The 72,089-nt window shown below is 38.4% G+C and overlaps 1 protein-coding gene and 2 pseudogenes across 3 annotated transcripts; all 3 read left to right on the top strand.

Annotated features, from left to right (window-relative positions):
- The first annotated feature begins 13,741 nt into the window (after positions 1–13,741).
- LOC306642712 (N-chimaerin-like) lies at positions 13,742–14,386 on the top strand (annotated as a pseudogene). Its single transcript has one exon. The product of its transcript is annotated as an N-chimaerin-like (transcript).
- Positions 14,387–14,491: 105 nt separating this feature from the next.
- Positions 14,492–15,158, top strand: LOC306642711 (N-chimaerin-like; annotated as a pseudogene). Its single transcript has one exon. The product of its transcript is annotated as an N-chimaerin-like (transcript).
- Positions 15,159–32,461: 17,303 nt separating this feature from the next.
- Positions 32,462–64,831, top strand: LOC306643101 (pre-mRNA-splicing factor 38A-like; the record flags this gene model as incomplete). Its single annotated transcript, XM_079109039.1, is given in 3 exon segments — positions 32,462–32,648; positions 60,542–60,842; positions 60,844–64,831. Coding segments are annotated over 3 exon segments (1,014 nt in total). The 3' UTR covers positions 61,370–64,831.
- Positions 64,832–72,089: the final 7,258 nt, after the last annotated feature.

Below are 72,089 nucleotides of genomic sequence, written 5' to 3'. Positions count from 1 at the left end.
GAAACCAATAGGGCCACTGTAAGTTTATAGGGGGAAATCTGCAATACCCCAGATCTGCATTGATAGAGGAGAAGACAGATGAATAACATGAAAAAACAAGGGAAAAAAATAATCCAAACAAATCTACATTCTATGGTAATAAAATCCAATGAGAGTATGTCAGAAGAAATGTCAGAAAAGGATTTCAGATTATACATGATTAAGATGATTCACAAAGCAAAAGATGAGATTAGAGAACAAATGCAGGCAATGAATGATAATACCAATAAGCTGAAAGAGCACCTGCAGAAAGCAAAAGATCATTTCAACAAAGATATAGACATTCTCAAAAAAAAAAAAATGGAAATCCTTGAAATTAAGGAAACAATAAACCAAATAAAAAACTCAATGGAAAGCATCACCAAAAGACTAGACCATTTGGAAGACAGAACCTCATACAATGAAGACAAAATATTTAATCTTGAAAATAAAGTTGCTCAAACAGAGAAGATGGTAAGAAATCATGAACAGAATCTCCAAGAACTATGGGACATCATGAAAAGACAAAATTTAAGAATTATTGGGATTGAGGAAGGCACAGAGATACAAACCAAAGGAATGAAAAAATTTTTCAATGAAATAATATCAGAAAATTTCCCAAAACTGAAGAATGAAATGGACAATCAAATACAAGAGGCTTACAGAACACCAAATGTACAAAATCACAACAGATCCACACCAAGGCACATTATAATAAAAATGCCTAACATTCAAAATAAAGATAGGATTTTGAAGGCCACGAGAGAAAAGCTTCAGATTACATATAGGGGGAGACTAGTACAGATAGCAGCTGACTTCTCAACCCAGACTCTAAAACCTAGAAGGGTCTGGAACAACATATTTCAAGCTCTGAAAGAACATGGTTGCCAACCAAGAATCCTATACCCAGCAAAACTAACCTTCAGATTTGAAGATGAAACAAAATCCTTCCATGATAAACAAAAGTTAAAAGAATTTACAAATAGGAAACATGCACTACAAAATATTATCAACAAAATATTCCATGAGGAGGAAATGAAAAACAAGAATATATGTCAGCAAAGGGAGGAACTACCTGAGAGAAAAACCACTCAAAGGAGAAACCAAGCCAACTTAAAAACCAAAAATAAGCCAAATGACTGGGAATACAAATCATATCTCAATAATGACCCTGAACGTTAATGGACTAAACTCATCAATCAAAAGACATAGACTGGCAGAATGGATTAAAAAGAAAGACCTAACAATATGCTGCCTGCAAGAGAATCATCTCATAGAAAAAGACATCCATAGACTAAAGGTGAAAGGATGGGAAAAAACCTACCATGCACATGGAATCAGTAAAAGAGTGGGGGTTTCCATCCTTATATCAGATAACATGGACTTCAAGCCAACAAAAGTCAGAAGGGATAAAGAAGGACATTTCATACTGCTTAAGGGAACTATAAATCAGGAAGACATAATGATATTAAATATTTATGCCCCAAACAATAGTACATCCTTGTACATCAAACAAATCCTTCTCAATTTCTGGAATCGTATAGACCACAACACAATAACTCTGGGTGACTTTAATTCACCACTGTCACCACTAGATAGACCTTCCAAACAAAATCCAACCAAAGAAACCATAGAACTCAATAACATAATCAATAACCTAGATTTAATAGACATATATAAAATATTCCATCCATCAACAAGCGGTTTCACTTTCTTCTCAGCAGCACATTGAACCTTCTCAAAAATAGACCATATGTTATGCCACAAAGCAGCCCTTAGGAAATGCAAAAGAATAGAGACACTGCCTTGTGTGCTCTCAGATCATAATGGACTAAGAGTAGAAATCAACAACAAAATAAAAAAACAGAAATTACTCCAACACCTGGAGACTAAATAATATGCTAATGAATGAAAGATGGATAACAAAAAACGTCAGGGAGGAGACAAAAAAATTCTTAGGGGTCAATGAGAATGAGGATACAACATATCAAAATCTCTGGGACACTATGAAAGTGGTACTAAGAGGAAAATTCATCGCATGTAGTGCATTCCAGAAAAGAATGAAAAGTCAACAACTAAATGACCTAACATTAAATCTCAAAGCACTATAAAAAGAACAGAATAACAGCAAAACTAGTAGAAGTAAGGAAATAATTAAAATCAGAGATGAAATTGAAATAAAAGAAACAATTCAAAAAATTCACAAAACAAAAAGTTGGTTCTTTGAGAAAGTAAACAAAATAGATAAACCCTTAGCCACACTAACAAAAAGGAGACAGAAGCCTCAAATCACTAAAATATACAATGCAAAAGGAAATATCATGACACACACCACTGAGATACAGAACATAATGAGAAACTACATTGAAAATCTTTATTGCAACAAAATAGAAAGTACCAAAGACATTGACAAATTTCTAGAGACATATGCTCCTCCCAAACTGAACCAGGAGGACATACACAATTTAAACAGATCAATATCAGCAATGAAATAGAAGAAACCATTAAAAATCCACCATCCAAGAAAAGCCCAGGACCAGACGGATTCTCAGCTGCGTTCTACAAGACCTTCAAAGAAGAACTCATTCCAATACTTCTCAAAGTATTCCAGGAAATAGAAAAGGAGGGTACCCTACCAAACTCATTCTATGAAGCTAATATCACCCTCATACCCAAACCAGGCAAAGACACATCAAGGAAAGAAAATTTTAAACCAATATCCTTGATGAATATAGATGCAAAGATCCTTAACAAAATATTGGCACACCATATCCAAAAACATATTAAGAAAATTGTGCACCATGATCAAGTGGGGTTCCTCCCTGGAAAGCAATGATGGTTCAACATCCATAAATCAATAAATGTAATCCATCGTGTCAATAGACTTAAGGATAAAAATCATATGGTTATTTCAATTGATGCAGAAAAAGCGTTCAACAAAATACAACAACCCTTCATGCTCAAAACACTAGAAAAAACAGGGATAGTAAGAACATATCTGAACATTGTAAAGGCAATTTATGCCAAGCCCATGACCAACATCATTCATTAATCATTAATGGAGAAAAACTGAAACCATTCCCTTTAAAAAGAGGAACAAGACAGGGATGTTCTCTTTCACCACTTGTATTCAACATTTTCCTTGAAACTCTAGCCAGAAATATTAGGCAGACCAAAGAAATTAAAGGGATATGAATAGGAAAATAGGAAATTAAGTTGTAACTATTTGTGGATGAATTGATTGTATATCTAGAGGATCCAAAACTTCTTCCAGAAAACTTCTAGACCTCATCAATAAATTCAGCAAAATAGCAGGCTATAAAATCAACATGCATAAATCTAAAGCATTTTTATATGCAAGTGATGAAACTGCTGAAAGGGAAATCAGGAAAACAACCCCATTTGCAATAGCCTCAAAAAAAAAAAAAAAAAATACTTGGGAATCAATCTAACCAAAGAGGTAAAAGATCTCTACAATGAAAACTACAAAACATTGAAGAAAGAAATTGAGGAAGTCTTTAGAAGAAGGAAAGATCTCCCAAGTACATGGATAGGCAGAATTAATATTGTCAAATGGCCATACTACCAAAACTGCTATACAGATTCAATGCAATTCCAATTAAAATACCAATGACATAACTTACAGAAATAAAGCAAGCAATCATGAAATTCATCTGGAAGAATAAAAAACACAGAATAGGTAAAGCAATCCTTAGCAGGAAGAATGAAACAGGGGGTATCACAATATCAGAACTTCAACTATACTATAAAGCAATAGTAACAAAAACAGCATGGTATTGGCACCAAAATAGACAGGTAGATCAATGGTACAGAATAGTGGGCACGGACACAAACCCAAATAAATACAATTTTCTAATACTAGACAAAGGTGCAAAAAATATGCAATGGAGAAAATACAGCCTCTTCGACAAATGGTGCTGGGAAAACTGGAAATCCATATGCAACAGAATGAAACTAAACCCCTATCTCTCACCCTGCACAAAAATCAACTCAAAATGGATCAAGGACCTTGAAATCAGACCAGAGACCCTGCATCTTATAGAAGAAAAAATAGGTCCAAATCTTCAACTTGTTGGCTTAGGATCAGACTTCCTTAACAGGACTCCCATAGCACAATAAATAAAAGAAGAATCAATAACTGGGATAGATTCAAACTAAATAGCTTTCTCTCAGCAAAGGAAACTATCAGCATGCGAAGAGATGCTCCTACAGAGTGGGAGAATATCTTTGCCACTCATACTTCAGATAGAGCACTGATTTCCAGAATATATAAAAAACTTAAAAAACTCTACACGAAGAATACAAATAACCCAATCAACTAATGGGATAAGGATATGAACAGACAGTTCACAGAAGAAGATGTACGAGCAATCAACAGATATATGAAAAAATGTTCAACATCTTTAGTAATTAGAGAAATGCAAATCAAAACTACACTCAGATTCCATCTCACCCCAATTAGAATGGCGATTATCAAGAATACAAGCAACAATAGGTTTTGGAGAGGATGTGGGGAAAAAGGTACACTCATACATTGCTGGTGGGGCTGCAAATTAGTGCAGCCACTCTGGAAAGCAGTGTGGAGATTCCTTAGAAAACTTGGAATGGACCTACCATTTGACCCAGCTATCCCACTCCTTGGCCTATACCCAAAGGACTTAAAATCAGCATACTACGGAGATACAACCACATCAATGTTCATAGCTGCTCAATTCACAATAGCCAGATTGTGGAACCAAACTAGATGCCCTTCAGTTGATGAATGGATAAAGAAACTGTGAGATATATATATATATATATTTATATATATATATATACACAATGGAATATTACTCAGCTATAAAGAATAATAAAATTATGGCATTTGCAGTCAAATGGATGAAATTGGAGAATATCATGTTAAGTGAGATAAGCCAATCTCAAAAATCCAAAAGACAAATGATATCACTGATAAGCAGATGATGGCACATAATGGGGTGTGAGAGGTGGGCAAGAATGGAGGATGTAGGGACTGTGAAGAGGAAAAGAGATTTGGGAGTGGTGGGGGGGAAGGAAAAAATAACAGAATGTATCAAACATCATTGCCTTATGTAAATGTATGATTATGCAAATGGTATGCTGTTACTCCATGTACAAACAGAAACAATATGTATCCCATTTGTTTACAATAAAAATGAATTTTAAAAAAAGAGTTATAAAAAGGGATATTGAGAAAAATGCTAAGTACCAAAAAAGACAGATATTTATTGAAGAATAGGGTGAATTCCATGGAAAGCACAGAGTTCTTTGTGTTGGGGTAGAACAGCACTGTAGAGGAAGGCAGGAAACTAATCTAACAATAATAAATAAAAACTGCAGTGGAATATGTGCATTTTGTTCTAGACAACTTATATTTTAAGAAAATAATAATAGAACTTGGAAAATATAAAAATGAGGTAGTTTTCATAATTTCTCTTTCTGAGGATTCATCACTTATGTATAAAAATGCATTGGATTTATGAGCATTGATCTTGTAACCTGCCACTTTACTGAATTCACTTGTGAGTTCTAACAGTTTTCTGGTGGAATTTCCTGGTTCCTCTAAGTATATAATCATGTCATCAGCGAACAGGGATAGTTTGAGTTCTTCTTTTCCAATTCGTATCCCTTTAATTTCTTTGTTTTGTCTAATTGCTCTGGCCAGAGCCTCAAGAACGATATTGAATAGGAGTGGTGAAAGAGGGCATCCCTGTCTTGTTCCAGTTTTTAGGGGGAATGCTTTCAGTTTTTCACCATTTAGAATGATATTAGCCCTGGGCTTAGCATAGATGGCCTTTACAATGTTAAGGAATGTTCCCACTATCCCTATTTTTTCTAGTGTTTTGAGCATGAAGGGGTGTTGTATTTTATCAAATGCTTTTTCTGCATCTATTGAAATAATCATGTGATTCTTGACTTTAAGTCTATTTATATGGTGAATTACATTTATTGATTTCCGGATGTTGGAACCAACCTTGCATCCCTGGGATAAAACCCACTTGATCGTGGTGCACTATCTTTTTAATATATTTTTGTATGCGATTTGCTAAAATTTTATTGAGAATTTTTGCATCAATGTTCATTAATGATATCGGTCTGAAATTTTCTTTCCTCGATTTGTCTCTGTCTGGCTTGGGTATCAGGGTAATATTGGTTTCATAGAATGAGTTTGGGAGGGTACCCTCCTCTTCTATTTCATGGAATACTTTGAGAAGTATTGGAATGAGCTCTTCTTTAAAGATTTTGTAGAATTCGGCTGAGAACCCATCTGGTCCTGGACTTTTCTTTGTTGGTAGGCTTTTGATGACCTCTTCAACTTCATTACTTGAAATTGTTCTATTTAAATTGTGTATGTCCTCCTCGTTCAATTTAGGCAATTCATATGTCTCTAGAAACCTGTCTCACAAAAGAGGTGAAAGACCTCTACAATGAGAACTACAGAACACTAAAGAAAGATATTAAAGAAAACCTTAGAAGATGGAAAGATCTCCCATGTTCTTGGATAGGCCGAATAAATATTGTCAAAATGGCCATACTACCAAAAGTGCTATACAGATTCAATGCAATCCCAATTAAAATCCCAATGACGTACCTTACAGAAATAGAGCAAGCAATCATGAAATTCATCTGGAAGAATAAGAAACCCAGAATAGCTAAAGCAATCCTTTGCAGGAAAAATGAAGCAGGGGGTATCGCAATACCCGAACTTCAACTTTATTACAAAGCAATAGTAACAAAGACGGCATGGTACTGGTACCAAAATAGACAGGTGGATCAATGGTACAGAATAGAGGACACGGACACAAACCCAAATAAATACAACTTTCTAATACTAGACAAAGGCGCCAAAAATATGCAATGGAGAAAAGATAGCCTCTTCAACAAATGGTGCTGGGAGAATTGGAAATCCATACGCAACAGAATGAAACTAAACCCATATCTTTCACCCTGCACAAAACTCAACTCAAAATGGATTAAGGACCTTGGAATCAGACCAGAGACTCTGCAGATTATAGAAGAAAAAGTAGGTCCCGATCTTCAACATGTCGGGCTAGGACCAGACTTCCTTAACAGGACTCCCATAGCACAAGAGATAAAAACAAGAATCAATAACTGGGATAGATTCAAACTAAAAAGCTTTCTCTCAGCAAAGGAAACTATCAGTAATGTGAAGAAAGAGCCTACAGAGTGGGAGAATATCTTTGCCAATCATACTTCAGATAGAGCACTAATCTCCAGAATCTATAAAGAACTCAAAAAACTCTACTCCAAGAATTCAAATAATCCAGTCGACAAATGGGCTAAGGAAATGAACAGACACTTCACAGAAGAAGATGTACAAGCAATCAATAAACATATGAAAAAATGTTCAACATCTCTAGTAATAAGAGAAATGCAAATCAAAACCACCCTAAGATTCCATCTCACCCCAATTAGAATGGCGATTATCAAAAATACAAGCAACAGGTGTTGGCGAGGATGTGGGGAGAAAGGTACACTCATACACTGCTGGTGGGGCTGCAAATTAGTGCAGCCACTCTGGAAAGCAGTGTGGAGATTCCTTAGAAAACTCGGAATGGACCCTCCCTTTGACCCAGCTATCCCACTCCTTGGCCTATACCCAAAGGACTTAAAATCAGCATACTGCAGAGATACAGCCACATCAATGTTCATAGCTGCTCAATTCACAATAGCCAGACTATGGAACCAACCTAGATGCCCTTCAATTGATGAGTGGATAAAGAAACTGTGGTAGATATACACAATGGAATATTACTCAGCCATAAAGAATGACAAAATTATGGCATTTGCAGGCAAATGGATGAAATTGGAGAATATCATGCTAAGTGAGATAAGCCAATCTCAAAAAGCCAAAGGACGAGTGATATTGCTAATAAGTGGAGGATGACACATAAAGGGGGGGAGGGAAGGGTTAATGTTAGGGTTAGAGTTAGGGTTAGGGAGGGGGGCAAGTATGGAGGAAGAAAGTACTGTATAGAGGGTAAAGAGGGGTGGGAGGGGTGGGGGGAAGGGAAAAAATAACAATGAATCAAACAACATTACTCTATGTAAATTTATGATTACACAAATGGTATGCCTTTATGCCATGTACAAACAGAGAAACAACATGTATCCCATTTGTTTACAATTAAAAAAAAAAGAAAATATAAAAATGAAATAATTAGTTTGCATTTTAACACATTCTCTGCGGAGCTCAGAGTGGGAGCTCAGTAAGAAGAGTGTGAAATGGAGCTGGTAGGTCACTGCAGGAGTCCAGGTGGGACACAGCAAGACCCCAACTCAGGCCAGGTGGCTGGAGCAGTACCAGGGAGAGGGGTGGACATGACTTGAGAGAAATTGGCAGAGAAAGGTCAAGGAATATGCCAGTAAAGCTGAGGGATTAGCCTGGGTGTTGGGGAACTGACAGTGACATTGACTGTGACAAGAATACAAGAACATGGGGCTGGGGTTGAGGTTCAGTGGCGGAGCACTTGGTAAACCTAGCATGATCCTCAACACCAGGTAAAATAAATGAATAAAATAAAGGTCTATCAACATCTAAAAAACATTTTAAAAAGTAACACAAGAACATGGGATGCATGGGTTCGGGGATAGGGAACACCTTTAGGAGGGGGAGTGCATTTGGTTTTGGACAAATGCTTTGGCAAGTGTTCTCATCCCAGTAGAAACATGGAGATAAGGGTTTCTCAGGTTTTATTATCTTCCTTCAAGGAGTCTTTTTTGGTAACCTTTTTTCCTAATTGTCCTGCCCCATGAAATGGCGTGTCCACATAATGCATGTAGATCTGTGTTTTGCATGCTGAAACAGTAGGATTTCTTGTTCTGTAAGGACCCATTCCCCAGCAAATCCCAGGGACAATATTTCCCGATTGAGAAGGCACTGGGAGCAGAGGGCAGGAAACCACTGACTAAGTTCCCTCTGCAGGTAGAGAGGAAGGTTCCAGAGCATAAGGACACCTCATGTGAAGGAGCAGCTACAATGACTCTGGAGATGGGGGTGAAAATCAATTATTTTTTAATTGAGATGAAATTCACAGGGAGTGAATGGTTTGGATTTACATTCTGGGGAAACATTATTACCCTATGTATATGTATCATTACACAAATGGTGTGACTCTACTTCATGTACAACCAGAGAAATGAAAAGTTGTACCCCATTTGTATAAAATGAATAAAAAAATAAAAGTAAATTTAAAAAAATTTAAGTAGGTATCCTTTACTCCTATCTTACAGTTGAGGAAAATGCAAGTTTAAATAATACATTCAAAGTTACAAGGTAAGTGATGTTGGATCTGACACTTAAAATGAACCTTTTGATTCTCTGGAGTAATTATCAACACGAACAGTAACTGGAATTAAATTTAGAGCTGCATAAAAATATGCATCTAAATTATATTATGGACTTCCTTGAGATAAACCAACTATATGTGAATTTTGAAAGCACCCACAGTTTATTATGATGTGCACCCCTATTGAAGGCCTACTGCTTACCTACTTGATTCTTTATAATAAATTTTCATCTTGAAGGGAAAAATGACAAGTGAAGCTATAGGAGCCAATGAGGGTGGCAGGAGAGAGAGCTGGGGGGAAGGGAGGGGACAACAGAGCTGGGCATCCCATGGTGCACACCTGTAAATCCCAGTGGCTTGAAAGTCTGAGGCAGGAGGATCACAATTTCAAAGCCAGCCTCAGCAATTTATGGAGGCGCTAAGCAACTCAGCAAGACCACATCCTGGTATAAAATACAAAAAAGAGCAGGAGATGTGACAGTAGTTAAGTGTCCCCTAGGTTCAAACCCTGGTACCAAAAAGAAAAGTGGGGGTAGGTGTGGGGGACATTGAAGTCCTAGAGGCCACTGGAAGCCATCTCAGCAACTGGGGAGAAGGGGCCTGAGACTCCAGCTCCTTGAACTGAGGAGAGAGTCAGGTGGGTGGCATCAGGGTCGCCATGGAGGTGTTTGGCAGATGAAAGCGCATGAATGATCTTGTGGGCAGTTTGAGCAGAACCCAGGGGCGTGGCGGGAGTAGAAGAGTAGTGTGGGTATGTGTGCATGGAAGCTGAAAACACCTCCTGTGATTTTCCAGGAAGGCAGGGAGAGGGTTGTTGAATAGACTGGTGGGCTGTTTGTTGGTTTTAGTTCTGGTGTCTTTGACACTTTTTCTGCCTTTCCGTTGACAGCTCCGGATAGTAGGCAGCTCTGACTCTGACTGCTCCTCTCTACTCTTCTAGTAGAGAGTAGAGAGGAAAGCCTGGAGTTATTTGGAACCCTCAGGGGTGGTGTATATGTGCTTTGTGATGCAGGTAAGATAGAAAAATGGAAAACAAACACTTGGCAGGAGGCTCTTAAGACCTCTGAAGCAGAGTTAGACCATTTCCAGGCTTCTGTCTTTACCAAACTATAAATGGATATTCTTACATATTCTGTTTCATGTATTTTAAAAATACATCTGTAAGACAAATTCCTACAAGTGAAATTGCTGTGTCAAAGAGCAAATGATGTAAACTCTGGATCCAAGAGGATAATACCAACTTACATTCCTACCAGTGATGTATGAGAGAATCTGCCTCCTTGTACCCTGTCACGCAATGTCCTGTGGGAAGTTTCCATCTCACCAGTCTGATAAGTGAAGGGTGGCATTATGTTTATATTTGCATTTCCTTCATCTGAATGGAGTTGAATATCTTATATATGATTAGAAGCCAGCTTTTTTACTGCTTTGATGAAATGTTTCAGAACTTTTGTTCATTTTATATTTAAGTATTATTTGCACAATAATTTGTAAACATGATTTACACATTAAGGAAGATTTATCTTTAATCAATGATAATAAGCTGCACATGATTTCCCAGTTCATTATTTTTGTTCATTTATGATATTATTGTATGAGACACAAATGATTTTTGCAGAAGTTATCAATGTTTTATTTTATGGTTTCTCAGGTTTTTGTTATACATAGCAATGCTACATTACTCTGAGTTTTTTTTTTTTTTTCTTTTTTCTTCTAGTACTTTTCTGAGTTTTTTTTTCTTCTACATTTTAGGTCTATCTAGAATTTAATTGGAATATTTGTGAAGTTGGGATTCAAGTACATAGTTTTTTCCAGCAGCCTCTACATTTCAGTTTCATTCCTTGGATAAGCTTTTTCCTAGTGACTTGAGCTGCCAACTTTTGTCATATCCTAAATATATCATTGATATATTTCTGGATTTCTTATTATTTGAAACAGTTCTATTTATCCAAAAATACCATGAATTCTTAATTGAGTATCACTTCACAGTGTACCTTGACATCTGCTCAGGTTAGTCTTACTTATTAACCACCACGCCCAACCCAAAGCCCATCTGGCTGTTTTTAAGTTCTCTTTGTCTATACATTCTACAGTTTCCTTGTGATGGGTCTTGATGGGGATTTCTTTTCATTTATCTTTACTATTTACTATTATTCTTTCACCAATCTACTACCCCATTCTTTTCTCACTTGCTGAAAGACCAATTACACTTTTGAAATACAAGAGACTTTCGTGTAAAAGAGAAACCTTTTTCATTTTCTTCTCATTTTCTATTTCACTGCTTCTCTGCACTATAGTTCTGTATAATTTACTTGCTTCTATCTACAGTTTTTAATCCTCTCTCCCACTATGTCTAATTTTCTGCCACACTCATCCACTGACTCCTTCATTTCTTTTTGTTTTGATTTTTTTTAGTTGGACCTTTATTTTATTTATTTATATGCAGCACTGAGAATTGAACCCAGTGCCTCACACATGTTAGGCAAGTGCTCTACCACTTAGTTACAACCCCAACCTTGACCCTTAATTTCTATTACTAAATTTTTAATATCTAAAATTTCTGTTTGATCTTTTTTAAAACCATCATGACAGCTTATTACTGTTTCCTATTTCTGGAAGATACTTTAAAGCTCATTTGTATTTGTTATTAGCTATACATGACAGCAGAATGCATTTTGACTCATTGTACACAAATGGAGCACTTTTCATTTCTCTGGTTGTACATGATGCAGAGTCACACTATTCATGCAATCATACATGTACATAGGATAATAATGTCCATTTCATTCCACCATCTTTCCCACCCGCATACTCCCTCCCCTCTCCTCACTCCCCTCTGCCCAATCCAAAGTTCCTCCATTCTCCCCTTGCCCCCCCCCATTACAGATCAGCATTCACATATCAGAGAAAACATTTGCCTTTGCTTTCCATGGGGGATTGACTTATTTTGATTAGCATGATATTCTGTAGCTCCATTCATTTACTTGAAAATGCTGTAATTTCATTCTTTAAGGCAGAGTAATATTACATTGTGTATATATACCACAGTTTCTTTATCCATTCATTTATTGAAGGGCATTCAGGTTGGTTCCATAGTTTAGCTATTGTGAATTGAGCTGCTATAAACCTTGATGTGGCTGTGTCACTATAGTAGGCTGATTTTAAGTCCTTTGGGTATAGACTGAGGAGTGGGATAGCTGGAACAAATGGTGGTTCCATTCCAAGTTTTCTAAGGAATCTCCATATGGTTAAAGCTCATTTTTTAATTGTTTAAATAAAATTATTTTACATGTATATAGTCTGTGTCTGGAAGCTCAAATAGCTGTAGATATTTAACTCTCCTGTTTAATTGTGCTAGCATTAATTATTGATGACTTACTTTCCAGCATTTGGTAATCTTTGACTATGTTGTTTACTACCTTTGAAAAATCTTTTGTTCAATATCCCTGCAGCCTAGGATGAAAGTGTCTGCCTACATAAAAGACTAGAGTTTGCTCTTCCTTTCCTTGCTTTGTGTAGTGGCAAGGTAATTCTCACTGTGGTCTCCTGTGATGGGGAAGGGAGCAGATTTACCTGTGGTTAATACCCTGAGAGCAAGTTCCTTTCAGGAGGTCCTTTGAGGAGTTCCAGCTTAATGGGGGGGGTAGTTTCTTATGAGAACCCCTTCCCACCTTGATTAGTTCTGGCCTTTGACTTTTGTTTTCTTCATCCTGAGTCTATTAATACTGCAGCCAACTCATCAGAATCTGATCAAAAATGTGGTCAGGGAAAATCTAGTCCCTTGGTTACCTTGTCACCTCCTCAGCTTTTCAATGCCTTCAAGAAGAATTTTATTTAATTTTTAATATAAATTATCATTGTTTCCAGTGGAAGAGTTAACCTCAATAACAGAGCCTCCTATGATTATGAATGGAATGTCTTGGTTTTTCTTACAAGGTTTAGTAATAGTATATCTAGCTTTTTAAAATTCTGTATTTTTATTGACTTCACATTCCATTAATGGCTTTGTTTAGGGAAGAGTTTAATTTTTTCTTTAAGTCTTCCTGTTTAAGAAGATGGTGTGGCCAGGCCACGGATATGGAATGTGGTGCGCCTCGCAGGTATCACAGCCAGCGCACTTGCCCCACATAGTCCTCAGTTGGCAGCCAAAATCACAGGCTCCTCAAGGCTAGTGAGGCTCCCTGTGTCCAGGTGTGCCCAACAATAAAGCATCCCTTTTTCTTGCAGCAGCCCCAAGCGTCCAGGCCTACAGCTTCTCCTACCATGTCGCTCAGCCACTCTCTCTCTGGAGGACCATGCAGTGATCTCTGGCCCAATTTGGAGGAGCACATGGACTGGCAGGAGGAGGCCAGGAGACAGTGAGAGCCTTTACAATGGCCCTGACCCTGTTTGATACAGATGAACATAGACCTCCTATTTGGAAATCTTACCTACTCAGCTGGAACAGGAAGCTCCTCATCCGTGAAGGATTGATTACCTGTACTTGTGAGGTAGAAAGCAGACCAAAGTGTTATGGAAGAGAATTTCATGGCATGCTCTCCAAAGAGGTAGCTTGGCCAGCTCTTCAGTGTAGTTGAAGGGAGATACCTCATTCTGGAGAGTTAGCTGCAACCAGGAACCTACACTTTGGCTTTAAGATTTGGAAGTCAAACCAAAAACTTAAGACTCTACTACAATGGAAAACACTTTGTTGGGGAGAAATGCATTGAGTCCATCCACCATCCAGTGGCTGATGGCTTGATTACTTTCTATATTGAAACCAAGGCAGCAGAATACATTGCCAAGATGATGATAAATCCAATTCATGAGCACAAAGGATACACAACCGTAAACAGAGAGTCAGCATCAAAAACCACATGGCAGTCCTGAAAGAGACAAATGATGAGAGAGATGCTGCATACCAGGATGGGGTATCAGAGAAAAGGTTGACATCACTTGTTAGAGGAGCAACTCTGAAAGAAAATGAGCAAATTCCAAACTATGAAAAGGGTCACAATTTCAAGGTCCATACATTCTGAGGATCACACTGGTGTGAATACTGTGCCAACTTCATGTAGGTCTTCATTGCTCAGGGAGTGAATCATGCAGATTGTGGCTTGAATGTTCAAAAGCAGTGTTCCAAGATGGTCCCAAATGACTGTAAGCAAGACTTGAAGCATGTGAAGAAGGTGTACAACTGTGATCTTAGGACACTGCTGGAAGCCCACTTCATTAAGTGATCAATGGTGGTGGACAAGTGCATCAGAAGATGGAGTCTAGAGTTCTTAATTCTGAAGAACTATACGGAGTATCAGGATTTAGTGACCTATTGAAGATGTCAAATGACATTTGACAGAGATGGTGAGAAAGCAGATATTTCTGTGAATGCATTTGAAGATATCAGCATTATCACTGGTGCAGTTAAACTGTACTCTAAGGATTTGCCAATTCCACTCATTGCATATGATGCCTACCCTAAGTTCATAGAGTCTGCCAAAATTATGGATCCTGATGAGAAATTGAAAACCCTTCTTGAAGTACTGAAACTCCTGTCACCTGCTCACTTGGAAACCCTCTGATACCTCACAGTGCATCTAAAGAGAGTGACCCTTCATGAAAAGAAGAATCTTATGAGTGCAGAAACCCTTGGAATTGATTTTGGTCTAACCGTTATGAAATTCCCAGAAACAGCAGCATTAAACAATATTTGATATTTGATACCACAGACTGGTGGTGGAGCTGCTTATCAAAAATGAAGACATTTTATTTAAAATTTTTAATTTTAGGAAGAAAGAAATGTTTCATAGATGAAGAAATGTTTTATAGTAATTTAATAAGCTCCATTAACTGAATTATTTCTTGGTTCGAGGTTTGGGTGAATAACCAGATTAAAATGAAGGAACTTTCTGTTGTTTCTGTAGCGCTGCTCAGCCGTCCTTGCAAAACAGTGAACACTGCTTTCTGGTTGTAGTAATCCTGGGTGTTTAGCTTAAGAGAAACTCAAACTTTTGTATGATTACCCGCTACTTGGTAAGGAAATTCTATACCAAGGAAAGAGCAGACCCAAACCGCCTCCCCATCCTGGGTAGTCTGTTATTGTGATCCAGCATGTTTCATAGGGTAAATCTGTCAGACTTTGCTTCTGGGGTCCATGCCTTTGGTTTCTGATGCTTGTACAAACATGCACACACAAGTGGATAAAAAGCACCCCTGTCTGTCACATTACCATGGACTGTATCATATACTGAATTTCCACAGGTGGTTTATTTCCAGTTTTTCTTAGCTCTTTCCTAATATAGTACTTCCTTTCCAAAAAAGCAAAATGTGTTTTCATATTTGTTGCTTTAATAAGTTGTCCTACCAATAAAAATGTACAACACAGACCATCTTTTGTTAAATGATCTTTGGTTTTCAGTTGTAATTTTGTATTTCTATCAGGTGTGCATTTATTAGTTTATTAAAATTGGCTTTAAACATTTTTCTCATTAGCATTTTGAAGTTGTTTTCTACATAATTTATATTTTTTGTTAAATTTTTACTTTAAGAAACTACACACGGTGCTTTGTTTTCTTCTGTTATCTTAATATAAGTATTAAACCTTTGAAATTTCCCCAGAATTCTTCTTTAACTCTATCCTGTAGGTTGTGATATGTAGTAGCTTAATTATTTTTATTTAAAAATATTATTCAAATCTAAACCTAATGAGAGAGTTGCACAAGTAAGATTATTTTAACAGTTCTTTATGGCAGAATTTTTTCTTCTAGTTTTATTACCCATTTCTAAATGAATTAATTTGTGAGCAGAGAAGTATATCTGTACTCATTCTAATTTTGAGAATTTTTTTGATGTTTTCTTTGTGACCTTGTATATGGTCAACTTTTGTGATTTTTGCAAAGATACTTGACCAAGTGTATTCTCTGCTTTCAGTGTATAGAATTCAATATATATCGATTACATTTATTTTATTAGTTACATTATTCTGTGCCTATTTGCACTAAAACACACAATTGATAGGGAAACAAAGTCTTACATAAGAGACTTAAAGTTTTTAGTTTTGTGTATTCAAAATTTTGTCTTCTGATTTTTGACAGTAGTGTGAGTATAAAATTATTTGGTCATATACTGCAGACATTATTCAAATGTGTTTTTTACCTACTAAGAGTATTTTTGGGGCAAAACCTAAGCCCAGTCTGCTTTTTATCCCCAAGGTAATTTGATCTTGCTACCAGAGTCAAAAACATGTATAAATATTTTTAAGATCCAATAACTTTTCTAGGATATGTCTTTTTTTTCTGTTTTTCAGTATTCTCTTTATTTTTTTTATTTTTAATTCTAATTAAAAATCATAAATTTACATAGGGCAATGTTGTTTGATTCATTTTGTTATTTTTTCCCCTTCCCCCCTCCCCTCCCACCCCTATTTTCCCTCTATACATTCCTTTCTTCCTCATTCTTACCACCCTCCTTATCCCTAACCCTAAACCTAAACCTAACCCTAACACTAACCCCTCCTACCCCCCACCCCCGTATGTCCTCATCCGCTTATCAGAAAGATCATTTGTCCTTTAGTTTTTTGAGATTGGCTTATCTCACTTAGCATGATACCCTCCAATTTCATCCATTTACCTGCAAATGCCATAATTTTGTCATTCCTCATGGCGGAGTAATATTCCATTGTATATATATGCCACAGTTTCTTTATCCATTCATCAACTGAAGGGCATCTGGGTTGGTTCCACAATCTGGCTATAGTGAATTGAGCAGCTATGAACATTGATGTGGCTGTATCTCTGTAGTATGCTGATTTTAAGTCCTTTGGGTATAGGCCAAGGAGTGGGATAGCTGGGTCAAATGGTGGGTCCATTCCAAGCTTTCTGAGGAATCTCCATACTGCTTTCCAGAGTGGCTGCACTAGTTTGCAACCCCACCAGCAATGTATGAGTGTACCTTTTTCCCCCATCCTCGCCAACACCTATTGTTGCTTATGTTCTTGATAATCGCCATTCTAATTGGGGTGAGATGAAATCTTAGGGTAGTTTTGATTTGAATTTCTCTTATTACTAGAGATGTTGAACATTTATTCATATATCTGTTGATTGCTTGTACATCTTCTTCTGTGAAGTGTCCGTTTCCTTAGCCCATTTGTTGATTGGATTATTTGTATTCTTGGTGTAGAGTTTTTTGAGTACTTTATAGATTCGGGATATTAGCGCTCTATCTGAAGTATGATTGGCAAAGATATTCTTCCACTCTGTAGGCTCTCTCTTCACATTACTGATTGTTTCCTTTGCTGAGAGAAAGCTTTTTAGTTTGAATCTATCCCAGTTGTTGATTCTTGCTTTTATTTCTTGTGCTATGGGAGTCCTGTTAAGGAAGTCTGCTCCTAAGCCAACAAGTTGAATGTTTGGGCCTACTTTTTCTTCTATAAGATGCAGGGTCTCTGGTCTGATTCCGAGTTCCTTGATCCATTGTGAGTTGAGTTTTGTGCAGGGTGAGAGATAAGGGTTTAATTTCATTCTGTTGGGTATGGTTTTCCAGTTTTCCCAGCACCATTTGTTGAAGAGGCTATATTTTCTCCATTGCATATTTTTGGCACCTGTGTCTAGTATGAGAAAATTGTATTTATTTGGGTTTGTGTCTGTGTCCTCTATTCTGTACCATTGATCTACCTGTCTATTTTGGTACCAATACAATGCCGTTTTTGTTACTATTGCTTTGTAATAGAGTTGAAGATCTGGTATTGCGATACCACCTGCTTCGCTCTTTCTACTGAGGATTGCTTTAGCTATTCTGGGTTTCTTATTCTTCCAGATGAATTTCATAATTGCTTGCTCTATTTCTGTAAGGTGCACCATTGGGATTTTAATTGGAATTGCATTGAATCTGTATAGCACTTTAGGTAGTATGGCCATTTTGACAATATTAATTCTTCCTGTCCATGAACATGGGAGATCTTTCCATCTTCTAAGGTTTTCTGTAATTTCTTTCTTTAGTGTTCTGTAGTTCTCATTGTAGAGGTCTTTCACCTCTTTTGTGAGATTGATTCCCAAGTATTTTTTTTTTTGATGCTATTGTGAATGGGGTAGTTTTCCTAATTTCTCTTTCTGAAGATTCATCACTTATTTATAAAAATGCATTGGATTTATGAACATTGATCTTGTAACCTGCTACTTTACTGAATTCACTTATGAGTTCTAAGAGTTTTCTGGTGGAATTTCCAGGTTCCTCTAAATATATAATCATGTCATCAGCGAACAGGGATAGTTTGAGTTCCTCTTTTCCAATTCGTATCCCTTTAATTTCTTTGGTTTGTCTAATTGCTCTGGCTAGAGTCTCAAGAACAATGTTGAATAGAAGTGGTGAAAGAGGGCATCCCTGCCTTGTTCCAGTTTTTAGGGGGAATGCTTTCAGTTTTTTACCATTTAGAATGATATTGGCCATGGGCTTAGCATAGATGGCCTTCACAATGTTAAGGAATGATCCCACTACCCCAATTTTTTCTAGTGTTTTGAGAATGAAGGGATGCTGTATTTTATCGAATGCTTTTTCTGCATCTATTGAAATAATCATGTGATTCTTAACTTTTAGTCTGTTGATATGGTGAATGACATTTATTGATTTCCGGATGTTGAACCAACCTTGCATCCCTGGGATAAAACCCACTTGATCATGATGCACTATCTTTTTAATATATTTTTTTATGCGATTTTCTAAAATTTTGTTGAGAATTTTTGTGTCAATGTTCATTAAGGATATTGGTCTGAAATTTTCTTTCCTCGATATATCTCTGTCTGGTTTAGGTATCAGAGTGATATTGGCTTCGTGGAATGAGTTTGGGAAGGTTCCCTCCTCTTCTATTTTATGGAATACTTTGAGAAATATTGGAATGAGCTCTTCTTTAAAGGTTTTGTAGAACTCGGCTGAGAACCCATCTGGTCCCGGACTTTTCTTTGTTGGTAGGCTTTTGATGACCTCTTCTATTTCATTGCTTGAAATTGATTTATTTAAGTTGTGTATATCTTCCTCCTTCAGTTTAGGCAATTCATATGTCTCTAGAAACTTGTTGATGTCTTCGAGGTTTTCTGTTTTGTTGGAGTATAGGTTTTCAAAATAGCTTCTAATTATGTTTTGTATTTCACTTGTGTCTGTTGTGATATTTCCTTGTTCATTCCGAATTTTAGTAATTTCAGTTTTCTCCCTTTTTCTCTTTGCTAGCATGGCTAAGGGTTTATCAATTTTGTTTATTTTTGCGAAGAACCAACTCTTTATTTTGTTAATTTTTCTGATTGTTTCTTTTGTTTCAATTTCAGCTCTGATTTTAACTATTTCCTGTCTTCTACTACTTTTGGTGTTGGTATGCTCTTCTTTTTCTAGGGCTTTGAGCTGTAGTGTTAAGTCATTTTTTTGTTGATTTCTACTTCTTTTGTTGAATGCGCCCCATGAAATAAATCTTCCTCTCAGTACTGCTTTCATAGTGTCCCAGAGATTTTGATATGATGTGTCTTTGTTCTCATTTACTTCTAAGAATTTTTTAATTTCCCTCCTGATGTCTTCTGTTATCCATTCATAGTATAATAGTGTATTATTTAATCTCCAAGTATTGGAGAAGTTTCTGGTTTTTATTCTGTCATTTATTTCTAATTTCAGTCCATTATGATCTGATAGAGTACAAGGTAGTATCTCTATCTTCTTGTATTTGCTAACAGTGGCTTTGTGCCATAAAACATGGTCTATTTTAGAGAAGGATCCATGTGCTGCTGAGAAGAAAGTGTATTTGTTCTTTGTTGGATGGTATATTCTATATAAGTCGGTTAAGTCTAAATTGTTGATTGTGTTATTGAGATCTATGGTTTCTTTATTCAATTTTTGTTTGGACGATCTATCCAGCGGTGAGAGAGGTGTGTTAAAATTGCCTAGTATTATTGTGTTGTTGTCTATTTGATTTCTGGATTTGAGAAGGATTTGTTTGACGTACATGGATGAGCCAATGTTTGGGGCATAGATATTTATGATTGTTATGTCTTGCTGATTTATGCTTCCCTTAAGCAGTATGTAATGTCCTTCTTTATCCCTTCTGACTAGTTTTGGCTTAAAGTCCACATTATCTGAAATGAGGATGGATACTCCAGCTTTTTTGCTGTGTCTGTGTGCATGGTATGTTTTGTCCCATCCTTTCACCTTCAGTCTATGGGTATCTCTTTCTATGAGATTGGTCTCTTGCAGGCAGCATATTGTTGGATTTTTCTTTTTGATCCAATCTGCCAGTCTATGTCTTTTGATTGATGAGTTCAGGCCATTAACATTCACAGTTATTATTGTGATATGATTTGTATTCCTATTCATTGGACTCATTTTTGTTTTTTGACATGATTTTGTTTCTCCTTTATTTGGCTATTCCTTTAGGCTAGTTCCTCCCGTTGCTGATTTACATCATTGTTTTTCATCTCTTCCTCATGGAATATTTTGCTGAGAATGTTGTGTAATGCCGGCTTTCTTTTAGTAAATTCCTTTAGCTTTTCTTTATCGTGGAAGGATTTTATCTCATCGTCAAATCTGAAAATAAGTTTTACTGGGTATAAAATTCTTGGTTGGCATCCATTTTCTTTCAGGGCTTGGTAAATGTTGTTTCAGGCCCTTCTAGCTTTTAGGGTCTGGACTGAAAAATCTGCTGATATTCTTATTGGTTTTCCCCTGAATGTAATCTGATTCTTTTCTCTCGCGGTCTTTAAAATTCTGTCTTTATTTTGAATGTTAGGTATTTTCATAATAATGTGCCTTGGTGTAGATCTGTTGTAATTTTGCGTATTTGGAGTCCTATAAGCCTCTTGTACTTGGTGTTCCATTTCATTCTTGAGATTTGGGAAATTTTCTGATATTATTTCATTGAATAGATTGTTCATTCCTTTGGTTTGTTTCTCTAAGCCTTCCTCAATCCCAATTATTCTTAAATTTGGCCTCTTCATGATATCCCATAATTCTTGTAGATTCTGTTCATGATTTCTTACCATCTTCTCTGTTTGGTCAACCTTGTTTTCAAGATTAAATATTTTGTGTTCAATATCTGAAATTCTGTCTTCCAGGTGATCTATCCTATTGTTTATGCTGTCTATGGAGTTTTTAACTTGGTTTATTGTTTCCTTCATTTCAAGTATTTCCGTTTGGATTTTTTTCAGTATCTCTAACTCTTTATTGAAATGCTCTTTTGCTTCTGTTATTTGCTCTTTTAACTGTTGATTAGTGCATTCATTTAATGCCTGCATTTGTTCTTTCATCTCCTCGTTTGCTTCCCTGATTGTTTTAATTATGTACATTCTGAACTCCCTTTCGGACATTTCTTCTGCTGTGCTATCATTGGGTTTTATTGATATAGTATCTAGGTTTGTTTGGAACATTTTCTTCCCTTGTTTTCTCATGTTGGTCAGATGTCAATGGGACTCTGTGATATTGTAGATTTCCTCTATTGGCTTATAGTGACCCTGTAGATTTCCAGTGTATCACCTACCAGCCTTCAGTAGCCAGAAGTCTTGGATTAATTTGATAATGCAGTGCTTCCGAAGAATGCTGCCCCTAGCCCGCTACCAGTTCCAGGGAGAGAGACCTGGAGAGGTCTCTTGTTGCACAGCCCTGGTTCCAGAGGCTGGTTGTAGGTTGGAGGTCTCCACTGGCTTGGGGACTTGTGGCTGGCTCTGTGTAGACAGGCTTTCACTGGGCGGTCTGCCCCGGGAAGCTAGCCTAGAGAGGTGCTTCCCGCCGTAGGGGGCTGGGCTGCTTGGGGGAGTCCCTGGCGCCCTGTGCTGGTCACTGAAGCAACCTGCGGGCGGGCCGGAGCTGGCAGCAGGGTGGGCCGGAGCTGGCCGAGCTGCTTCTGTGCAGAAGGGCTCTCACTGGGGGGCCTGTTCCGAGAGGCTGGAGGATCTGTCCCTGTGGGCGGAGCCCACCGCCAGACTGCACCGAGCTGCCTGGGGGAGATGCTATCTGCCCTGTCCCACTCTACTAAGCCACTCGAATCCGGGCCTGCCGCCCAGCTGAGCTTCGCTGGGTGGGGGAGACTCACCCCGTGGTTCTATCTTAGTCCGAGTCTCTCAATGCCTCCCCTTCTTGAATCCTGAGTTCTGGGGCGACTGGAGATGCAGTCACCCTCTAGTCCGCCATCTTGGATCGCCAGATATGTCTTAATATAAATCCTTCTGTGTTAATTTTTTTCTGCAACAGAGTAGCTCCTTTCAATCTCAGTAGTCCCATCTTTAACATATGGAAAGTTTTAAATTTTTTATTTGGTAAAGTAGTATTACATTGACAGTTTCATTTTTTTCAGGTATATTTTACCTACTCTCAGACTACTAATCTTTTACAAACCTTAATTAATTTCCATTTAATTTCACTAATTTTCCTCAATCCCACCCTGTGGATACTTGCCTTGATCTCAGCAGAACCTGTCTCCTTGTGCTGCTTCATTGTAATCTTTATTTCCAGGTTGCCATCTTTGCTAAGTTCTGCCAGGTTTTTGCCTCTGCATATTCCTCCTATTGTCTTACTATAATTTCTTAAACTATTACATATGTGATTTTTGGTGATTGTTTTGGTTTGTTTTGAATTGATCTCCTTTTCAAAGTGATCAATTTACTAATTTGCTTTTCTCTTTTAAAATTCATGATGTGTCACAAATTTCATATTTTGTGGGAATATTTTTCTAGTGAAATTTTTCCAGCTCTAACTTGTTTCTTTTATCTTGCTTCATTCAACCTTCTTTCTTATACAGGTAGTGTGTTTGTTCCTTTTTTATTCAACCACATGCTCCCTACTACCATGATATGCTGTTTCACTGTGGGTCCATTGGGACCAATGGGTCATGGATTGAAATTTCCAAAAGGGTGAGCCAAAATAAACCTTTTCTCTTGTAAGTTAAATACTTTTCTTAGGGGAAAAAATGTTAACTAGCACACATTTGCTCTATGTGAGTCATCAAATCACTTAGTTTTCCAGAACTGTGGTCACTCACTTTCCTTAAGAAGTGGTACTCCATAATAAAAGACCTCATTCAATTTTTATGTTCCACCATCACCACCACTGCCATTGAATTCAGTAGCTTCCACCTACTCTTTTAATTCAGTAGGGCTTGGAAAATCAAAAAGTGTGAAGAAATTTCCAGAATGGGACAAATTCTATAAAGGGTAGTTTCTTCATGGTCATCAGCACACTTGAAGCTACACATTTTCTATTTGAGACAAGGAGTTCCTCTATTGTTCTTTTTTGGAAAAAAAAAAGTCATATTTTGTAGCTTCCACTTATACATTTCTTGTTGTTTATTTTTCTTAATTTTAATTTTTACAGACTGCATTTTGATTCATTATACACAAATGGGGTACAAATTTTCATTTCTGTGGTTGTACACAATGTAGATTTACACCATACATGTAATCATACATATGCATAGGTTAATACTCTCTGTCTCAGTCTACTGTCTTTCATTCCCCCACCCCCTTCAGTCCCATTTTCTTCTACACAAGCCAAAGTTCCTCCATTCTTCTCTTGCCCCACAACTCCCACCCCCATTATGTATTATCATCCACTTATCAGAGAAAACATTCAGTCTTTCATTTTGGGGGTTGGCTTATTTCACTTAGCATGATATTCTCCAACTCCATCCATTTAACAGCAAATGTCATAATTTTATTCTTCTTTATGGCTGAGTCATATTCCATTGTGTATATGTAACCACAGTTTCTTTATCCATTTATCAATTGAAGGGCATCTAGGTTGTGTTCCATCCAGCAGAACTGGAGCGGAGAAAGGAGCGTTACTTCCCTGAATCACCTTAGACAACTGTCCCTGTAAATCTCCTGTCCCTTGAATTAATTTCCAGGCTTTAGTGACAGCAGCAGCAATTTGTGCATACACCCCAGGATTGTAAATAATCTGCTGCTGAATACCTTCATAGTTTCCTTCTCCTGTTATCATTTCTACATTTCTTTGGGGAAAGCCTGTGGCAGCATTATGGCATGCCATTTGTAATGAGGCTTCCTGCCATGCAGTTTTCCACACTAGGTACTGCCCCCCTGATATTACAGCTTTACATAGCCTTTTCCAATTTCCAGCACTAGATTTAGTCCCAATACTGATTCCAACATACTAATTGTAAATGGAGCTTGAGGACAGTACTGCTTCCTTAAAATTTTTTACTGTTTTAAAATCCAGGGATTGGTGGAATCTTTGTGTATTTAGGTCCTCTAGCACAGGTAAGAATTATGGGACTGCTGAGGTTTCCTTAATGGGGGTTTCTTTTCCCCGTGGTGAAAAACCCATCTGATTTATAGCATAAGCTAACTCCTCCCAAGGGTACCTTGGGGGATATAGGGGGCAGGCTGCTTTGGGGGGGAAACTGCTACCTCCAGGAAGGGATTGGTGTTCCTTCCTGACATAACTGGTGGGGGCAACCGTGTCCCTGATGCTCTTTCTAATTCCTCCCCAGTAAGCTCCTCCTCCTCTTTTTCCTCTTTTTGAGAAGTTACACTTAGTTGTTCCTTTATCTCTTCCAATCACATATTTTTTTCTTCTACTAAAGTTTCTATTCTGCCTTTCTCAGATGTGAGACATTCCTTAATGAGCTGCTACATGGGAAAAGTACCTCTAGGTAACGGGGATTGCTTTTCTGCTTTGATAAGATCCTCTTTATGATGTTCCCATTGTGGAATATTTAGTACTCCCTCTTCCAAAAACCAAGGACTAACCTTGGCCAGTGTGGTTACATATGCTGCTACAGTAGATTGTTTTACGGCAGTCCCATTAGCCTTAAGCACATCTTGTATGATTCTTATCATTTGATTTCTAGACACTTGTGACCCCATTCTGGAGTTATGTGATCCCTCCACCAGGTTTATGTGGCCCCTTCACCAGGGTTATGTGACCCCTCCACTGGGTTTATGTGACCCCTTTCCCGGGGTTATGTAACCCCACCACTCGGGTTATGTGACCCCACCACTGGGGTTATGTGACCTCCCCCTTAAGCACTCTGGCCAGAGATTTCCAGGAGGTTATCCTACAGTTTTCCTATAGTTTACCTTAAGTTACTTACCTGGGAGGACACAGAAGGAGAAAGAAATTCCCTGTATGGGCCACCACTTGTTCTGTCCAGCAGAACCAGTGCGGAGAAAGGAGACACCACCAATCTTTAGTTGATGAGATTTATTGCGTCCTCCCTGTTTTTCTGCCTCCTTTGTTTTGTTACTATCGCCCTTCTTCTTCCCTCTCCCTCTCTCCTCCCCCAGGCTCCTAGCTTATCAGCAAATTATAGCAAAGCTTTCTCTCATGCAGGAGAGCATGCAGAGGAATGCCAGCATAACACTATATAAATCACGAGCTGTCCACATGCAGAATGATATTAGATAGCCAATCCTTGAGCTTTGCATTAACACGTCATAAGTCTCCAAGGAACTAGTAAGCAAGCAGCCTTTTTGGGTACTTCCTTATTTTGGTAGCCAGTGCCTTTTGGCTCACTGCCAGGCACCATCTTGTCCAAGACAGCCCTCAACAAGTTGGTTACATAATCTAGCTCTTGTGAATTGAGCAACTATGAACATTGATGTTGCTACATCACTGTAGTATGCTGATTTTAAGTCCTTTGTGTATAAACCAGAGTGAGATAGCTGGGTCAAATGGTGGTTCCATTCCAAGTTTTTTGAAGAATCTCCATATTGCTTTCCAAAGAAGCTGCACCAATTTGCATATCCACCAGCAATGTATGAGTTCTACTTACACATTTTTATACTTTATAAAGATTTCACACTTAGCACAGTACAATTGTTTGGATCTTGAATATTACCCAAAGGCCTATGTGTTAAAGACTTGGTCCCTATTATGGTGCCCTTGGGAGTCTTTAGGCAGACGAGGAGCCTAGTACAAAGTTCTGAGGTCATGGGGTGTTCCCCTGAAGGAGATTATGGGACCCCACTTCTTCCTCTTCCTCTTTGTTCCATGGCTTGTGATATCGCTGATTTTTCTCTACCATGTTCTCTTACCATGATGTGCTGCCTCACCCCAGGCCCAACAATGGGGCCAATTGATCATGGACTCCAAAACTATGAGCCAAAATGCCCTTTAATTTTTATAAGTTTTTATAAGTGAGTTATTACTTTATCTTTAACTTTTATCTTCATTAGTTAGTTATCTCAGGAATTTTGAGGGCCAGTTAGTAAGAACATAAATGTTGTGGAAAGTTGCACTTTGGTTTTACTTTAGAGTGTTAATATAGTCTACCTTTAATTTTCACTCGATAAATACATTTTGGGGGGCATCAGATATGTTCCTGATTTTAAGACAATTTGCACAGGTATTTACTATTGTATTAATCCTAGAACAATCTGTGAGGGTGTCATTAGCAGGGCAGCACCAGGTTACTAAAAACAATCACCTTCACAAAGGTAAACACACTCTTCTCTCTCATGGTTCTCTTGGATAAATAACCTAGGCTCAATGTTCTAACCAGTAGTCCTAGGAACAACTTCAACAACTGTTTCACCAAAACAGGAAAACTCTTTATTCTTTTAAGAAAACAGATATGAACTCAACATTTTCTTGAGAAGATACAAAATTCATATAGATCTAAATTATATTTTATAGTAACTTGCTTATGAATCCTTGTAACCTTTTCCTTGTTTTAAAATAAAAGGCAACAGGTAATGCAGACTCTGCATCTTCCTCAACATATTTTCTCAGTCAGGGATTTCAGACTGACACCTTCAGCCCCAGGAACCGTGAAGCATGCCATGAGGTAGTGTGGGGGAGTGAATGATATAAAATCTTCATCCCATTCAAATAGGGAAACTCCATATGTATTTTATTTTATGTTTTTGAGCTTCATTAAGTTCCATGCAAAAAATCTTATATATGTCAATCCTGGTTGTTGCCATCTCTATTCTTTTATCCCAGGTATACAATTTTGTGGTCATACTGAGGGTCACAAGTACATATCTGTGTTACAAAGAAGTATTTCTAATTCTTTAATTCCTTTCAGGTTAATATGTTAATTAAGAATGAGTCAAAGATATAAACAAAGAAGGGGTTAAAAAATTTACTCTCAAGGTCTTTGCCAACTTCATGAATCTGAACTCAGTGGTGGCTTCATACTCAATTTCTTTTCTTCTTGCCAAACTATTAATTCTACACATGGGGGCCCAGGACAGCAAGCTAATGAGCAAGCTCATTCTCCAAAGAAGCCAGATAGGGGTCAGCATACATGAAAATCACTCTCCAAAGCAGGTGGTTGATTTTATCTTTGTCAGTGAGCCACTGCTTGAGCACCAACCACTACTTACTCTTATTTATGGCAATGGCATAAAGGTTTAACAGATGAGATATACATCTCTGTCTGTGTGTTCTGTGCCTGGAGTAACTCCATATCACTTTATAGGAATACTATTGAGATTTATTTAACTACTGAAATGAATTTTTAAAATCAGTCCACTTCCAGGTGCACGTTTAAGATGGCACATTTAAGATGAAGGCCTTTACCATGACATCATTGGTTCCCTTTCAAATAAAAAAAAAAATTGGAATTCAATGTACATATACAAGCATTTAAAATACACACAAATGTTAGAGTATACAAGATATATCTCCAATTTTCAAAAAAATCACAATGTGTAGGTGAAGTTTTTGAAATATTTTGGGTAAATTTACATACATAATTTGCCAGACATTGACTATTTTATGATTAACAAATGTTTGATATTGCTTATGACTTCTTTGAACATAAAATCCTGGGTATTTATACAGAATACCCCAAAATAATCAGTAGTTATTATAATAGCAAATGGCAATAACAATGAGAGCTCATTTTTATTGAGCAATTATCATGTGTCAGTTACTGTTCTAAGTACATACACTCAGGGGAAAAAAAGCCATGAATCAGGCACAGTTTTTCTGCCTGTTTCACAATACAAGGAGACTGAAGCAGAGATTGGATTTTAATTAGATAAATATACACAGTTAATAGGTTATAATGTTATATTCAGGGTCTCCCAGTGTGGTAGGTAGTACTACACATGCCTTTTGTGCTTCTTAAATTCATCTCTGAAGGCTTAGTTTGTGACTTATTTATATCCTTAGAAATGAGTTATAGCATGTACAAACAGAGAAACAACATGTATCCCATTTGTTTACAATAAAAAAGAAATAAAAAAAAGAAATGAGTTATAGTAAGACTCAAGGACATTGTGGAAAATGTTGACAATATCCTCTTATTTAACAGGGACTGGAAACATTCCTAACATAGGAAAGCACCACTTGAATGACTGAGTTAAAGTAAAATGAAGTTTTATAAATTTCTATTTCATTTAGGTCATATATTACTATTTACATTAATGATAATTAAGTTTTAGAGAATGTTGGTGATACCTTTCCCTAAAACTCAAGGAAAATCACTATAAGGAATTCTGTTTCAGTACAGTATTTTTGCCACATGTTCTTCATTCTTTCTTGTTTTTGGAAGGGGGACTAACTTACTATTAATATATTACAGAACTTTACAATGGTTCACATTGAAATGCAATCTGGTCACAGTGGTATAGGCCTGTAATCCTAGTGGCTCAGGAGGCTGAGGCAGGAGGATCAAGAGTTCAAAGTCAGCCTCAGGGTCCAAGTGGCCATAAGCAACTCTGTGAGACCCTGTCTCTACATAAAATACAAAATAGGACTGGAGATGTGACTCAGTGGTTGAGTGCCCCTGAGTATCAGACCCCCTAAAAAAGTGTGGCTAAAAATACATTTTAAAATAACTTGATAATTCCTGGAAGACCTAGGAATTTTTTAATGTGCATTTGAAAGTGAAATTCCACATGTAGTTTTTGAATCTCTTTGTCAAACATAGGAATGAAAAAAAGTTCTTTAGTTTTGGCTTTCCCAAAAGGTCTTGCTCCTTGGTGGCTCCATTACCCTAAAATACACAGTGAAGGGTTAATGAAGCCTCTGGAAGACATGAGCCCACTCACCCATCTGCCAGAGATCAGGGTCAGACTTTCCAATCATACTGGAAAAATACAACTCTCATTAAAGGGTCAAAACATATAATTCCAGTGACAGTCACTCTTTAACAAGCATATCTGCTGGCATTGCACATTCAAGAGGAGTGGAGCAATATGGAAACTGAATGACCCAAGTATAGGCGTACTGATGAGGGAAGTGGTTTGCTAGGTAAGCAGGGTTTAAAACATGTGCCAAGTTTATTATTTTTCCCACCGGAAACCAAAACCAGGGTGCCTCAAAATGTGGCCAGGAAATCACAGCAGAAATCTAAAGAGCCCATCAATAGAATTTCCCATGTTTGAACCATTTGTTAATAAATTCCTATTCCTAAAACAGATACCTGAGATGCAAAATAATTTCTTCCAACACCCCTACTTTCTTTTGGCTATAGACAATATTTGACAAAAAAAAAAAAGTGTGTGTGTGTGTGTGTGTGTGTGTGTGTGTGTGTGTGTATTTACAACTGTCACCGATTGCTCCCAACTTCCTGGGACTCATTCACTGTAGTCTAGTAAGTGCACCACATGGAGAGGAAATGCACATCAACAGTTCCACTGGCATTCTGAGCTTCTGATGTGGCAGAGGAAGATGAAAGGACCACATCAGCATTTCTCAAAGCATTTCATCAACTTCTATCATAATTTCTTCATCAAAAATCAAACCTGTGTTCCACCTCCCTGTCCTCAGGGCCAGTTGTACATTTTAATTCTAAGCAGCAAATTAGGAGATGTGACCCCTCCATTCTTTTCACAGTGACAGCTCAAAGGGGCATACCTTCCATTGACATGGTCCAGGGATGGACCCCAAATGTACAGTGCTAGAGGGTGGCATGGGTAAAATAGAATCTCCAAATGTCTCCCCAGGCCCCTTTGATTGGTGTATTTCTCTTGCAAGAAACTCTTCTCCTAATCATTACCTCAAAGTTTAGTGGGGAATTCAGGTCCCTCTGGGATTCTGGTGACAAACTGGGCTTTGTCGGTTCTCTTTGGGGAATGCTTCCTGGTGGAGACTTACATTGTTCTTTCCCATCAAAACACTAGTTTTTTGGGAAAAAAAAAAAAAAAACAAGATGGAAGAGTGGGCATATGGAAGCAGCTGGCACTCCTGCTCCATCCTAGTGAGGATGAGTTCCTGGGTGCTCTTCTTCCAGCTACAGGGAAGGAAGGAGGTGGCCTATGTCCAGGAGTCCAGAGGGGCCCCATTCATGGCACTCATGACACTCTTGCCCCAATGCCTGGACATCACTTTCTTGTTCAGCAGCGAATGAGTGTGGCCCCCTTCTTCCAGGTGAGTTTGTGTTACTGCAGGAACATAAGGTCATTGTGTGACTGACTCATGCCTGGGTCTTTCTGTGGGTGTCAACAGCAGAAAAGTATCTTGGCACTCCTCCTTAAAATTCCTCTTGCAACTTCTTGGCAAAACTGGACTGTGAGATGTTTAGCTCTTTCCCATTGAGTTCAAGAAGGGTTGGCCCACCACATGCTCTTGCCAGGCGATGCTTCTCCAATGCCTTGGGGTCCAGATCATTCCTGTGGGTCTCCAGTGCAGATGAGACCCAGCCTGGCTCATCTTCCACTAGGGGGACAGAGAGCACAGTTGCCTCTGTGGAACTCAGGCCAGACAGAGCATCCTGGTAGTTGCTGTTTGTGGAGAGTACATACTTCTGCATCAGGGCAAAATCATGGTAGCTAAGCATGAGGTCTTGAAGATCCTGAAGTGATGGTAGTGCTCTTATTCCATGGTGACTTGAGTTTCAGCTTTGAAGATTCAGTGAGCTACCAGATGGCAATTTCAGTGACCTGATAGAAGTCATTCAACATGAGCAATTCTGTACCTGAAGAAGAGAACATCTTGCTGACAGGTGTACCATGTCATGAGATGACCTGGATGGATATGTCCTTCTCAATGAATTTTACCTATATGGGGATCTTTAGGGGAGCCTCAGAGCTTAGGTGGGACACCTCCCCACCTTGTAGAGAGGCTTGGTCTTCAAAGCAGTGACAGTAGTGACCACAATCCCACATGACATCACTGTGAAGTCCTTTTCTATCTTGAGAGCAGCAACAGGGGAGGGGTTTGCAAAGGTTTCAATTCACTGAGTTCTATGTAAGAAAACTGCTGTGACTCAGCTGAGCTTTGAAGTGATGATGGTGGGCCCAATGACCAGTGAGAATCTCTGCAGTCCAGGAGGCTACTTCTTAAACAAGTCCAGAGAGAAAGTGGTCATGGTCAATAGACTTTCTGAGGACCACTAGACCTGTGCAGTTTGCACACAGAACTCAATGGACTTGCTGTTCAGGTCCGAGGTGAACTCTTCCTCCCAAGTGAGTTGAATAGTGTTCTTGGTTAGTGTGCTGGTGAATCTCAGAGGAGGATCATTCAGCTGTGCAATGCACATAGGGTTCACACTCTGTAAAGCACCATGATCACTTAGCAATGAGGCAGGGATGTTCTTCACCAGTGGTTCATGAGCCCATGTTCTTCACTCATGGTTCATGAGCCCATGGACGTTTAGGAGAACAGAATTCCTGAGCAATAGATGAAGTGCTTTGTAGACTGTGCTTCCTTTATGCCCATGGGCTTGGTACTGAGATATTGATGGTCATTCTTGGCATGTGGATGTAGGACCACCTAATCTGGATGTCTTCTTTCTTTACTTTCATGTAAAACTCTGGCTATAGATGAACCAGTGAGAGCTGCACTTCATAGAGATGGTGTCCGGAGCTCACAACTGAGGGCACTTCACTGACCATGAACTGAAGGGTCTTGCCCACCATGTGACAGGCCACCATCTTCTTCTAAGCTGACTGTACCATGCTAGAGACTTCTCCAACTGCCAGCACCAGGAACTGAGGCCTCAGGTCCTGCTGAAAGGAGAACTATAGAGGAAACCCACTCCTTTTGGCCTCATGATTCAGGGAGATCACCAAGACCACCTGCCACAGGTTTCTCCAGCTGTTCAGACTCAGTATCCAAAAAGCAGAGTTTCCAACTCCAGGCACTGTTCTTCTTCAGGCTTGATGGGCCATGGCAGCAGGAGTCAAGTCCTGACCAGTGCCCATTGCATCAGGTAGAGGTACACTGTGACCAGCAACATGATGAAGAGTGACATCAACATGAAGCACTGGACCTCACCAAGCCACCAGTCCAGCTGGGACATGGTTATGGTGCATACCGACCCTCCTCTCCCCAACTTCCAGAGCAGTGCCCATGCCAGAACACAGAGCATGTGGGTGGTGAGTTCAGGATATTTGATGTTGGTCGAGGACTGGAGGGGATGTGGTGAGTGGGCCCAAACAGGGTGAAGCATAGATCTCAGAAGCCCAAGACCACATTAAGTGAGCAGGAAGGAAATACACATCTGGAGCCCATGGGTACATGGATCACAATTGTGCCCCATGCCTGGTACACCTGGAAAAAGTGAATGTGGGAGTAGACCCTGCAGCCGGAGTGCCTAAATAGTGCATCTCTCTTCATTCTTTTATGAAATAAATTTTGGGAAATATCATTGTTATTAATAATTCATAACTGAGTTCAATGAAGGCACCATCCACCTAACAACATTCTTTATAAAACTACAAAAATATCATCAAATGGAAGATCAAAGACACAGGAGAGTAAAAGCAATCCTGAGCAAACAGAGCACTGCTAGAGACTTCTCAATATTAAATTTGAAATACACTGCAGAGACTTGATAACAAAAGCAGCATGGTCCTTGCATAACAGCAGACAAGTAGACCAAGAGAGTGAAAAAGATGACACAGTACCTACCCTACACAACTACAACCATCTGATTTCTCACAAAGGTGACAAAAACACATATGGGAGAAAGGACAGCTCCTTTAGCAAGCAATGCTGGGAAAACTAAATATCCACATATAGAAAATGGAAACTACATCCCTATCTCTCCCCTGGCAACTCAAAATGGATCAAAACCTTAACAAAATACTTGAAACTTTGAAAAGAATAGAAGAAAACACGGGGAAAATACTGCAAGACATTGGAACAGGCAATGTCCTCCCAAATAGAACTCTAGTTTTTGCTCAGGAAATAAAAGCAAGGATCAACAAATGACACTGCATCAATTTAAAAAACTTCTGTACAGACAAGAAAGCAATTTCTACAGACAGACTACAGAAGCAGAAAAATCATTGCCAGTCACTGTTGAATAGAGAATGAATGTACAGAATATATATAGAACTCAAAAAAATTAACACCAAAGAAATCAAACAACCTAATCAATAAGTGGACAAATGAACTGAATGGATACTTCTCAAAAGAAGAACAAATAGACAATAATTATGTGAAAAAAGTTTCAACAAATTTAGCCATCAGGCAAATGCAAATCAAAACTACATTGAGAGTTGAGGAGCGAACTGGAGGGTGAGTCAGGCCACCTGCATTGAGGAGCTAGCCGAGAGGCACCCAACCTACATGCCTTGTGGAGCAAGGCGGCAGGCAGCCAACCTGCCCAACCACCAGGCCAAAGACAGACTTCATTAGTGAGTGAAGCTGTCTGACCACAACACCGAGGTCTGTTGCCAAGGCAGAGCAAGCCGGCAGATGAGCCATCCTGCGTGCATCGCTGAGCTAGTCAGAGGTTTCCTTATAGGCTGGTGCAGGCATTCTGAATTTTTCCTGAGGGCATGACCATCATCATTAGAAGGGCAGCTCCCTTCCTGAGACACTTACAGGAGGCTAGAGGACCTTTGACAAGATCCAGGAGTCAAGAAGAGGAGGTATTGAGAGACTCAGGACCAACTCAGAGCCACTGAATGAGTCTCTCCCACTGGTCAGGCTCCCCAGATGGGGCAGAAGACCTGAACCACAGGGAATTTCATAGAGTAGAGTGGCCCAGTGAGACTCCCCTGCTGGAGCCAAGAACTCAATCAACCGGGAACATTGCAGAGGAGGGCCAGACAGTGAGAAGCTTTTTGCAGAGTAGTGTCTGAGGTCCAGGCAGTAGCTCCAGTCCCCAGGGAACATAGCAGAGGAGGTTCACTCAGCAAGGGTGTCCCTTGCAGGGCCAGGCTCCCCAGCCCAGGCAATAGATCAGGACCCCTGGGAATGTTGCAGAGGAAGGCTTCCCAGTCCAGGTGGTAGTTCTGGACTGAAGGGAATATCTCAGAGGAGAGCTGCCCAGGAAAGCATCCCCACAGGGTGAGTCTTCCCCATTGGGCAAGGTTTTCCCACCAGAGCAGTAGAACCAGAGACACAGGCCCAGATCAGACATGCCCCATTCTGCAGTCTAGTCTCATTTTGGCTGACAATCAGTCAACAAGTGGAGGTGCATCTGCCCACTTACATGGAATATACCCCACCTGAAGGCCAACACCCCTATGGGGGCAGCAACTTAGTGGAGCACTTCATTATCAAGTTCCTCCAAGACTTCATGCTACTGAGGGCTAAGAGGTGAGTTATTGAAAATCTACAGAGACAATATTAGTCAATACAAAATATCTACAATATCTCAGAGTTACACTACTAGAGGGGTAGATACCTGAGCAATATGAGAAAACAAGGGAAGAAAATGTCCCAAGCAAACCTAGATGGTATAGCAATAAAATCCAATACAGCATGGCAGAAGAAATGACAGAAAGGGAGTTCAGAATGTACATAATTAAAACAATCAGACAAGCAAACGATGAGATGAAAAAGCAAATTCAGGCTTTGAATGATCGCACCACTCAACAGTTAAAAGAGCAAATATGGGAAGCAAAAGATCATTTCAATAAAGAATTAAAGATACTGAAAAAAACCAGACAGAAATCCTTGATATGAAGGAAACAATAAACCAAATTAAGAACTACATAGAAAGCATAACCAATAGGATAGAACAGCAGAAAAATCAGAACTTCAGACATTGAGGACAAAATATTTAACCTTGAAGACAAAGTTGACCAAACAGAGAAGATGGTAAGAAATCATGAACAGAATCTACAAGAATTTTAGGATATCATGAAAAGGCCAAACTTAAGATTATTGGAATAGAGGAAGGCACAGAGAAACAAACCAAAGGAATGAACAATCTATTCAATTAAAAAATATTACATAATTTCCCAAAATTTGAAGAATGAAATGGAAAATCAAGTACAAGAGGCTTATAGGACTCCAAATATACAAAAGTACAACAGACCCACACCAAGGCACATTATAATGAAAATAGCTACCATACAAAATAAAGACAGAATTTTAAAGGCTGTGAGAGAAAAGAATCAAATTACATTCAGGGGGAAAACAATATGGATATCAGCAGATTTTTCAATACAGATTCTAAAGGCTAGAAGTGCCTGGAACAACATTTTTCAAGCTCTAAAAGAAAATGGATGCCAACCAAGAATCTTATACCCAGCAAAACTTACCTTCAGATTTGACAATGAAATAAAATCCTTCCATGATAAACAAAAGCTAAAAGAATTTACAAAAAGAAATCCGGCACTACAGAACATTCTCAGCAAAATATTCCATGAGGAAGAGATGAAAAACAATGATGTAAATCAGCAAAGGGAAGAAGTACCCTAAAGGAACAGCCAAATAAAGGAGAACCCAAGTCGTGTCAAAAAAAAAAAAAAAAAAAATGAGCCAAATGATTGGGAATACAAATCATATCTCAATAATAACCCTGAATGTTAATGGCCTGAACTCATCAATCAAAAGACATAGTCTGGCAGATTAGAGTAAAAAGAAAGATTCAACAATTTGCTGCCTGCAAGAGTCTTATCACATTGAAAGAGATACCCATAGATTAAAGGTGAAAATATTGGAAAAAACATTCCATGCACCTGGACACAGAAAAAAAGCCAGAGTGTCCATCCGCATATCAGATATTGTGGACTTCAAGCCAAAGTTAGTCAGAAGGGATATAGAAGGACATTTCATACTGCTTAAGGGAAGCGTAAATCAGCAAGACATAACAATCATAAATATCTGACTCCCAAATAGTGGCTCATCCATATATGTCAAACAAATCCTTTACAGTACCAGAAATCAAACAGACAACAACACAATAATACTAGGTGATTTAACACACCTCTCTCACCACTGGACAGATCCTCCAAAAAGAAATTGAACAAAGAAAGCACAGATCTCAAAAACACAATCAATAATTTAGACTTAACAGACATTCATAGAATGTACCATCCAACAAAGAGCGAAGACACTTTCTTCTCAGCAGCACATGGATCCTTCTCTAAAATAGACCATATTTTATGCCACAAAGCTAATGTTAGCAAGTAAAGAAGATAGAGATACTACCTTGTATTCTATCAGAACAAAATGGATTGAAGTTAGAAATAAAAGACAGAGTAGAAAACAGAAAACACCCCAACACCTGAAGATTAAACAATATTATTTGGATAACAGAAGACATCAGGAAGAAAATTAAAAAATTCATAGAGGTAAATGAGAACAAAGAAATATCAAAATTTCTGGGATGCTGTGAAAGCAGCACTTAGAGGAAAATTTAATTCATGGAGTGCATTCAATAAAAGAAGAGAAAATCAACAAATAAATGACCTAACACCACAGCTCAAAGCCCTAGAAAAAGAACAGAGCAACACCAAAAGCAGTAGAAAACAGGAAACAGTTAAAATCAGGGCTGAAATCAATGAAATCGAAACAAAAAACTTAAAAATTGACAAAATAAATAGTTTGTTCTTTGAAAAAATAAACAAACTTGATAAACCCTTAGCCACACTAACAAAGAGAAGAAGAAAGAATAATCAAAATACTAAAATTTGGAATGAACAAAGAAATATCACAACAGACAAAAGTGTAATACAAAACAAAAGCAAGTTTGAAACTCTATACTCCAAAAAAATAGAAAATCTTGAAGACATCAACAGGTTTCTAGAGACATATGAATTACCTAAACTGAACCAGGAGGACATACACAATTTAAATAGATTAATTACAAGTAATGAAATAGAAGAAGTCATCAAAAGCCTACCAACAAAGAAAAGTTCTGGACCAGAGGAGTTCTCAGCCGAGTTCTACAAAACCTTTAAAGAAGAGCTCATTCCAATACCTCTCAAGGTATTTCATGAAATAAAAGATGAAGGAACCCTCCCAAACTCATTCTATGAAGCCAATATCACCCTGATTTCAAAACCAGACAGAGACACATTAAGGAAAGAAATTTCAGACCTATATCCTTAATGAATATTGATGTAAAAATTTTCAAAAACATCTTAGCAAATCACATAAAAAATATATTAAAAAGATAGTGCACCATGATCAAGTGGGTTTTATTCCAGGGATGCAAGGTTGGTTCAACATCCAGAAATCAATAAAAGTAATTCACCATATCGACAGACTTAAATTCAAGAATCACATGATTATTGCAATAGATGCAAAAAAGCATTTGATAAAATACAGCATCTCTTCATGCTCAAAACACTAGAAAAAATAGGGATAGTGGGAACATTCCTTAACATTGTAAAGTCCATCTATGCTAAGCCGATGGCCAATATAATTCTAAATGTTGAAAAACTGAAAGCATTCCCCCTAAAAACTGGAACAAGGCAGGGATGCACTCTTTCCCCACTTCTATTCAACATTATCCTTGAAAGTCTAGCCAGAGCAATTAGACAGACCAAGGAAATTAAAGGGATATAAATAGGAAAAGAAGAACTCAAACTATCCATATTTGCTGATGACATGATTATATATTTAGAGGAAGCAGGAAATTCTACCAAAAAAACTTTAGAACTCATAAGTGAATTCAGTAAAGTAGCAGGATATAAGATCAATACTCATAATTCTAATGCATTTTTATACATAAGTGATGAATCTTCAGAAAGAGAAGTTAGGAAAACTACCCCATTCACAATAGCTTCAAAAAAATGAAATACTTGGGAATTAATCTAATGAAAGAGGTGAAAGACCTCTACAATGAGAACTACAGAAAACTAATGAAAGAAATTAAAGAAAACCTTAGAAGATGGAAAGATATCCCATGTTCTTGGATAGGCAGAATTAATATTGTCAAAATTGCCATACTACCAAAAGTGTTATACAGATTCAATGCAATTCCAATTAAAATCCCAAGGACATACCTTTCAGAAACAGAGAAAGCAATCATGAAATTCATCTGGAAAAATAAGAAACCCAGAATAGCTAAAGCAATCCTTAGCAGAAAGAGTAAAGCAGCAGGTATCACAATACCAGAACTTCAAGTATACTACAAAACAATAGTAACAAAAATGGCATGGTATTGGCACCAAAATAGACAGGTAGATCAATGGTACAGAATAGAGGACACAGACACAAACCCAAATAAATACAATTTTCTCATACTATACAAAGGTACCAGAAATATGCAATGGAGAAAAGATAGCCTTTTCAACAAATGATGCTGGGAAAAATGGAAATCCATGTACAATAGAATGAAACTAAACCCCTATCTCTCACGCTGCACAAAACACAAATAAAAATGTATCAAGGACCTTGGATTCAGACCAGAGACCCTGCAGATTATAGAAGAAAAAGTAGGTCCAAATCTTCAACATGTCAGCTTAGGTTTTTCGATTTTTGTTCATTGATTTGTTTTTTGTTAAGTGGTTTTGAGTTTTGTCAGATGTACAGCTGGCAAACTTTTATCTCTCTGATGATCATCTCTTCACTTTTCTGATTGCTTCCTTTGTTGTGCAGAAGTTGTTTGGTTAGTTGATGAAATATTGTTTATGAATTTTTTTTCTTTTGTTGCCTATGCCTTTGTAGTCCTAACCAGGAAACTACCAAGTATGCCAAAATCTTAAAAATTTACATCACACTTTCCCTAGCAGTTTTGGAGTTTTGGGTCCTCATTAAGGTCTTTGATGGCTTATGAGTTGATCTTTTTGGTACAGAATGAGAAACAGGAGTCAATCTACAGTCTTCTGCACGTGATCATCCATTTTTTTCCAACATACTTCGTTGAACCGTATGTCATTTTCTCCAAGAAAACGTTTTTGGCACCATTACTGAGAAGCAAGTGGCTGTACATGCATGGGTTTATTTATGGTTTCTCTATTCTGTTTCATGGGTCTGTTTGTATACAATGACAGGCTTTAGGTCACTATGCCTCTTGTAACCTCTTCAAATACCTCCTTCCTAAGGCAACATACGTTGCTTCTGACAGGATTATAAATCTACATTTCAGACATCTTCTCAGCAATATCTGATTTCTCATGGGTGTGATTACTTCACCCTTGGATGTACCAGTTTATTGGCAGATGAAGTGCTGTGTAAGGAGCAAGACTGGGGAAACCACCACATCCTCCTTGCTACATGACCCTGCATTGTGATACTAGCACCTTAAGACAGCAGGTCCTTGGCAGGTAACTTCTGAAACCACAAGCCCACTCTGTGAGAGTTACTTGGCTTTAACTAGGCAATGTCATTAGCAGGTTACCATAGGGGGCACCCATAGCCAGGACTCATCACCATAGGCTGAGAGAGGATGATTCACAGACAGCCTACCCACAGCCCTTCTGTGTGGGAGACATCTCTTTCCTAGGGACCACCAGGATCCACAATGACCAGGTCTTCCAGCTTCTATGTGAAGAATAAAGTTCACACATCTTCTCAAATTCACTTGACTCATGTCCCAGGAGCACGCTAACCTGCTCCCTCCAAACTGTGTGTCCCATCACAGTGGGGAAAATGAGGAAATGAGAAAATGAGGAAATTGGGGAAATGAGTCTTTCGTGACACCAGACTCACTTAAAGACTGAGATCTAATCAAGGATAGTTATATCTTCCTTCACCAAGCAGAGTAAATGCAAAACAAACTAAGCAGCACTAACAAAGAACATACATACACATTATATGCAAATGGCAGGAAATCAAAGGGTGGGGAACTCATTTTTAAAAGTCCACTAGAGAATGGTGATTATCACGGTCTGAATCTAGGCGTGTCCCCCCCCACCCAAAGTACATGTGTTAGATAATGCAGAAATATTCAGAGGAGAAAAGACCATTTTCAAATTTAAAAAAAAAAAAAAAAGAAGACTGGATAATGTGATCTGTAACTTCATATGTGAACTACTCCTTCACATGAATTAATAATTTGAAATGACCACAGTCTATTTTCAGACAGGTGAGTGTAGCTGGAGACATTAGGTCACTGGAGGTGTGCCTTTTGAGAGAATAATGTAGCATTAGAAAACATTTTTTCTGTCCCTGGGTGTTTGAGAGTGCCTCTCTCTCTCTCTCTCTCTCTCTCTCTCTCTCTCTCTCTCTCTCGCTCTCTCGCTCTCTCGCTCTCTCGCTCTCTACCTCGTCTCCCTTTCTCTGCTTTTATTTGTAATTTTTTTACCATGTTTTGAACCCAGGTATGTTTAATCACTGAAATACATCCACAGCACTTTTATGATATTTTTTGGAACAATGTCTTGTTAAGCTACTTAGGACCCTGCTAAGTTTCTGAGGCTGGCTTTAAACTTGCAATTCTTCTACCCTACTGCCTCAGTCTCTGGAGCCACTGGGATTACAGGTGTGTGCCAACATGCCTGTCTCACTATGATATTTGTCTGCAATGAACTGAGCTGCTTTCCTCTGCCATGTCCATTCACTGATGTTGTATCTCACTAGTGCCCAGCATGGAGATTGTAGAACCCAAAATAAACTTTCTTCCTCTAAGTTGTTCTTGTCATGTATTTCATTCACAGAGACAAAATGCTGATTAATATAGGGATGATAGTAAATATTGTATTGTATATTTCAATATTGCTACAAAGTAGAGTTTAAATTTTTTCACAGCAAAGAAATAATGTATCACGACATTAGGCCTATTAAGTCCTATAAATATGTGTGATTATGTGTCAAGTAAAAATTACTATGGGGGCTGTGGCTGTAGTTTAATGGTAGATCAACCACTTGCCTAGTAAGTGTGAGGCACTGGGTTTGATGCACAAGACTGCATAAAAAATACAAATATTTTAAAAATCACAAAATCTATGAGCCTCTAGGCAATATATCAAAGAAAAAATATATAAATGATGAAGATCAGAAAGTAATAGGGTAGCATCAATACTGATTCCATAGACATTACAAAGATAGGCAACGAATACCACAAAGAACTCAATGTTTTTAAATTCAAGAAACTGCATGAAATCAATTGATTTCTTGCAAAACAAATATGCTAGATTGAACTCAAAAAGAAATTACCAATCTGAATAGAAATGTAACTTATCAGATACTGAACCACTAAGGCCATTCCACCAGTTCAAGATACATTTGTAGTTAATCTCTTCCAGAAGATAAAAGCAAAAGAGCTACATTCTAATTCACAAGTATCAGGACAGCTCTAAAGCAATAACAAAATCAGACAAAGATTACAAGACAGCTACAGACTTAAATTTGTCATGAAAGTAGATAAGAAATGCAATGAAGTATGAGCAAATATAAACCAGAAACAGACCCACATCACTTTAGTCAGTTGGTGTATAGTAAAAGAGCAGAGCCAACACAGCAGCACAGGGTAGAAATCTTTTCAGCAAGTGGTGCCAATGACCTGCACATCCCCATCAGAAAGGCTACCTACACACATACAAAGAGAGACTCAGAGAGAAAGGAGGAAGAAGGGGAAAGAAAACCTCTTGGAAAACAAAGGCTAGAAACTTACCAAATTTGACATAAAACACAGACTTATGGATTCAATATTTCCTTTGTAAAATAAAAAAACTCCCATTTTTACACATATTAAACGGTGCATATTGATATGCATATCAGACATGAATAACTTGGTTTGTGTCTTGGTGTGTGACTATGCATACAGAAAATCCCAAACCATTTTTCTGCAACTGAGCATTCATTGAAGTTGAAGAAAATATACTAGAATCATTAAAAAATTTCCTTGCAGCCTTTTTTTTTTTTTTTCATTTTCTATACCTGTTCTTCTAGATTGGAATAATTGTATATTTAATTAGGTTTTTGTTGTGCTGTTGAAGACCCTCTACATGAAGAAAATAAAATTAATGAGAAAACAATCATGAAGAAATTTCATTCAAAATGCACAAAACGAATTAAGAACAGATTTCAGTTCTATGTATTGATTGAAGGAAAGAAAATATGTGAGAAAGCTGGAACAGCAGAGAGAGAACATGAAAGTAATAATCCCTGCAAAGTAACAACTACAGAAACAACCCAATATCCAAACAGTGTACTACTGAGGAAGCTAAGGAGAGATCTAAAAGGAAGCTGATCATGTCTGGGTGCCAGGCAAAAATAACATGAAATAAATTAAGGCCTCCTAGGGAAAGGTGAACAGGTAGAGTTGGAAGTAGGGACCTTGAAGACCCAGGAGGGTGGAAGACAGGCTGGACTGGAGGGTGGGGCAGGGTGTGGTGAAGCCTCTTCTTGACCGTCCTCTGCTCTCAGGATCACTTTGTGATGAGAGAGCACAGCCCTGTGATAAAGGCCTATGCCCTACTCCCCCTTGCTGCAGAGACAACTCAGGACTCATTTGTCCAAAACAGTGCGATTTACTATGGAGAATCCTCTCTTTCCTCTGAATAGTATTAGTGCCTCATGGCTGAACCCCAACTTCACCACCTTGGCAGTGGATATGATCCTTGGCTCTGTGTGTGGACTGGGGCTTTCTCCTCCTGTTACACTGCCTCCAGGATAATCCATCTTTGCCACCACCAAAGAAAAAGGAAAAACCCAAGGTAAAAAACCTTCAGGCCAGACCCACCAGAAAAATAGATTCTCTATTGTCTACTCTTCTTTCCACTTTTCCAAAATAACTAGAGACACTTCAAAAAATACAAATCTCAGGACAGAACAGAGCATCATTCTGGGACAGGTGGGGCAAGGCAGGGAAGAAGTTTGCACTAGGTTTTCTCCTATCTGAAGCTCCCAGACTATCCAAGTGGTTAGCTGCAAAATCAACAAAAAAAACACATATTTTGACTCAGTGTCAGAAGTCTGGAATCCTGAGAGAGTTGGGAACCCCTGGAGAAGGACAGGGTTAAAGAGTGGTCCATCAGTCATCTTCCTCTCAGTGGAATCTCCGAAAAAATAAGTATTTCCTGTATATTTGACTGATGTGAGGGCTGTGGTGAGCCCTGAGGGCCTCCATCAAAGGCTGAAGTCACCTCTGGCCTCAGGGAGCAGAATCTTGCCTGGCAGCCTAGAAGAGCCTGTGGAAATGAGTTGATCCTGTGTGGAGGAGTAGTGACTGAGGACATTCATGGTGCATATTAGAGAGAAAATTCCCTTTGGTGTTTTCCAAAGAAGAAAAATAGAACATTTTACCACTTTAAAAACATTCATAAAGTGGTCCTCACTAGCTAACTGTAAATAGTTATGTTGTTCAGAAACATGGAATGTGTATAACTGGTCTAGGAGAGCAGAGGGTCAATGGGGCACCAGACTCTTTTTCTTTCTTGTTGCATCAAAAGGTATCTAAAGGCATCAGCATCAAAATGTAAAGAAGGGACATAGCAACACCAGGAAGAAGAGTGACATTCTGAAAGATAAGGCCCTGTCCTCACAGCCCAGAGGTGACTTGCTATCCCCTGACCCAAGAGACTGAAGTCATATCCCAGAGAATGTCAGTAGCAGAGACAAGAGAGGGAGGATTCAGGAAGGAAATCATCATACCATAGAAACTACTCAGGTTCTGTGATCAGAATGAAGATGTGCTGGTCCAGGGATGGGTAATGTCCAGTAAGATGACATGGGCCATCATGCAGCCATGCTGTCTGGATTTGGAGGTAGGACTTACTGGTCAAAGTGTAGACAAGCCCTTACTTTCCTAAGACCCATTCCTCTTTGAGATTGTCCAATCCTTCTCCCCACACGGTGATTATGAGTACAGTGGGGCTAATGGAGGTGGAAGGAAATGACAAAGTGCAACACTTCTCTGTGCTTTTCTATCCCTGTCACCTGTCATGTGGCCTTGAACACTGGTGCTTCCTCCCTCTCCACAATTACCCAATCTCCATTTTTAGGTTACAGAGACTGCTGGAGAGAAGTGGAAGAGACTGAAGGTCTGCTCTCCCTTCTACAGAGATAAGTAACATTCCACATTTTCCTGTATCCTGACTGTGGCCCATGATATGATCCCAAAACATAATGCTCTCACAGGGCAGGATCTCACTAAAGCTCTGGGGTATGAAAGAATAAGGGCTTTGTAAACATGGACTATGTGGAAGTGAGAGGTTATATACCTCAGGTGCCCACCCCTTCCCACCTGCCCTATCTCCTGGACCCATCTGCACCAGCTACAGCCTGTGCCTCCTATCTCTTGCAGCCACCTAGGGAACCTTCATGAAGACAGCAGCTTTTACCATGTCTTACAAGATGACCCAGATGAAAAGTGCAAACCAGAGAAAGACACAGTCCACCAATCATGAACACTGCCTGTGCAGGATGTTCTGGCCACTGCCTTCTTCCTCTTGCCTTCCCCGTCATCTGTGCACAAGCACAATCTGCTTCTGGCTTCCACCTCCTCTGGAGACTTAAGGACTTCATCCTTGTTGGAGGGGTCACACTCATTCCTAAGTGCCTCTCATTCACCACAGTCTGTGATTCCTCTGGAACATTTACTTCAGTCACATGGACTTTCTTCTCCCCCATCTCATCCTCCTAAAACCATGGCCTGCCCTCCATCTCTACCAGGTCCCATCCTGACTCCTCCTTGTGACTCAAGGACACTCTCATGGGGAACCACCTCACAGAACTCCTCATCACCCAACTGCTTATTCCCTGCTTCTGTACCAGTGCCATCTCCTATTCCACTGCCTTCCGTCACATTGCCTTCTGTCACATTGCCTACTCCTGTCCCATTACCATCTCTGGACCCATTGTCTTCTCCTCTGATAGGGACTCCTCCTGTCCTATTATATCCTCCAGAACCATGGCCTCCTCCTCTCTCATCACCTTCACCTGTCCAATATCAGTCTCCTGTCCCATTGCCTTCTCCTGTCCCTGCAATCTCAGGCCATATCCCCTCCACCTATCCCATCTCATTCCCCTCATAGTGGCAAAAGGCTGCCACAGTCTGGTGCCACTCCCATGACCAACAAAGTGAAGCTCAGAGAGACCATGATTCCCACCCACCAGAGGATTCATCCTTGGCAAACCATCCCCTCTCTCAGGTAGAGGCTGAAGGAACCTCTCACTAACCCTGATGTCCAGAAACTGCTGGAAATATTGATCAACCAGGCAGAAGTATAGAACATTTGTAATGAGAAGAAAAAAGATGAAACAGACCACCCCTTGAATTCTTTGAAAAGCACAGCAACATCTCTGGGCAGGGAGGAGGACATCACCATCCCACAACCCTGGAACACAACAGGCAAGTCAGAGCTGTTTTCTTTCCCTCACCACCTCTTTGACACCATCATGCTGGGGGACCATTTAAAGGAGAAATACAGCCAGGTTTTTGGGGCCTCCCCATTCTACACAGCGAGTCCCTGGTGACTACTCTCAGAATTTCTGGAACCTCAGCAGACTTTTCCTCCATTTTATTCAATGAACTTCCTAATTACATTTCAGAGATGGTGCTCACTAAAACTGAACAACTCTTTTCCTCCCAATTGTTGCTCCACCCTTTTATCAAACTCCAACCTGTGACTCAGACATCAACCTGGTCCCAGTCCCCATCACTGGCTCATCCAGAATCAGGACCATCTCACATCCTCTCTCACAAGCATGCCACTCCACCTTTCCCTGAATGCTGCCTGTGAAATTTCAGGCCCTACAAGTCATCAGGGGACCCAGCTGCTTTCCCTTTCTTCTCTTCAACACCTAGATAATCACCTTTATAGGAAAGAACTACAAAATATAGAGACTTTACCTTCTTGGTCCAAAAGTTTCTGAATGTCTTCTCTAATCTCACGTTGGAGAACAGGACCTCCTATGATCTTAAGACCATCAACAACACCCCAGGTGATTTTCTCAGCCTTGAGCTCCAGGGGAAACCGGAACAACACCTTCAAAGGAGGTTCATGCACCACCAATGTGGACTATCACCCCACATCCACCCATAACTCAAGGAGTCCTGGGACAGAGTCCCAAGAACAGATCAGGCAGAAAATAATTGTGGGTCTTCCTGCACCTCCATGTTTACACATGACAGCAGCCCTTCTGTACAGGAGAATGTTTCAGAGAGTCCAGACATGTTTCAAGTAGTCATGATTCCTGTGGAGTTTGTTCTTTCCAGGTGTGGAATTCATCACGTCTTCCCCCAGCTGGAAAGTCAAACACCCACAAGAAAACTGGGGATGGACCATCCTTAAAAGGTGAGGAAACCTTCAGGAATGCCTCCCAGGAACACTCCCTCCTTGATGCTGGCACTTGGCATGTACTAGAGGCACATGTTACAAGTCAAAAAGTGAGGCACAGGTGGGGTCTACCTATCAAGATCCTCAAGTATATAAATCTGTTCAAGATGAAACACTCTGAGGCTTCACCACTTCCACACCCTCCCCTTCCCTCCTCAGCCTCCTATAACTCCAAGGCTGACTCCAATGCCCATAATACCAATGTCCTGGGAAAATCCATTCACAAAGGTCCAGGATTCAAGGACGTTGCAAAACCTTCATTTCCCACTGTGAAGTGTCCTCTCTCTGGCCCTACACTTGAGTCCCTGAGCACAAATGCATCTGGTGACATCATTGGTCTCTCAGATGCTTCAACTACTACACAAGAGGGCTACCTGCCCCTGAGGCTCACAGTTACATTCTTGTGGGAAGAAACTGGCACAGTGATGCTCTCCTCAGTTCTGGAAGGGGCCCCAAGGAACCAAATCTCAGCCTTGAAATGGGCATACAAGAGCCACTGGGAACTACAGGTGTAAGCTCACAAGGCTCATGCCACAGTCTCTCATCACATGGGGTAGGGTTCCACTTTTTGAAACCTAAAGAAATCAAAGAGCTTGAGGATGATGAAGAGTGTTCTGACTGGGGAGTCTCCATGGAAATCAGGAAGACAACAAACTCCCCAAATGTTCATATTAATCTGGGGAAATCAGAATCTTAGGGAACCAGTAAGAGCCCCTTCCCCTTTAGAAGTTCTATTTCCCAGGACCAGGGATTCTCATTCCTGAAAGCACACACTGAGCCACAGATCCAGACTCAAGTTCTGGTTACTGGTGTCATCCTACAAGACTATGCAACTGAAATGTTTCATGAGGACTGTGCCTCTGAGGTACTCTTGGCTGCAGACATCCTAGCCTCCTGGGAGAGACTGTCCAGCTCCCTCTGCATGTCCACTAGCAGTTTACCAATTTCCCAGGGGCTACAGACTCTTAACCAGTGAAGAGAGGAGCCCCAGAGCCCTCAATTCCAGAATCCATGGAATGCAAGACAAATAAGTTTAGGGCAACTGCCCAGAGAGCGGAGCATATACAGCCCAGGTCACAAGGCCAGAAACAGAATTTTGCAGAAGAGTGGCCCTCCTTTGCTGGGGAAATTGGCCCCTCTGTCCCTGTAATGGAGGTATAAGATACTGTGGGGGATAAGTCCTCTCAGGCTCCTTCAAAGAAGCACTTTGAGGACAGAATAAAGAAGTTTCTTCAGTATATATTCCCCTGGATAGGCAAAGGACAGGACAACTCCCTACCCACAATCATGACCCCATCAACTTCTACCCAAAGTCAACGGTCAGTCACAATCTGACTCTTTACAGAAAACACAGCATCAGAAGCACAAGTACTCATGAACACTGTTGGATGGCTCGTAGAGCAGAAAATGGGCTTTCATCATGACCAATCTGCCTCAACGAAAAACATGCTCAAAGAGGAAACCCAGGCCCCTAAAAGTAGGCAGTCCCATTATTCCAGGGGTTTCACCTCCCTGGATAAATCGAGAGTGATGGAAGCTGTGACTTCTGGTCACCAGGCCAGCCCCAGGGGCCACAGCCATCCTATGAACAGGTGGATCAGAAACAACAACAATCAGGCTTTGCTGCCAAAGGATTCTGCACCTCTGGCCAGCCCCTTCCAGCATAGGCACAGGGTGGCAGGTACCTCAGGCCACAATGTCCACTGTCCAAGACACTGTGCTCTGCAGAGACGTTTCTTGTCTGGTCAACATTAACATGTTTCTTACTCCTGTCCTGATGGGACAAAGTTTTCCCCATAACTGAGACCATACCAAAAAAAATTGTCCTCGTGTGAGCCCACCCTTTGATGATAATGATTTTGTCCTAAATGTGGTGACAACTGTTTTATAATAATACTGTTTTTTTTTTTTATTACCAGAAAGTGTTCTGTCTATTGTGCTGGGTCATAGGGAATGAGGTCATGTTTGATCTGAATTAAAATGGATTCTAGAATACACTAGACATGCAAGGAGGTGACGGGAGCATTGAGTACCTACACTTTTATTAGATCCGCTCATTATACCTTAAGAATTCATGATATTTTATCATTACAAAAAGAATACAATGCGTTTGGGATTCTTCAAAATGGGTCAATCCCATCAGGACTCGACCCCCTAAGGTCAGAATCAGGCTTTACCTCCACCCTCAACTTTGTGGGTTATAGGGACTGGTGTACAGGGTTACCATGGGACTTAGTAGCTTCCCATTCCACAAAATGGGCCCACAAAATTTGGAGAAGGTGGTTTCCTGGCCTTGAATTTAGAGGCAGTTAAAGAGACTTGGTGTCTGTGGTCACATGTATGCATGCAATCACGATCTCCATATTTTCAAGGTGGTGCACACACGTAATCAATCCCAGCTGAGGCAGGACAACTACAAGTTCAAAGCCATCCTCAGAAAATTATTGGGGCCCTAAGCTGTTTAGGGAGACCATGTCTGTAAATAAAAATATAATACAGGGCTGGAGTTGTAAATCAGTGGTTAAGTTCCCCTGGGTCAATCACTGAAAATAAAGATAAAACTATCTACATTGGGACACTGTGGGCAGAGGGTGGGATGTGGAGAACTGGAAAGGATGGAGCCAGGAAAGCAGGCAGATTAGCATGAGCTTCACATAGAGCTGTGGTGAATGGGAAGAATGCCAGCCTGGAAATCTCAAAGGAAACATAAGGGGATGTGCCACTCATAATGACACTACCTCCTCTGACCCGTTTGTTCCCTGATGGAGAGTCTTATGCAGGAGGTGCCACCAAGGCAGATGACATGGGCAAGGAACTGCTCTCATTCCAGACAGTAATGCATATGTGGGTTCAGACAGCCACCCCTGGTGCAGAAGCATGCCCTGTAGGTCTCTCCTGAACCAGATCCTGTCCCTTCATTAACAAGAGAAGACCCCAGGGTGGGCCTAGCATCAAGAATAGGCCCAGAAACCAGATGGACTACAAGAGAGTTGGGTCATTGAATCTGACCCTGCTGTGTCCTCCAAGACACAAAGAGGCAGATTTCTGGTACAGTAGAGCTATACATGGACACAGGGATCTGGAGAAGATAATGACACACATAGTGTGAGTGTGAGCAAGGTAAACATTCTGATGTCTTCATCTTATTAACCTTACTAAAATTCATGAACAAAATGATAATGGGAAAATGCAAACAATCTAAATATATTTTATCCTATTATATTAAAATTTACCTAATAATGCCAATGGGATTCAACTCTTGATTTAAATTTACTGTGTACTTTCCAAAATATTATCTGAAATAATATTAGTAATATAATACTAAACTTATATATGTAAAGAAAATGATTTCTTCAAATTTTCTTCCAATACTGCATTGTAAGCTCAGGTTCTCTAATGAAAAAATCTCACAATCAGAATTGTACAGAGGGAAGGCATATTGTCCTCTGAAAATGATTCTCTACCCTGCACATTTCTACCTCATTTAGTATTGACATAGATTTCAGGTTTATTGAAAAATGTTTCTTATTCCTTTACAATAAAGGAGAGTTCAACACCACAGCCCAGTGGAAGAGCAGATTCTCCCTTCCATCCTCTGATGTCAGACTCCCACAAGGACACCTGCACAGTGCTGGCACCTCCATGGCTGTGGATGACACACTCAACATTTTCCTCCCAAGGGTAGGAGGAGTCGTTGCACAGTTCTCTTTGCGTGAGGGGTTTTCCATGCTCAGGTGTCCACAAGAACCTGATGAAATGACTCCTGTGCTTGAAATGACTACTGTGAGGGGCTTAAGTATTTGCTGCATTTAAAGTCAATATGGAAACACTAGTCCCTGCCTAGAGCCTCATGAGCATATCTGGAGGATCAGGAGTACTGACCACACTTCAGATGGTCCATAAACCCATAGTGAGTCTGGAAAACAGGCCATGCTGACAGGTTCAAGCACTCCCTATCATTGCCCACCCCACGCCATCACACCACTGTGTGATTCAGAGCAAGTCTCTTATTTCCATACCTGAATCTTAAGGACATGACAATTTACTTCATTCTTGCAAAATGGTGGGAACTGTGTCTGGCAAATGATACCTGTGGCCTGCTATTAGCACCTTGGCCCCAGGCTCACTATCAGTGAATCAGTTACAGTTGTGTCAGTCAGGACCCCTCTCCCAGGTATATTCACTGCACCCTGAGCACCCCACCGGACAGAGAGAGGGAAACTTCAAGCATGTTGGAAATTAGTCTTAGGTCACTGTCTCAAGAGATCCCAAATCAGGATGCTCCCCAGCCCAAGGGCCACAGTCACACTGCACAGGAGTATTCCCAGTGTGTGGAACTGCAGATGCTATAGGAGGCCTTGTGCCCTGCCCCCTCATGATGCCCATGGGCCAGATAAGTAGTTATTACACAGTACTGTTTAGGGAATAATAGCAAGGGGAAAATTCTGTATATGTGTTCAATATAGGACTGCAGATAAAAAAGGTTAACTTTATATTATATAAACCACAGCATGTTGTACAAAAGGGACTACTTGTATTTAATTCAAATAAAAGCCTCTGTTCCTAATGGCTCTGCTAAGACCCTCAAGGCAAGTTCCTTGCTACTGGTGTGATACTAACTGTGTTTCCAAGGTCCTCTCAGCAATGCCTCATTTGATGCAGTTGTAAATAGTTTACCATTTGTTTCACTAGTCAATTAGCAGATGAAGTCCTCCTACATAGAGCAGGATTCTATCAGGATCCAGCTAGTTCCCACCACAGTCTGTTGGTTCTTGGCAGGAACCTTAAAAACCACAAAGCCATTTTAATTTCTTCAATTATAACTAGAAAATGTGCCCCCATAGTTGAGGGGCACCAAGAGCTGGGGTCATTACAATCTGCTTAGAGGGAATATCTGACAGAGAATGATGCTTCAGACCTTCTGCATGAAGGATGCTCCCCTTACTGTGAACTCCAGGATCCACAGAAACTGGACTGCCAATGGCCAGAGAGGTATCTCTATGACATGCTCACTAACAATGAGGAAGGCAAGGATGCCCCTTCTGCTTGATTTGCACACACAGGTTCAAACATTTTCTTCCTCATTCAACCTGCCTATACTGCATGGTTCCTGGAGTTTCCCTGGGGCCCAGGAGATACAGCTTTATAGGAACAATCTTCAACTTGATACTTTTATGGAACCTCTAAACAAACAATACATTTGATATTCCCAAATCAAGGTGTGATGTACTTTCTTTGTTTGCCTTGGCCAAGTAATGAAGTAAAGATATTTAAAATAAGCAGAAAGTTAAAAAATTCAAACATTCATTGATGTTATGCATTCAACTTCTTAAAAGTAAGTGAATTTTAATGCAAAATTTAAGAAGGGTAGTCTCAGAACTGAGGACAGAACTTTTAATCATACCCATTTTACTTAAGACAAACCTATCACATCATTCTTGCTGTTCTCATTCCCCATAGACGTGGTCCCACATTTACCTTGGCTTCTGTCTTAGCCATCCAGTAGGAAAATGCAAAATGAACCAATTTTATGGAACATCGTTGACAAGACCCACTAAGGCTTCACCACATCCTTTTGGGATAACTGATGTTGGTGGGGTTGCCTAATATAGATAGATATGAAGCAATGTGTGTTTACCTTCTAGCAATGTCTCCAAACAGATGACATATTTAAAGTATTGATTACTCTCACAACATCACTTTAAACATCATATTAGCCTCATGGATGAATTAAATCAGTATTTTACCTCCAAGGAGGGTCATCACACAAGTTCTGTTTTCTAGGTTATATCACATGGATTCAAATTCATAATATTTTGCAAAATCCCTTGGATTTTGAATTTATACTCCACATATGACTACTAATAATGTACACAACATCATCATTTTTATCAAGCAGTCAAATACTTGACAAGTCTCAGAGACACTGGTTGTCCTCAGGCTCCTTACTAACTGACTCATGAAGGAGGTCACTTATTGACATTTTCTGGGGAAACAAAAACAGATTCTCCAGCCATACCACCCCACCCTCATCCACAGACCCCAGGACCACCCCTGGTACAAACACAATGGTGACCCTGAGGTCACTGCTGCTCACCAGAGACAACCAAAGTCTCCACACCTGCCTACTATGGTTATGTGACCCAGAATTAATATGTGGTCTCAACAATCATTACTCAAGAATGTGAATTTATTTGGTAATTGGGCCATTAAAGAATTAATTAAGCGATCTGGGGTTGTGGCTCAATGGTAGATAGCCTGCCTGGCATGTGTGAAGCACTGTGTTCAATGCTCAGCACCACAAAAAAATAAATTAATTAAATAAAGGTATCATGTCCACCTACAACTAAAAAAGTATTTTAGAAAAAGAAAATAATGAAGGTAAAATGAGGTCCTTATGACTGACTATAGTCCATTCTGACTGGTGACCTTTAAAAAGAAGGAAACAGTCTGGGTAAAGGAGTGGAGCGTCAAAGAAGTCTGTTATACCAAGAAGTGATAGTCTTCAAGGAAAAAAAAAGGAGAGATAAATATCGTGGATGAGAATAAATAAGGGAATGCATGACCACTTGATCAGCATCACTGAAAACCCTTGTTATGCTTTGGATGGAGCATGCCCCAGAAAGACTCATACTCTGAAATCTTGCAGTAGTATTCAGAGGTGGGTCTCTTAGGAAAATATTAAATCATGAGAACTCTGACCTCCTAAGAGGATTTATCAATTGATGGCTTTATAATATGAATGTATTACTCAGAGGTGGTGGAAACTGTAGGAAGTGGGATACAGCTGAAGGGAGAAGGACATTGGGGGCAATACCTTGGGGTCTGAATCTTGTCACTAGTTCCTTTCTGTCACATTCTCTGCTTCCCAGCTCACAGGAGGTAAGCAACTTTCCTCTGCCAAGTTCATCTCCCATGATGCTCTGCTTCAGCTTATGCACAAAGTAATGGAGTTCACCAAACACTGAAGGAAACCTCTGTAACCAGGAGACAAAATAAATCTTTTTTTTTTTGTTTTTCTCAGGTATTTTGTCACAGTGATGAAAAGCCAAAATTTTGCAAAAGGAAATACCCAGAAGAAGAAGAAAGATCAAATCATCTGTAAACGTGAAAAAGTAAATCTCACTAGTGGCATAAACATAAAAATAAGAAAAAGTAAAGAATCATAATTATCAATATAGTAAACAATCAAATTTCTAAGATGAATAAAACAGAAAGAAAAAAACATGGAATATTCAAAATCACTGCAAGAATAAAGAGCACAATGACAGGAATAACAACATACCTTTTAAGAATCACGCTGAATGTAAATGTTTTTAATTTTCCATATGAAAGAGGCAGATTGGCTAAATGGATTAAAAAATAAGATCCAACAATAGCTTCCCCAAGAAACTTAACATGTGCAAAGACATACACACACTGAAAGCAAACAGATGGAAAGTTATGTTCTAAGCAAAGGAAATCCAAAAGCAAAGAGGAGTAGATATACTTATAATTGCAAAATAGCCTTTAAAACAAAATCAAAAGGAAAAAGAAGGTCACTATATATTGATCAAGGGGACAATTCATCACCAAGATAGCTGCTCAATTCACAATAGCCAGATGTGGAACCAACCTAGATGTCCTTCAGTTGATGAATGGATAAAGAAACTGTAGTATATATATATACAATGGAATGTTACTCAGTCATAAAGAATGATAAAATGATGGCATTTGCAGGCAAATGGATGAAATTGGAGAATATCATGCTAAGTGAGATAAGCCAATCTCAAAAAACCAAAAGTCGAATGATATCGCTAATAAGTGAATGAGGACACATAATGGGGGGAGAGAGGGGTTAGTGTTAGGGTTAGAGTTAGGGTTAGGGAGGGGGGCAAGAATGGAGGAAGGAAGGTCTGTATAGAGGGAAAAGAGGGGTGGGAGGGGTGGGGGGAAGGGAAAAAATAACAGAATGAATCAAACAACAATACCCTATGTAAATTTTTGATTACACAAATGGTATGCCTTTACGCCATGTACAAACAGAGAAACAACATGTATCCCATTTGTTTACAATAAAAAAAGAAAATAAATAAAAATTAAAAAAAATAAATAAATAAAAAGTTCACAAGCAATAAGTCTTGAATCACCCAATTTTAAAAAACAAACATGATTAGATATAAATGAATAGATAGGCCACAATAAATACATAATCCAAGCACCCCCCCAAAAAAATCAACAAACATCAGATTTACAGTGTACTACATATCAAATGGACATAACAAAATCTAGAAAGTATTCCACACAGCAATTGAAAATACATGTTATTTCATTCAGTATAAAAAATATTTTCCAAAGTAGACCATATATTAGGCAATTGAGCAATTCATAACAGCTTTTTAAATTTCAATACATTTTGTTAGTTGTAGATACACAAAATGCCTTTATTCATTTTTTAATGTGGTACTGAGTATTGAACTGAGTGCCTCATACGTGCTAGGAAAGTGCTCCATCACTGAGCCACAACCGACCCCTGACAAAATTTTTGAAATAAAATAATATCTTGTATCTTATCTGATCACAATGAAAAGAAGCTAGAAATAATGGCACAAATTTCACAAACACGTGGAACCTAAGCAACACACTACTAAATGAACAGTGGGCACACTACTTTCCGCCATGTCATGGATGAAATTATGGGGGAAATATTAAAATTTCTTTCTTTTTTTTTGGTACCAAGGAATTAACTGAGGAACAGTATACCACTGGGTCACACCCCAACCCTATTCTGTATCTTTCTGAGAAGGGTATAACAGAGAAGCTTAGGACCTCGCTTTTGCTGAGGCTGGCTTTGAACATGTGATCCTTCAGTTTCAGCCTCCTGAGCCACTGGTGTTATAGGCATGCACCACTGTGCCCAGAATAAAAGTCCAAAGAAATGGAACCACAACATACCAGAAAGGGGAAAGCAATGTGGAGAGGCAAGTTTGCAACAATAAATGCCTATATAAACAAAACAAATACAAATCAATAATATCATGATTCATCATAATGTCTTCCAAAAACAAGAACAAACCAAATCCAAAATTCTTGGAAGGAAAGAAATAGTAAAATTCAGAGAAAAAATAAATAAATTAGACAGTAAAAGAATAATACAACCCTGATACCAAAACCAGACAAAGACACATCAAGGAAAGAAAAATTCAGACCAATATCCTTAATCAACATAGATGCAAAAATTCTTAATAATTTTATCAAACTGCATACAAAAACATATTAAAAAGACAGTGCACCAGAATCAAATGGGTTTTATAACAGGGATGCAAGGTTGGTTCAACATCCAGAAATCAATAAGTGTATTTCACTACATCAACAGACTTAAAGTTGAGAATCATATGATTATTTCAGTAGATGCAGAAAAAGTATTTGAAAAAAATACAGCCCACTTCATTCTCAAAGCACTAGAAAAAGTAGGGATAATAGGAACATCCCTCAACATTGTAATGGCTATCTATGCTAAGCCTACGAACAACATCATTCTAAGTGGAGAAAAACTGAAAACATTTACCACTAATAACTGGAACAAGGTAAGGAAGCCCTCTTTCACCACTTCTATTCAATACTGTCCTTGAAACTCTAGCCAGAGTAATTAGACAGACCAAAGAATTCAAAGGGATACAAATAGGAAAAGAAGAACTCAAAATATCCCTATTTGCTGATGACATGATTCTATATTTAGAGGAGCTGAAAAATTCCACCAGAAAACTTCTAGAACTCATAAATAAATTCAGTAAAGTAGCAGGATATAAAATCAATGCTCATAAATCTAAAGCATTTTTATTCATAAGTGATGAATCCAATGAAAGAGAAATTAGGAAAACTACCCCATTCACATTAGCCTCAAAAAAAAAAAATATTTAGGCATCAATCTAACAAAAGAGGTGAAAGAACTCTACAATGAGAACTACAGAACACTAAGAAAAGAAATTAAAGAAAACATTAGAAGATGGAAAGATCTCCCATGTTCTTGGATAGGCAGAATTGATATTGTCAAAATGGCCATACTGCTAAAATTATTATACAAATTCAATGCAATTCCAATTAAAATCCCAATGATGAACCTCATACAAATAGAGCAAGCAATCATGAAATTCAGTTGGATGAATAAGAGACCCAGAATACCTAAAGAAATCCTTAGCAGGAAGAGTGAAAGAGGGAGTATCATAGAACCAGAACGTCAACAATTCTACAGAGCAATAGAAAATAAAAACAACATGGTACTGGCACCAAAATAGACAGGTCGATCAATGGTATAGAATAGAGGACACAGAGACAAACCCACATAAATACACTCTTCTCATACTATACAAAGGTGCCAAAAACATACAATAGAGAAGACATAGTTTCTTCAACAAATGGTGCTGGGAATACTGGAAATCCATATGCAGCACAATGAAAATAAACTATGATCTCTTGCCCTGCACAAAACTCAACTCACAAAGGATCAAGGACCTTGAATTCAGACCAGAGATCCTGCAACTTATAGAGGAAAAAGTAGGACCAAATCTGCATCATGTTGTCTTAGGACGAGACTTTTTAAAATTACTCCCAAAGCACAAGAAATGAAAACAGGAATCAATAATTGGGATGGATTCAAACTAAAAAGTCTTTTCTCAGGAAAGGCAACTATCAATGTGAGGAGAGAGCCTCCAGAGTGGGAGAAAATATTTGCCATACATACTTCAGATAGAGCACTAATCTTTAGAATCTATAAAGAACACAAAATTTACACCAAGAATACAAAAAAAAATTGTAAATACCAAGCTCAGATCCAGATTAAAAAAAAAAAAATTACACCAAGAATACAAAAAAAAAAATCAATAAATGGGCCAAGGAAATGAGCAGACACTTCACAGAAGAAGTTCTATAAGCAATCAACAGATATATGAAAGAATGTTCAACATCTCTAGTAATAAGAAAAATGCAAATCAAAACTATCTAAGATTCTATCTCACCCCAATTAGAATGGCGATTATCAAGAATACAAGCAACAATAGGTGTTGGTGAGGATGTGGGGGGGAAAGTACACTCATACCTTCCTGATGGGGTTGCAAATTAGTGCAGCCATTCTGGAAAGCAGTGTGTACTAAACTTGCTAACTTACTAAACTTGGAATTGAACCACCATTTGACCAAGCTATCCCACTCGATGGCCAATACTTGAAGGACTTAAAATCAGCATACTATAGTGATGCAGCCACATCAATGTTCACAGCTGCTCAATTCACCCTAGATAGATTGTGGAACCAACGTAGATGCCCTTCAGTTGATGAATGGAATAAGAAACTGTGTTATATATACACAGTGGACTATTATATAGCCATAAAGAAAAACTAAATTATGGCATTAGCTGGTAAATGGATGCAGTTGTGGAATATCAGAGGAAAAAAAGGATTGGAAGGGGGTGGGGGAAGGAAAAATAACTGAATGAGACAAACATCATTACCCTATGTACATGTATGATTACACAAATGGTGAAACTCTACTTCATGTACAGAGAAACAACAGTTGTGCCCCATTTGTGTACAATGAATCAAAATTAAAAAAAATTTAAAACAAACAAAATAAAATGTAAAAAGACTAATACGAAGTATCCATAAAACAAAGAGTTGGTTCTTTGAAACAATATTATTGACAAATCCTTAGCAAAACTGACAAAAAGTAAAAGAGAAAAGGCCCAAGTAAACAAAATTAAACTTAAAAAAATAAGTATTAAGCCAGATACAATGAAATTCAAAAGATCATTAGGGAGAATTTTTAATTACTCTATGCTGAATAAATTAGAAAATCTAGAAGAAATGGAAAAGTTTCTGGATACATACGACATACCAAAATTGAACCAAAAGGATACAAAATATCTTAATAGATCAAAGACAAGTATTGAGTTTGAAGCAGTAATAAAAAGTCTTCTCAAAAAAAAAAAAAGAAAGAAAAAAATGCATGATCCTAGGACAACATGGAATAATTGCTGAATTTTACCAACATGCCATGGGCAATCTGGATTATATCTTTGTATTCTCTTAATTATTATAAGTATTTCTTCATGTACAAGCATACAGATACTCTAGTGCTGGTAAAATACTTGCTAATTAAGATTTTATTTTCAAATTCTGGAAAGCTTCATATAAAGTGGTAGGAAAACATGCAGTCTGCTGACTTTACATAACATAAAAATGGAAGTCTGTCATTTAAAAGCATAGCAGAGGAGAGAGAGTAGAATATTAATATCATGCTCACACAGTATAATGCCACCATGTTGATATTGTGCAGAATGAATAAAGCTGAGAGTGCTCTGAAAGATCCATGCAGTGACATCATTTTTATTATGAAGCCCTTGTATTTTTTTATTGTAAACAAATGGGATACATGTTGTTTCTCTGTTTGTACATGGCATAAAGGCATACCATTTGTGTAATCATAAATTTACATAGGGTAATGTTGTTTGATTCATTCTGTTATTTTTCCCTTCCCCCCACCCCTTCCACCCCTCTTTTTCCTCGATACAGTCCTTTCTCCCTCCATATGAGGGAATGTTTCATGGTAAACAATGACTTAGAGATCATTAGTGATATAACTTTGGTCATGATGATTAAAACTACACTCATTTTAATTATCTTCACCTGTTAGACTGCACACAGTATTCAGAATATGAACAATAGTAAAAGTCATCATGGGGGCAGAAACACAGATAGTAATAAAGAAATAATGAACACAGAAAGCTATTTAAGAGAATAATAATCAGAAACGAATCAGCCCCCTGCACCTTCAAAGGGATAAGCAAATTGAAGATGACTTAGACATTTCACTAGGACATGAGAAACTGTCAGAGTGTAAAACTTCTTTTACTATATCAACACATTTGGAGATTCTGCTTTTGATATCTGAGACAAACTTGTACCCGAGGTTTCTTTGTAGACATTTGTTTGTATTTGTTTTGGGGTGGAACAGGTAACTGTCCAATATTTTTCTTAGTTGATGCTTATGTTCAGTCCAAGAAACCCTCCATAAAAGCACAGTTTTATGGACAAACTTGAACCAGAGTTTTTCACATGGCTCTACTGACCTCAGTTATATCTTCACTAACTTGTCACTAGTGTTTCTAAACACATGGTCCATTATGAGATTGTGTGTCTTTTTAGTTACATTCCATTTGATCATAATGATATTTGTTCTTTGTTGGAGAGTGTAGAATATAGATTGTGTTTTCACTCGTCTGATGCATAAAGTAATAAATCCATGTTACTGTCAAATTCTATCATTTTTTAAAGAGGTCAATTGACTTTTAAAGGGACTTAATCCCCTAATATTTTTTAATTTGTAGAAAAATCATTAATATGAGCAAATATGTACTTCTCTACATGTGTAAAAGAGTTTTCCTAACTAATTCAATACAGATACGTATGGTTCAGCTACTATATACCACAACTAAGCTGAGTGCTGTGTTGTTCATGGTAGTCAAACAGGACATCAAAGACTGAAATAAAATTTAAACTCATTCACAAAACAGTTCATTTAAGAAGCAAATAGAAAGTATTAGGTAAGGCTATATAAGAGGCCAGGTTTTCCACTTGTCTGCACACTGCAGACCTACTAAAGCTCCTTTATCTAAGTGATAAAGCATGTTATGGCTGTAGCACAATGAGGGATCAATTTTATACTCATGTTTTATTAGAGATGTTTGTCACAAAATTCCAAAAGCCAAATGTGTTTGAGTATATTTTTGTCACAATTTTTTCTGTATTTTAATGCAAACTTTTCATTGTTTTCCATTTTTGCACTCTGGGTGGATTTGTTGGTGCAAGCATTAATATAGCAAGGTAGCATGATCCTTTAAGAAGACATTTCTTGTAATACATCCTAGGTATTAAATTAAAAATTCCATTTATTGAAAAGGATGCGCATAGCATCCATGGCACCAACCCTCAATATTTAGTGGAGAAGATCATTCGGACACGGATCTATGAATCTAAGTACTGGAAAGAAGAGTGTTTTGGACTTACCGCTGAACTTGTAGTTGATAAAGCCATGGAGTTAAGGTTTGTGGGTGGCGTCGATGGTGGAAACATAAAACCAACTCCCTTTTTGTGTTTAACCTTGAAGATGCTTCAGATTCAACCTGAGAAGGATATCATTGTAGAATTTATAAAAAATGAAGACTTCAAAGTTTGAACTGATGCATGTAGATGAGTTTATTGATGAACTATTGCACAGTAAGAGAGTCTGTGATATCATTCTGCCCCGGCTACAGAAACGCTATGTGCTAGAAGAAGCTGAGCAACTAGAGCCTCGAGTTAGTGCTCTAGAAGAGGACATGGATGATGTGGAGTCCAGTGAGGAGGAGGAAGAAGAAGATGAGAAGTTGGAAAGAGTGCCATCTCCTGACCACCGCCGGAGAAGCTACAGAGACTTGGACAAGCCCCGTCGCTCTCCCACACTGCGCTGCAGGAGGCGTAGGAGTCGGTCTCCCAGAAGGCGGAGTCGATCTCCCAAAAGAAGAAGCCCCTCCCCTCGCCGAGAAAGGCATCCAAGCAAAAGTCCAAGACGTCACCGGAGCAGGTCCCGAGATCGACGACACAGATCTCGCTCCAAGTCCCCAGGTCATCACCGTAGTCACAGACATAGGAGCCGTTCAAAATCTCCTGAAAGGTCTAAGAAAAGCCACAAGAAGAGCCGGAGAGGGAATGAGTAGAGAATTCAGCTTGGTTTCAGTCCAAATGCCTCCTGTGATTATGAGGTATCTCCATGTGGAAGGATTACGATCTGCTTTCCAGGCAGCTTTAAAAGTATTTCAGTTTTTTTTTTACCAAGTTTCTCCACCCCCCTTTTTAAAAAAAAAAAAAACGAAACGGTGCTGAGTTTTCTCTTTTTTAAATATTGTAATCAATATCTTTGAGGGATGATGTTTCTTTGGTCAGATGTTGACCCAACTAACTATAACTGCATTCAAACTTACAAAGTTATGATGGTAAGAAAGGGTCTGGGGGTTGAGAATATGAATGAGAAAGGAAGGATCTGGCTACCTGGCGAGTGACCCTTTCCTTTTTTTGTTATTAAACCCTACATAACCATTTCCTTTTTTTTTTTTTTTTTAAGTTTAGTTTCTGGTTTGGTCTGTGATTAGAACTGCTTTGAGAGTCCTGAGATGTATGTTGTTGCTATTATTCAAAGGTCAGATCAGTAAAATATAGTCTTTAGTCTTTTTCCAGTGGTAGAAAGTGGTAATAGAGCTGAAAATTGACTGGTTAGCAGCAGTTCTGCAGGATTAGAATACATTCAAACATAATGCTTTGGATCATCAATCCAGTTTCATCAAATAGTTCAATAGTAGCACTTGATACCCTTTTACAGCACATTCCTGTACAGTGCCATTTATTGCCCCCCAAGAGCCTTGAATTCCAGGTTCAGATCCTTAGCTTTTATTCTATGAGTACTAGTCAGTAGCAGTAGGTCTAGAGAACTGGAAAAGATTTGAAAGTAGTAACAATCATGGTTTTGACCTGTGTTGCTCAACAGTGGTGCCATTTACAAAGTCAGAAAATATAGTAGGAAGATAGCTTTTTAGAGTGGCAGGAAATGAGGATAAATCAAGGTGGTAATGAAAGTGATGCATTCAGTTTAACCAGTTTAATTTGAGGCAGTTATGGTGTGTGGTGTAGCTACATAAATTCCAGATGATTTAGAAACAGGGATAAGAGTTCAGCATAGTGATCTAGGCCAGAATTGATGTTTATGTAATTGTGGAAGATGTAGATGAGATTGCCCAAGGAGTGCACGTAGGTAAAAGATGAGCAAACAGTAGCACTATAGGCATCATCAACATTGGTGACAAATCATCTATATAAAACTGTAATGAGTCATTCACAAAGAACAATTAGGAAAGTAGATCAAAGAAGCCAACAGTCTGAGGACACAGAAGCAAAATAAAGAACTTTAAATAGTCCCCATTGGCACCAAGAGTCAACAATGTATTAGGATCTTTGCTACAAAAGTTCCTTTCACCTGTACTTACCTTTACCCATTTAAAAAGGAAAAATGATTGAATGACTTCCTACAGTTCTAGTCCCAGGCAGAATTTTGAAGACCAGCTGCCTTTTAGAACCTGGTTTCTTGCAAAGCCGAATCTAGTCATAGGATAAACATCTCTGTTGCTCACTACTAAACTGAAGGAGTTATATAGCAATATTAAAGTTTTTGATATACTTGAGCTTTCATATTCTTAAGTGATTCCTCTCATGACAACACCTGAATGAAAGTTGTCCATGAGAGCTGATATGGTTTGTGATACAACTATATACAAGACTATTTTAAATTTAAATATAAGCATATCTACTTAAGGCTATTGTAGACTCCTAGCAGTTATTTCTTTACTAAGGTGATCTAGGTGATCATGGGTCCTGACTAAAGACCCATGGACCAATCAACCAATCAAGTCATTATTGATGTATCATTAAAATAAAAATGTAATACTAGCCATGAAGGTTGAGGCAGAGGAGGAGCATGAGTTTGAGGCAGCCTGATCAACTTAGGAAGATCCTGTCTCAAAATAATTATTTAAAAAGGCTAAGACACACACACACTTTACTGGGGATACGCACGTGTGTCTGTGTGTGCACTGTATTTTTTTAAGGTAAAACCACACACACAAATTTTTAATAACAGAAAGAAACCTCCCCAAATGTAAATTTAAAGCATAGCTATTTAGACATGATGAATTTGGACTAAAACTGGGGCAGCATAACCATTTTATAGCACAGAGCAGGGTGTCCTATTCTTTAATTAGAAAAAAGAAAAAGATAAAAGTAAGTAGGATATGTTTAACATATCTTTCAAGATCATTTTGATAAATAAGAATTGTAGTGTTAACTTCTTTTGCTACAGTCTATATTATAAATATATTTCACAACTTTGTTCATATGTATACTTTGTACTGAAACAAATTTTAGGAAAATTCTTACTCCTTATGTAAAATGCATATTCAGTGTCAGCCTTTCTTATTAGGTGCAAACCACTGAATTGGTTACATTTTTCACAATTTGAAATAATGTCTTAAAAGCTTTACCACTGGGCACAATGACCTCTTACTGCTAAGAAATGAAGGGAGATGTGTTCTCAGGGACAAAGGAAATAACGATTGGTGAGAGGGTTTCAATGTGACAACCCAACTTAAAGTTCATTTCATTAATCTTTCCTGTTATTCAATACATTTAAATAAGCATTAATCAAGAAAGAATGATCACAGATGGCTATCACTCCCTCAAAAAGGTTAAAAGTAAAATTTCCACACACAAAAATGTACACACTGAAATCACAGCAACTCCGGAGGCTGACGCAAAAGGATCCCAAGTTCTAGGCCAGGCTGGGCAACTTAGCAAGACATTGTCTCTAAAAAATAAAAAGGACTAGAGGGTGTAGCTCAATGGTAGAGCACACCTGGGTTCAATCCCCAGTACAAAAAGAAAATAGTGTAGAAAACAACCTGTTTTTTAAAAAATTATAAAGTATACAGGCTCAAAAACAAATTAAAACATAAGAGATGAAAGATAAGGTTGGTGGAGCTTAAAGAAGTTTAAATTTTATAAAACAGAGAAATGGAAGTCTCATTACAGACTACTAAATACAGTCAGGTACAGTGGTGCATGCCTTTGGTCACAGCTACTCTGCAGGGCTGAGGCAATAGAATCAATTGAGGCCAGCCTGGGCAACAGCAAGAGCTGGTCTCTTAAACAAGGCATAGAGAAAATAGGCCTAGGGAAATAAAAACTGGAAAAGAAAGCTATAGAAATAGCACCAAAAACATACAAAAGGAAACCCAGCATTCTCAAATATCCTAATAAATTAAAAAGGTAATGAATTATGTTGGAATTCAAGCAAAGAAATCAAACCATAACAGGGATAAAGGAAGATGGTCTCAGCTCATGTAACAAAAGGCAGTAAAGCAAAAGGCTCCAAACTCTGAGAAAAATAATATTGTGTCAAGAATTTCACATTTTGCCAAAATTTCATTAAACTTATCAAGTCAATAAGCGGGGTCTCCTGTCATGTGCCTGTCATCCCAGCTACATGGAAGGCTAAGGTAGCATTGCAAATTTGAGGCAAACCCCAGCAACTTAGACCCTGTCTCAAAAATAAATAAATAAAATTTTAAAAAAAAGGGGCTAGGGACATAGATCAGTGGTAAAGCACCCTTAGGTTCCATCCCCAGTATCCATCCCCCAAAAAATTTATAAAGGGAATAAACATTCTCAAGTATGTAATAAAAGTACACAGTAGTGAACCTTGAGGGGTGGGGGGGAAATCTGCCTGATAATAAAATTTAAGCAAATGAGAAAAAATGTGCAGTAAAGGTAGTAATAAGCATTTTAGAAACTTTAAACAAAGTAATAGGAATAGTAGGTTTGAATTTAATATGAACATTGTCTTATGTAGCAATAATACAAGAGGTAAAGAAACTCAAGTGTGCAGGTTTCACCTATCATACAGGACTCCATACAGTCTCTAATCAAAACATGAAGCTAGAAGAAACATTAGCCTCTTCACTGTTTCCATAATTGTCCTTAATTTTAAGAGGAATCTTTTTTGAATTAAACTTATGGCTGACCATTTCTTCAATCTCTTATTTGTTTTCATTCTGTTGAATTTGGGTGAAATTAATTTGCTATATGTTGAATACAGTATATGAGTCTGCTTTTGTACAACTATTTGTGTACATATGTCTGTGCTTGAGAGAGATGGCTAGAATTAATGAAGTTTACAAGATACTAATAGTAAAAAAAAAAAAAATTCCATTTATTGCAATAAAGGAAGATGCACCTGGCAGAAAGCCATTGAAACATGCACAAAGAAGACTGCATCTGAGGGGATTGAGATATACAGTGGAGTGCAATTAGCTTTTCTTTAAGTCTGTTGGCTTGCACAGTCACCTGAGGATGGGTTTGGAAGTCAAACAAGGGGAACATGCTTGCATTTAAGGACTGAAACTTGTAAAGTCATAACTGGTTGTGGAGTGCATGAGATCTGCTGTGCTTACTCCACCTAGGACAGTTGGTTACCCTGCCCAACAATTATAATTCTCAGGAGTCACATGAGATCCAGATTGGCACCAGAGATGAAAATCAGCTAGGACCCTAGGGTGTGTGAGCTAATATCTATGTAGCAGACTTACACACAGAGTTAGATCTCAACCACCATAGCTTTCTGTTTAGAACTCCATGTCAGTCCCAACCTGGGGATGCATCAATCTAGTCTGTCCAACCACACTCCAGCAGACAACAGTACTTCCCATTCCATACTACCTTATATAGGTGCACAGAAAAGATCAGAGAAATTTAAATGTTTCATTTTTATTATGAATTTTAAGTTTTTGTTTTGATTGTATATGTTAATTGGTGAATGTTATGTATATTTAAGAGATTTTTGTCTCTTCTGTCATTTTTCTCATGTTATTATCCATTTACTATTTTTTTTTTGTATTTTGAGGGTTAGGGGCTTACCACTTTTTACTCTGCTTAACTTTCACAACTTCTCCCTCTAACAGTTAAATACTCTAGTTCTCTGCCAGTGTATTTTGTTTCACTTTCAAACTTTTTTAAAGCCACCCTTTATTGTGGCCTTCACTTTCTAACTCTCCTCTTTATCTGTTTCACCTTTGGAATATTCTGACCTTGCTTTTGCTTTCCTTTCCCATTTCATTTCTTCTTAATGAATTGTATTTTGCTACCTTTTAAAATATTTAGTTTATATAATCTTGCTCCCACCATTCATGATTTTGCAGTTATTAGTACTGTGGATTTTGGAGCTGACATTTAGTGTTTACCTTAATGCTAAATATAGTTCACTGATGTTTTTTGTTGCTATTTCAATTTCTGACACCATCATTTCTCATTTCCTGATTATTAGTATTGTACATATTATAATTGACACCTGGTATACTTGAATGTTGCAGATTGTTACTCTGTTGCTGTTATTTTTTTCTCCCTTTTCTGTAATTGTTTTGTATCAAATGTGATACTTCAAATTGGTGGAGATATGCTCTATGGCCGAGTTACACACCAAACCACCTAAGAGATTGTGAACTGTGTTCCACACATAACTATGCTCAAACTTCAGCAATACTTCAACACAAATAAATGGGAAGGAAACCCCAAATTGACAACCATGGCCCAAGTAGGAACAGCTGAGAATAAGGCTCAACTCACCCTGGGATATGTGCTCCTACAGCAACAGCAGAGCGAAATAACACAAAGACCTCAACATAGGTTACTCCCATATATTCTTGGAATACACAGAGTGACCAAATCTAGAAGAGCAATCATGGACAGTGACTAGAAATAGAATTTTCTGATATACTAGAAAGATCCAATGAAATCTACAGAGAAAGTGGAATCCTCAAGTTCTGACATGCGACACAACTTTGAATGTTCACTTTGGTTACTAATCAGCACTAGAAAGTTAGCAGAGTAAGTATATGACAAAATCCACTTGGAAATGTATTCAACATTTCACAACAACCTTATATCCCAGAATGCTTGGCCAAAAGAAGGCTGTCCCTAAGAATACACTCATGTAAACATGGAATAGAAACCCATCCCAATGTAAGAATATAAATGATATCAAAAAACAGTGTAATAAGAAAACTCTTAAGGTTTGCAATTCCAAAAATATGAAAGATGCTGAAATATTGGGTAAAAATATTCAAAACAAAGGTTTTTGAAAAATTAATGGATTGTAAGATGATTCAATAAAATAGCTATGAATTAAGGAAGTCAGTGTAGGATATAAATGACAAATTCAATGAACATATAGAGAAATTGAAAAAGAACTAAACAGAAATCTTAGAAATGACAGACAAAATCAATAAAATAAAAATTAAATTGAAACTGTCTCCAATACATTAGATTAAGTAGAGGAAAGAATGTCTGAGCTTGAACATCAGTTGGACACCCTTGAACATTCAGACATTATTAAAGAAAAAAATGAGAAACTATAATCATAATTTTCCAGAACTCTGGGGCAAAATTGATGCTCACAGACATTGAAGAAGGATCAGAGATACAAGATTATGGAAGTGATGTAACAGCAGAAAAATTCCTGAAGCCTTGAGAATGAGATGAAACTCCTGACACTGAAAATATTTATAACATCAAATAGACCTGACTAGAGAAGAACTTCTCCAATCCTACTATAATTGCACTGACAAAAATTCATTTCAAAGAAAGGATTCTATAAGCTTCTAGAATTTTAAAGGCCTGTTCACATTCACAGAAAAACTAATCAATTAACATCGCATTTCTCAACAGAAACCCAAATGTCTGGGAGGGCTTGAAATAATGTATTTCTAGTCTTGAATAAAATAACAGCCAAACAAGACCATTGTACCAAATAAACCATCAGAATTGTACTATCAGGATTGAAGAAAAAATTAAAACCTTTCAAGGTGAACATAAATGAAAGGAATTCATTATTACTATGCTAGCATTGCAGAAGACACTTAAAAGAATGCTATACATAGAAGAAGATTAAAAACAACCAAGAGATATTGGATGAGAAGAAATTATATTAGAAATGTTAGCATAGAAGCAAACATTAAAGGTAAATCAAAATGGAAAAAAGTAACACATTTCTCTCTATAATAACATTGAATATAAAAGGCCTCATTTCTGCAAATAATAGAAATAGATCATAAGACTGGACTAAAAGAGCAAGACCTAATTATTGTTGTCTGCAAGAAACTCACCTATGGTCAAAGATATTTGCAAGTAAAAGAATGAAAACTAATACTTCGAGTTGAGTTTTGTGTAGGGTAAGAGATAGGGGTTTAGTTTCATTCTGTTGCATATGGATTTCTAGTTGTCTGAGCACCATTTGTTGAAGAGGCTATCTTTTCTCCATTGCATATTTTTGGCATCTTTGTCTAGTTTGAGAAAATTGTATTTATTTGGGTTTGTGTCCGTGTCCTCTATTCTGTAACATTGATCTACCCGTCTATTTTGGTGCCAATATCATGCCATTTTTGTTACTATTGTTTTGTAGTATAGTTGAAGTTCTGGTATTGTGATACCTGCTGCTTTACTCTTCCTGCTAAGGATTGCTTTAGCTATTCTGGGTTTCTTATTTTTCCAGATGAATTTCATGATTGCTTGCTCTATTTTTATAAGGTACGTCGTTGAGATTTTAATTGGAATTACATTGAATCTGTATAGCACTTTTCATAATATGGCATTTTAACAATATTAATTCTGACATAGATGACAAAAACTTGAGCAGGGGAAAAGACAGCCCCTTTAACAAACAATGCTGGGAAAACTAAATATCCATATGTAGAAGATGGAAACTAGATCCCTATCTCTCACCTGTCAACTCAAAATGAAACAATAAAATGACCTCCCAAATAGAACTCCAGTTTTTGCTGAGGAAATAAAAGCAAGAATCAACTAATGAGGCTGCATTGATTTGAAAAGCTTCTGCACAGACAAGGAAGAAATTTCCACATACAGGCTATAGAGGTGGAAAAATTACTGCCAGCCAAACTTGATCAGAGAATGAATATCCAGAATATACATAGAACTCAAACAAATTAACACCAGAAAATCAAAACAACTCAATCAATAAATGGGCAAATCAACTGAACAGTTGCTTCTTGAAAGAAATACAAATGGACAATAATTATATGAAAAACAGTTCAGTAAATGAATCTATCAGGGAAATGCAAATCAAAACTATACTGAGATTCCGTATCACCAAGTCAGAATGGCAATTATCAGGAATACAAAAGAAAAATAAGAAAACAAAAAATAATCATGGTGAGGATGTGAAGGAAATGGAACACTGACACACTGTTGTTGGGAATTTAAGTTAGTACAGCCATATGGAAATCAAGATATTTGTTCCTTACAATACTAAGTATAATACTACTTATGATCCAAGAGTACCTTCCTTGAAAGAATTGAAGTCAGATACTATCCTAGAGTTTATTATTGTTTATGAACTGCAGCACAATTCACAATAGATGAGTTACGGAATCAGACCTGGTATTTCTCTTCATGGATGAATGCATAAAGACAATATCACATGTGCACACACACACACACACACACAAACACACAGAGTAGAGTATTATCCAGCCATACAGAACAAAATATCATGTCATTCATAGTAAAGTACATGGATTGGAGATCATAATGTTAAGCAAAATAAGTAGACACATGAACACAACTATTATAAAATCTAGGGGTGAAAAAAGACATTTAGGTAGCAAGATTTATTACAGAACACAAAGAAGAATGGGTTGGAAAATCATGGGGGTGAATATGATTAAAGTATGGTATTTGCATGCACAAGTATGCCACAATGAAAGCCACTGCTCAACATAATTAAAATGCAGTGATGATTCTTTCAAACAAGAATGCACTTCTAAGAATCACCCTAAGATTTCACAGGCTATACAGGACCAAAATCCACAATCACAGGAGTAAACTCTGGGTAATTCAAGGATCACACTGCATATCACCCTTGACATACTTAGAACTGGAAGTACAGTTCCAACTCCCACACTTGCTGAATATAGTACTCTGGTGTTGCAGCCAAACTACAGAGCTATTTAGCTTATCAGCATATTGATGTAACTCCTGAGAACACTAGAGTCCAAGGTATTAGTCAATGTTCCAGCACTATAATAAACACCTCATGTAGTGAACCAATAAAGAGAAAAGGGGGGTTCTGGCTCACAGTGTTGGAGTTCATGACTGATCAGATCTATTGTTTTTAGACCTCTGGTGGCAGACAACTCATCATAGAAAAAAGCTATGGCTAAGCAAACTACTTGTATCAAAGTCAGAAAAAACAGAGGAAGGGAATGGGGTATTAAAATTCCCATTAAGAGGACACCTTCATAAACCTAAAGACTTCCCACTGGCCCTGATCTCTCGTGGGTTACATCAGATGCCAAGAGAACCACCCAGGGAAACACAGCATAACCTCATGGGGTTTTGAAGGACATTCCAGATCCCAACTCTAAAATATCCAAAATATAATTTTACCCCATAGTGTACAATTATAGCATACTACTTTTGGTTAATGCTATTGCAGTGTGTACAAAAACCCTCTTCTTACCAATATCTGGGGTGTGAAAGGAAGTAAAATGAGTAGATTTATTGTGAATATGTGAACTTTGTGTCAAACCCATTTGGTTGCTAGTTTTTGCTCTCTTTTATGCTGTCCCTTTTTCATATAAGCTTCCATTTTATATCTTTATCTGACAGCATCTACTTTAAAATTAATGAGCACTTTCATTTGTTTTTATTGGAATAATGTGAGCATTATAGAAATAAATGTATCTGCCATTAAAAATTCAGGGAAAGAACGTCTTTTCAAAGTCTTTCAAGAACTAAAATTGTTGTAGTCTCCACCCTTTTTCTTAAACTAGATATGGTACACACACATTACACAATGGATACTGAAATCAAGTTTATGATATATCCAGAAACTCACATTTCTGCAATCGGACCTCACCCACTAATCCAAACTGTCAAACACGATTCTTTTCTGAATTATTCAGCTTTCTATTGCTGTGATAACATACCTGGGAACAACTTAGGAAAGGCACATCCCCAGTGACCCACATCCAAGTGGGCCCAACCTCCTAAAGTCCCCACCACCTCCCCAAAGAGCCACAAACTGGGAACCAAGAACCCTACACATGAATCTTTTGGGGACATTCCACATGCAATCTATAACATTTTCCTAAAAGGAAATGCCACATATAAAATGTAGCTCACACATGAGTTCTTCAAAATATCAAGTCAAATTCATATCTTAAAATCTGGCCCTGATTTAGAAAACTGCTTGTCCCCAGGTTCCTAAGTGAACCACACACTTCGTAAAACATCAAGCAATGCATCTGAATAAAGTTGGCAAAATTGTACCAATAGGTTTAAATTGTTTAAATCTTGGCACTTTTTCTTCCAAGATTGTTTCTTTGTAAAAAATAATTGTCCCCAGGAGCAGTGGCACTCACCTTTAATCTCAGCTGCTTGGGAGGCTAAGACAGAAGAATTACAAGTTCAAAGCCAGCCTCAGCAATGCAGTGAGGTCCTAAGCATCATAGTGAGAATCTGTGTCAAAACAAAAATAAATAAGTAGAAAGGGCTTGGGATATAGCTCAGTAGTTAAGAACCTTATATTCAATCTCTTCTTCCAAAAAATTTACTTTTCAATGGGTATCTAAATAAAGTAATCAGTTTAAGTACTTTATGGCATAGTGAGGGAACTATAGTTCTATTAAGATAGCCTATCATACATTTTATAAAATAGATCAGACCCCACACTCAGCAGAGACCACACAAAGCAGCAAATAGCAGCTTTGTGCCTCTCTTTCATCAACTCTGATGTCCAGATACTACTGGAGATGCATA

The sequence above is a fragment of the Sciurus vulgaris genome (genome assembly GCF_902686455.1).
Source record: "Sciurus vulgaris genome assembly, chromosome: 13".
NCBI lineage: Eukaryota > Metazoa > Chordata > Mammalia > Rodentia > Sciuridae > Sciurus > Sciurus vulgaris.
This window is presented reverse-complemented; position numbering and strand designations above follow the sequence as displayed.